This window comes from Vulpes lagopus, chromosome 2 (assembly GCF_018345385.1).
Source record: "Vulpes lagopus strain Blue_001 chromosome 2, ASM1834538v1, whole genome shotgun sequence".
Classification (NCBI taxonomy): domain Eukaryota; kingdom Metazoa; phylum Chordata; class Mammalia; order Carnivora; family Canidae; genus Vulpes; species Vulpes lagopus.
This window is the reverse complement of record NC_054825.1, coordinates 161674664-161746752: the sequence shown is the minus strand read 5'-3', so window position 1 is coordinate 161746752 and position 72089 is coordinate 161674664. Positions and strand designations below refer to the sequence as shown.

At 41.1% G+C, this 72089-nt stretch overlaps 3 protein-coding genes across 5 annotated transcripts in view; all 3 read left to right on the top strand.

Annotated features, from left to right (window-relative positions):
• The window catches only part of LOC121484442 (zinc finger protein 432-like), a 15866-nt gene extending 7224 nt beyond the window's left edge, over window positions 1-8642 (top strand). The window contains exons 4-6 of the mRNA XM_041743718.1: window positions 396-522; window positions 1896-1991; window positions 4985-8642. Coding sequence (XP_041599652.1) covers window positions 396-522; window positions 1896-1991; window positions 4985-6705 — 1944 coding nt within the window. The 3' untranslated portion in view covers window positions 6706-8642. The remainder of the gene's footprint in view (window positions 1-395; window positions 523-1895; window positions 1992-4984) is intronic.
• Window positions 8643-12982: 4340 nt separating this feature from the next.
• On the top strand, window positions 12983-50913 carry LOC121478828. Its single transcript, XM_041734199.1, is given in 13 exon segments — window positions 12983-13313; window positions 20884-21117; window positions 26191-26317; window positions 26571-26666; window positions 27175-28636; window positions 28638-28842; window positions 34551-34725; window positions 35273-35639; window positions 39172-39246; window positions 41315-41381; window positions 42528-42654; window positions 42904-42999; window positions 46823-50913. Coding segments are annotated over 12 exon segments (4764 nt in total). The 5' UTR covers window positions 12983-13313; window positions 20884-21102; the 3' UTR covers window positions 48775-50913.
• Window positions 50914-55368: 4455 nt separating this feature from the next.
• LOC121484455 (zinc finger protein 350-like) lies at window positions 55369-69401 on the top strand. 3 transcript variants are annotated; one of them, XM_041743754.1, is made up of 6 exons: window positions 55602-55616; window positions 56905-56964; window positions 59781-59968; window positions 60343-60469; window positions 61636-61731; window positions 66277-69401. In XM_041743754.1, exons 3-6 carry the CDS (start codon window positions 59954-59956, stop codon window positions 67632-67634), a joined length of 1596 nt encoding a protein of 531 aa, XP_041599688.1. In that variant the 5' UTR covers window positions 55602-55616; window positions 56905-56964; window positions 59781-59953; the 3' UTR covers window positions 67635-69401. The 3 variants fall into 3 exon arrangements, with proteins under 3 accessions (XP_041599687.1, XP_041599688.1, XP_041599689.1); XM_041743753.1 differs by lacking the exon at window positions 56905-56964 and having other exon boundaries at window positions 55369-55616; XM_041743755.1 differs by lacking the exon at window positions 55602-55616 and having other exon boundaries at window positions 56374-56964.
• Window positions 69402-72089: the final 2688 nt, after the last annotated feature.

Sequence of the window (72089 nt, the reverse complement as noted above, 5' to 3'; positions counted from 1 at the left end):
ATAATAAACTAGTATGCAGTAAGTAAACTGAGGTCTCTGAGCCACCCAAGCAAATTAATCAAACCCAAGGAGGGAGTCATTGGAACCTCCAGTCTGTAGCCAGTTAGTCAGAAGCACAGGTGACAACATGGACTTGGATTGGTGTCTGAAGTGAGGGCAGGGGAAGTCTGTGGGACTGAACCCTTAACCTGTGAAAAGTGACACTACAGAATTGAGCTGAATTGTATGCCACCCAGCTAGTGTCAGAGAATTGCTTTTGAAAATCCAAAAACATCACCTATACATCAGAATTTGTCTCAGCATTGTAATTACTATTAATATAACAATTTCCTTTATATTCCTTATGAATCAATGAAAGAGAAACACTCATATTAAATAGGACTCTGTTATTACAGGAATCACTGACACTGGAGGATGTGGCTGTGGACTTCACCTGGGAGGAGTGGCAGCTCCTGGCCCCTGCCGAGAAGAACCTATATCGGGACGTGATGTTGGAGAACTATAGGAATCTGGTGTCAGTGGGTGAGGACAGCTTCCCTGTGTCACTCAAAGGATGCCCAGTCAATAGCCTTTCCTTTCTCAGCTGCTTACACTTCAGAGTCACTGCATTTCTCTGTATGTGCTTGGCAATTTCTCAGTGCCTCCTCTGGCACGGAATAAAAGGGTCTAATGTACGAGGAGCTGCTCTTACTACCAACATAAATAGTGCCAAACATGTGGGGTTTTTCTACACCAAAAACCAGTTCTCCAACTCTTCAGGTATCAGTGAGGTATCCTGCAATTCATTTTAGTTCTGACACTACCTAGAGTTAGCATCAGACTCCAAAGGTTTAAGGGCTCAGTACCACAGGACTGCTCTCTCTTCAGATGCCAGTTGCAAGTATTGGGTAGCCAATACCCAGGGTAACCACACTTCATTCTAGCTATAAATTGGGCATTCTGGTAACCCCCTTGAGGTATGGTATTTGGCTGGAACAGCTCACAGAGCTGAGGAAAGCACTTTACTTAAGATTACCATTTTATTATGAAGAATAAAACTCAGGTACAGCAGAAAGGAAGAGATGTATAAGGCAAGGTATGAAGGGAGGGGTGTAGACCTTCCATGACCCTCTAGGTATGCCACCCTCCTAGCACTTCAGGTGTGTTCACCAACCTGGAAACTCCCATCCTGGTGGTTTAGGACGTTTTATGAAGGTTTCTTTATATAGGCATGATTGCTTAAATCATAATTAACTCAATCTCCAGTGGCAGGGGGAGAGGGTTGGAGCTGAAGGTTTCAGCCTTCTGTCCTGCTGAGTTCTTTCTGGCAACAAGCCCCCATGCTAAAGCTCTATACGGGCCTCTGCCACCAGACATTAGTTTACAGAAAGACATTCATTCACTCTGGAGAGTCCAAGGGTATTAGAAGTTCTGTCAGGAACTGGAACTTAGACCAAATATTTTTTTTTTAATTTTTTATTTATTTATGATAGTCACAGAGAGAGAGAGAGAGGCAGAGACACAGGCGGAGGGAGAAGCAGGCTCCATGCACCGGGAGCCTGATGTGGGATTCGATCCCGGGTCTCCAGGATCGCGCCCTGGGCCAAAGGCAGGCGCCAAACCGCTGCGCCACCCAGGGATCCCAAGACCAAATATTATAATAGGAGATATGCATATCATGGCTGTCACTTAGGAAATTACAAGGGCCTTAGGAGCTCTGTGCAGGAACCACGTACAAAGACCAAATATATATCATTATGTTACAGTATCATATATGCCCTTTCCTGAGAGAGAAGCTTCTGCTTTGTAGATGTGAAAACTGTCTCAGTCCCTCAAATGTAGCATTCTCCCATCTTGACAGACCCTACCTAGCCCAGTTTAATGAGTCTAAGAGTTCTGTCTTTTCCAATGAGCAGGATATCAAGCCAGAAAACCAGATGTACTCTCCAAACTGGAACAGGGAGAAGAACCGTGGGCAAAACAGAAGGAAGTCCTCCATGGAACCCGGCCAGGTGAGTGAGAACTGGCAAGCCAGGTAACTGTGGAAGTCATCCTTGGTCAGTGAGAGTTGAATTCTTGGGTCATGTGGAGTCCAGGAAGGGTCCAGACATGGTATTTCCAGACTCATGGTCAGCATTACCTCCTCCCAGCCATGGTGTGTGACAATATGCAAAGAGTATCGCCAACCAGGGGAACTCACTTGAGCCTTTGGTGTCCAGTGTTTTTACTGGGGCTTCATCACACATTGCTTTCATGGCTGAACTTTAATTTCTAGCCCTGCCAGAAATCAGGCTAATCCTATAGTTTCCAGTTTCTCTGAATGTCTGGATGTTGGAATGGACATGGCATGGCCCAAAGTCTCCATCATAAATCACGTTGTTAGAATATCCAGTGGCCAGCGCCCCCAGGCAAACAAAGGCACTTCTATCAGGTAGGACATTCTGAGGGCCTAGAGATCACTTCCCTGGGGCCAGTGGCAAGGGCCAGGCCTCTCTCTGGATTAAATTTTAATGGAAGGTAACTATGAAAATGAACAATAAAGGAATTAATGTAGAAATAAAGAGGAAATAGAGTTTATGTTTGTACCATATCAGAATCGAATGACAGCACGATATATACAGAGTACATCTACATTTTGAGTTAGGAAGATGCCACCATTAATTAGGAATGAAAGCATGAAATAGGAAATATGCAAGGCATGGTGTTGACTATTCAGAGTGGCTTGAAGCTGGCTGGTTGAAAACAGCATTAGAAAGTGTCTACAGGAGAAGCAGTGTAGTAGACACATGGATAAATAGGAGTTTTCATGATAATGTACACTTTTATTGACAGGATGACGAGTCACACATCTGATGTGTGAGTAATTGAGGTAGCATGGTGAAGGGTTGTGCTTGGTTTTGTATTTTTTTGTAGCTCTAGGTTGTATGACCTTTCACCTGGACAGTGGTATTGTAGCAATAGTAAGGAATAGCTAGATGTTCTAAGAAAAATTGAAGGTAAAGCTGACACACCTTGGTCTTCGAGGAGGAAGTTCATCCTCTAGTATAACCAAGACACAAATGTAGAACTACTGAACTAGATGCTGCTGGTGGCAAGTGAGGAAACAGCATATCAGGGACACTAAAATGGTAAAAGCTTGGGGATGATTTCTCTACTGAATGCAGATTGTGATCAACATGACAGTTTCCATATGCAGGAGCATATTAGCTTCTGAAGATGGCTACATGGTACGCTGGCCAGCTGCAAAATTTCCTACCAATCATGGTCAGCTTAGTCAGTATGAATGGAACATATGAGAACATGACACAGCTGGACTAAGGTTGGGATGTTGTCCACTAAATCTGATTGATGTTTGTGGAAAGTTAGTTTGATGGTCTACAGAAAGGCAAATTTAGGAACAGGATTATTCCGCAAGAGTCTGTCTCAGCTCACTTTAATCTGAAGACCTTACTTTCTTACTTGCTAGGTAACAAATGCACCTTTATATATTTATTCTGTGCACCTCAATTTGCAAATTTCCCCAATCTCTCTAGTCAGAATTTGGGTTCTCTAAGAATCCCCAGACTAAATGTTGGAATGTCTAAAACCTTCTTCTGTACCTTAATCATCTTGCATTCTCTGTGTCCTCCCAACATTTCTCCAGTCTTCTTTTCTTGATAACAGGTATATATTATTTCCACACTGCTATCTCCATCTATACCTCCAACCAGACCTTGTAGTCTGTACTACATTATCTTATAATAATCCTCTCAAAGTTTATATTCTGCAACACAGACTTTTCCCTGTACATCCTGGATTTCAGTAATATTCCTCATCTCCATTCGACATGCCTCTACCTACCCAGTGGCTCAAGCCATGTAGGTAGCAGGGAAATCCTTGATTCCTCATTTTTTATTAATCACTCTCCATTGAACTCATCATTTAACTGTCTTTTCTTGATGCAAATATATCCTAATTCCCTCCACTTTCAGTCTCCATTGCTCCTTCAATCAGATTTCACAATATCCAACCCCCTTCTTTTTCTCTTTTTCTTCATTTGATTTTCCTTAACTGTTTATATATTCCAAACACCAGCATACTGCCTTGTACACAGGAGCTATTCAGTAAACAGTTTGGAGTAAACAAATGCAACCCTTATAGTTCTGGGTAGTAGTCTCTTTTACCTTTATGATCTGGTGTCTTTCTAAGTACTATGGAATGGTGTTCCGCAACCCTGTCATTTGCTGCCAAAAATGACTTGTGCATGTTTTACTATCTCTGCATATTTTGTGAGTTCCTAGTTAGAAAGCAGCAAATCTTTTTTTTTTTCTTTTTTAAAGATTTTATTTATTTATGAGAGATACACAGAAAGAAGCAGAGACATAGGCAGAGGGAGAAGCAAACTTCTTGCAGGGAGCCCGATATGGGATTTAATCCCAGACCCTGGGATCATGCCCTGAACTTAAGGCAGACGCTCAACTGCTGAGCCACCCAGGAGTCCCTGTAAAGGCATTTTCTAAAATTTTCCTGGAAGAAAGCAGCAAATCTATATACATTGTCAACTGTGTAATTTTATTTATACTTACTGCTTTTGCCTTTTGGTTTATTTATATTATGGTTTTTACCAACATATAAGAGATAAGGAACTTTTATTTATTTTTTGGGGGGGGGGGGGACGGGGCTGTGAGTCCGGCTCGCGAGCAGGAACTTTTATTTTTTAAAAAGATTTTATTTATTCATGAGAGATACAGAGAGAGAGGCAGAGACATAGGCAGAGGGAGAAGCATAGGAAGCCTGATGCAGGACTTGATTCCAGGACCCCAGGATCATGACCTGGGCTGAAGGTAGATGCTCAGCCACTGAGCCATGTAGGTTCCCCATAAGGAACATTTATATATGGCATTTCATTTATACTATTATCATAGAGTTGTCACTAAAATATCATTTTTAGGAAACACCAAAGAATTTTTTAAAGTTTTATGCAAAACAAGATTATAAAAGGATTCATTGTTCTCTTCTTTTCTAGAAACTAGCAAAGTTGATAATCACCTGCAGGGTCATTGGGAAAATCCAAGAATGCCAAAATTAGGTATGGAACCATACCACAAACACAATGCATTTGGAAATACTGTTCCTCAAAGCAAAAGTCATTTTCCTTTCAGGCAAAATCATATGTTTGAGTTCTGTATAAAAACTTTGAAATCAAATTTAAGTTTAGTCAATCAAAGCAGAAGCTATGAAATTAAAAACTCTACTAAATTCAGTGGAGATGAGAAATTATTTCTGCATGATAAGCATGAAGATTTTCATTCTGCTGTTAAATTCCCTGTAAGTGCAAAACCAATTAGCAATAAGTCGCGAGTCATTAAGCATCAGAGAACTCATGAAATAGAGAAACCTCATGTATGTAGTGAATGTGGAAAAGCCTTCATTAAGAAGTCTCAACTCACAGATCATCACAGAGTTCATACGGGAGAGAAACCTTATGGATGCAATATTTGTGCGAAGGTATTCTCCAGAAAGTCCAGGCTCAATGAACATCAGAGAATTCATAAAAGAGAGAAATCCTTTATATGCAATGATTGTGGAAAAGTTTTCACCATGAAGAGCCGTCTAATTGAACACCAGCGAACTCACACTGGAGAGAAACCCTATGTATGCAGCGAATGTGGAAAAGGTTTCCCAGGGAAGCGTAATCTCATTGTACATCAGCGAAATCATACTGGAGAGAAATGCTATGTATGCAGTGAATGTGGAAAAGGCTTCACTGGAAAAAGCATGCTCATCATACACCAGCGAACTCATACAGGAGAGAAGCCCTACATCTGCAGTGAATGTGGGAAAGGCTTCACTACGAAGCACTATGTCATCATACATCAACGAAATCACACAGGAGAGAAACCCTATATATGCAATGAATGTGGGAAAGGTTTCACAATGAAGAGTCGACTGATTGAACACCAGCGAACTCATACAGGAGAGAAACCCTATGTATGTGATGAATGTGGAAAAGGATTTCCCAGGAAGAGTAATCTCATTGTACATCAGAGAAATCATACAGTAGAGAAATCCTACATATGCAGTGAATGTGGAAAAGGTTTCACCGTGAAGAGCATGCTCATCATACACCAACGAACTCATACTGGAGAGAAACCCTACATCTGCAGTGAATGTGGGAAAGGCTTTCCCTTGAAGAGTCGCCTGGTCGTACATCAGCGAACACATACTGGAGAGAAACCCTATAAATGCAGTGAATGTGGGAAAGGTTTCATTGTGAATAGTGGACTGATGTTACATCAGCGAACTCACACAGGAGAGAAACCCTATATATGCAATAAATGTGGAAAAGGTTTTGCCTTTAAGAGCAACCTTGTGGTACATCAGCGAACTCATACTGGAGAGAAACCCTTTACGTGTAGTGATTGTGGAAAAGGCTTCACCATGAAACGCTATTTAATCGTACATCAACAAATCCATACAGGAGAGAAATCCTACATATGCAATGAATGTGGTAAAGGCTTTGCTATGGAAACTGAGCTCATTTTACATCAGCAAATTCATACTGGAGAGAAACCGTATGCATGCAATGAATGTGGTAAAGGCTTCACTGTGAAAAGCCGACTAATCATTCATCAGCGAACTCATACAGGAGAGAAACCTTTTATATGCAGTGACTGTGGAAAAGGTTTCTCCTCAAAGAGAAATCTTATTGTACATCAGAGGACTCATAATGGAAACAAACCCTAATGACACAATGAATATGGTCACACCCTCAGGAGGAAAATATGCCTTGTCCAACATAAGAAATTTCACACAGGATTGACTTCCTTTATTTGTACTTACTGTGGAAAATCCTGTTCATTACCCACCAGGGAATGTATGCAGGAGAAAAACTGTATGTATGCAGATTATGTGAGAAAGCCTTTAATACCAAGTCAGCACCCATTGTACATCAAAGAATTCATAGAATAGAAAGACTCTATGGATTCAATAATGGGGGTCCACCTTTCTCTCATTTGTCAAGCCTTGTTTATACACACAATAAATGTGTAAGTCAAGGCACATAATCCTTTACAGAGAATCTGAACTCATGACATACAAGTGAACTCCTGCAGGGTACACACCATGATAGTTCAGTAAACTCATAAGACATCAGTTTGCTCCAAGGATACCTGAATATAGTCAGTATAGATTAATTAGCCTGTTGCTAGGTTTTAACCCTTGGAAAATTATGGAATCTGCATAGGAGTGACGTTTAATGAATGCAGAGAATGTGCTAGTGCCTTCAGTGATCAATTACCTCACATTGTATGTCAAAATAGGAAAAAAATACCCTTATATGTTCAATGCAGAAAAGTCCTGAGGAAACATTTCTAGGTAATTACATATCTGAAAAGTATATATTAAGATGAATTCTTATGGATGGAGAGAGTGGAAAAGCCTCCTATGGGAATAAAGACCCTGTCTCATCAGTGATCAAAATAGATCACCAGTGAGCTTACACACAGTAGCAATGTGATGATTGTGGGAGAGCCTTTGCCTAGAAGCAAAACTTCAATAATTGTGTGATATTCATGTTGAAGGAAAATGGCAGTAAATATGGCAGGATTTTAGCAATACATTCTGCCTCATCATTTCTCATGAATTCATACAGAAAAAAAAAAACCTCATGAACACACTAAATGGGGAGAAAATAACAAAATATCAGAGATTTTGAAGGAAAGAAACCTCAAGAAAATGATGCATACCTGAGTATTTCATCACAAGTCTAAACTATACCTGATATCCATTTTGGGACAGGATACCTTGAGCCATATTCTCAGTGATGCCATAATTTTAAAGTAGGCTGTTCTCAACACTGATTTAAAGTTTCATGCAGGGGTGTTCTGTGTCCAACTTGTGTCATTATATTATTGGCACTTGCATTACTTAGGTCCTAAAGTCATCTCTTTCAGCCAAAAGAAAAAGGAATATATTTATAAAATGTAATTTAACATATTTGGGTGTATTTATTCAATTTATAAGTAGTGTTAAGTAGTTTACAAAAATAACATGATTTTTCTAAATTTTTTTGAAATAATTTTAGACTCACAAAATATATGAAGTATACAAACTTCCTGAGTACTTGTACTTAGCTTCTTCATTGACATTATCTTACATAACCTTAATACACAATCAAAACGAATGAAATGACATTGGTACGATGCTGTTAAGTAAACTATAGACCTTATTTGGTTTTCACTAGTTTATGCATGCATTTATGTGAGGTTTTGTTTTTTAGTGTAGAATAGTAAGAAACGTTACCACATATGTAGATTCCTGTAAATCTCACCACAATCAGGATGCAGAATTGTGCCAACACAAAAACATCCATGTGCTGCCCCTTTATAATCACATTCTCCCCCACAACCCTGACCCATAGCAACCACTAACCAGTACTCCATCACTCTGATTTAGTCATTTCAAGGATTCTGTTAAAATGGAATAATACAGTGTAACCTTTGGGATAGGCTTTATTTCATGCAGCAAATTGCCCTTAAGAGTCATTCAATTTGTTGGGCATATAAATAGTTTTAGTTTTTGTTACTGAGTAATAGTTATGAATGTACCATAATTTCTCTGTTCGATGTTGATGGACTTTGGGTTGTTTCTAGTGTTTCACTGTTATGAATAAAGATGCTATGAATCCAGTTTTGAGTGAACATAAGTTTTCGTAAATACCCATGTTAAGTTTGTATTTTTAACTTTATAAGAAATTGCCAAACTTTTCCAGAATAGCCATACTAATTTACATTCCCGCCAACAGTGTATGGATGCTCCGGTGGTTCTAGCACTTGGCACAGTCATATTTGATCCTAGATGTCCTATCAGGTGTGTGCAGCATATAATGGTGGTATTAACTTATTTTTCCCTAACAGCAAGTGATGCCTAACACCCTTTAAAATCTTTTAAAATATTTTATTTATTTATTCATGAGAGACACAGAGAGAGGCAGAGACCTAGGCAGAGGGAGAAGCAGGCTCCATGCAGGGAGCCCGATATAAGACTTAATCTCGGGACTCTGAGATAACACCCTGAGCTGAAGGCAGACACTCAACCGCTGAGCCACCCGGACATCCCATTACATATAATTTTAAAAACTCAAGAATAGCCTGTTATGTTTGAGGATATACTTACTTTTTAAAAAAGATTTTATTTATTCATGAGAGACACAGAGAGAAGGCAGACACATAGACAGGGAGAAGCTGGCTCCATGCAGGGAGCCCAATGTGGGACTTCATCCTGGAACACCAGGATCACATTCTGGGCCAAAGGCAGATGCTCAACTGCTGAGCCACCCATGCATCCCTATATTAACCTTTTTCATTTCCTCTTCTTCATTTGCCATGTTTCATGTTTCCTTCTGTCATTTCCTTTTTGTTAGAATTTCCTTTATCAATTCTTTTTGAGCAGGTCTGATGATAACATATCTTAGTTTTCCTAGCAAAAGGCCTGTTCTTTTTTTTTTTTTTTTCTTGTTCTCTCATTATCCAGTTATTTCCCTTAATATAAGAATATGGGGGAGGCTGGGTGGCTCAATCACTTAAGCCTCCGACTCTTGGTTTCAGCTCAGGTCGGGGGTCTGAGCCTCATATTATGCTCTGTGCTCAGTTCAGAGTCTGCTCCAGATTCTCTCTCCCTCCCCTTCTACCAACCTACCCCCTCATGTTTGTGTGCATACATAACTCTCTCAAGAAAATCTTTAAGATAGGGGGATATACAATCCAATTTACAAATCCTACTTGTGGCCCCCAAAAAATTGCCATGCAGTGTTATGGCAGAATTCAATTCCCAACTTCACGTTGAGTAACTCATTCCTTTAAAAATATTTTTTAAAAAAATAAAAATATTTTTTGAGCGTCTGCACTGTGCTAGGCACCATTGTAATCACTGGGGACACATCAAAGAATGAAACAGGCCAAGTCATGGCCTTTATAGAGCATATGATTTAGTGAAGATGACTGAGTAAAATAAGTACATATAGAATGTTAGTTAAGTGCTATGAAGAAATAAGAAGCCTAGTACGTGGGTTGTAGTAGAGGAGCTATTTTAGTACAAGTTTTCAAGGAAGGCTTTTCTGAGCAGATGTAATTTGACCTAAGACCTAAATGTACTGAGGGTTACCAGCAAGCATAATACTTGTAAGCCAGGAACACTCCAAATCTGTTTCTAAGTGTTTTCTCTGGGCTTCCTGCCTCAGGATTCTCTGAGAAGTTTGTAAAAGATGCAAATTCTTGAGTCGCACCCCAGACCTCCTAAACCAGAACCTCTAGTATTGGGGCCCAAGACCCTGCATTTATAAAATGATCTTTGTGATCTATACTTAAACTTTAACATCTCTGCCCTAAATCCTGGATTAGTGCACCTTTCACCACCCTCACATTGTAACAGGATGGATTCTCAGTAGACCCTCTCTACAGTAAAGAATCAGATATGAGTGCTCTACCAACCAGGCCCCAGATCCCCTCCACTTCTTATCCTTCAGTGAATTTATACATCCTGCCATGGCAAGGTCAGATCAGCTTATTCCTGAAACCAGACAGGCAAGGTTCCAGAATGGGCTGCCCAGCCTCCCCTAAGCTCTCTGGACCAGATGCTGAATTCACTTTTCAAAGCTTGACATCCCAGGTGAATGAGGTTTAATCCCTGAAGGGAATATAAATATAATACTCTTACTATTGGGGATCCCTGGGTGGCTCAGCAGTTTAACATGTGCCTTCAGCCCAGGGCATGGTCCTGGAGTCCTTGGATCGAGTCCCGTATCGGGCTCCCTGCGTGGAGCCTGCTTCTCCCTCTGCCTTCAATGATTTATATGTTTTCTAATTAACTTTTTAATTTTTTAAAGATTTTATTTATTCATGAGAGACACAGAAAGAGAGGCAGAGACTCAGGCAGAGGGAGAAGCAGGCTCCACGCAGGGAGCCCGACGCAGGACGCAGGACCCGATACCCAGTCTCCAGGATCAAACCCCGGGCTGAAGGCAGTGCTAAACCGCTGAGCCACCAGGGCTGCCCAGAGTTTAGCATTGTTAACAATATAATATATTCTCCCCAAATTTTAAAATATATTTAAGTATATTTCATGAAAGAAAAATGAGACTAGTTTTTAATATTTACAATGCTGTGAATATCTACATCATTAAATATTCTAAAACTCAGGCACCCCGGGTGGCTCAGCGGTTTAGCGCCGCCCTTCAGCACAGGGCCTGATCCTGGAGACCTGGGATGGAGTTCCATGTCGGGGTCCCTGCATGGAGCCTGCTTCTCCCTCTGCCTGTGTCTCTGCCTCTATTTCTCTCTCTGTCTCTCATGAATAAAGAAATCTTTAAAAGAAATCCTAAAACTTTTCTAAAATTGACATTTTTATAATACTAAAGTAATATAGAACTATGACAAAGATTTAGAAACAATGGAGAATTGCAAAAATTGGGAATGTGAAAACTGACACTTCTAGAAGTACAAACTCTGAAGTAATCCAAACTAAATGTTTATTTAACCAATCACAAATGAACAGGCAAATGTTTCTGATGTGTTCCCATAATAGGAGTTATATTTATATTATCCTGCAGATTTTTTCTTCTTGAGAATAGTTATCTTTCCTTATTTATACTGATGCTTGTAGTATATTCTTTTCAATTGCTATGTACTGTTTTGCTAAGTGAATGTTCCATAATTTACCAAAGTATTTGTCTATCACTGTACATTTAGATTTTTTACCATTTCGTTTTTATTTTTGTTTAAATTCGATTTGCCGGGCAGCCCCGGTGGCTCAGAGGTTTGGCGCCGCCCTCAGCCCAGGGCCTGATCCTGGAGACCCGGAATCCAGTCCCACGTCTGGCTCCCTGCATGGAGCCTGCTTCTCCCTCTGCCTGTCTCTGCCTCTCTCTGTCTCTCATGCATAAATAAAAGTCTAAAAAAAAATTCGATTTGCCAACATAAAATATAACACCCAGTGCTCATCCCATCAAGAAGGTTTTTTTTCCTTCCGTTTTAATTACAAAGGCCAAAATGGCTAATATTAAGAAAAAATTTTAGGGACACCTGGGTGGCTGCCTTCCGCTCAGGTCGTGATCCCGGGGTACGGGATTGAGTCCTGCACTGGGCTCTTGGCAAAAGCCTGCTTCTCTGCCTGTCTCTGCCTGTCTCTCATGAATAAATAAATCTTTAAGAAAAAAATAATTTACTAACTTGCAATTAGAATTTCCAAGTCAAAGAGAACGAAAAATTTAAATTGATTCAGGTTGTCTTCTCAAAAGGGAGTAACTACTTAAATCCTCTATTACTAAACCTCCCGGGCCTAAATAATAAAAATTTAAAGTGTGCTCGCTTTTAAAAATTTGGGTAAATATGCCGAGTATAATTATATTATCTCGGGCAGCCCGGGTGGCTCAGCGGTTTAGCGCCTCCTTCAGCCCAGGGCCTGATCCGTCAAGTCCCCGGATCGAGTCCCATGTCAGGCTCCCTGCATGGAGTCTGCCTCTCTATCTCTCTGTGTCTCTCATGAATAAAATCTTTTAAAAATAATTACATTATCTCGTAATTTCATATTCTCCAATAACCCACAGTCATCATTTATTTTTGGAAGAAAAACACACTTGTGCCCTTCACTTCATCCCTTCCCCCTAGAGGTAGGAGCTCTTTCCGGGGGATTAGCATCTCTTTAGGAAGTTCTACTCTATCGGCTTCGCCTCTTCAGTGGCGGTCTTCCTTCTACACGACAAGGGTCTTAGACGCTCCACACACAACCGCCCTCTCCCTAAACCTAAGACGTTAAGCAGCGGTTGCCTGTCCTGTGACGTCTCAGCTTCCACAAAAGTCGGCCGCGGCCTGAAGCCGTCCCAGCCGTACGGACACCTGCCATCCTCTAAGATGGCCGCGCCCTCGGTGCTCCAGGCTTAACGTCTGCGCTGGGGCAGGGCACAAAGGGCGCCGCCATCTTTCTTCCCTCGGCCGATAAACGTGCCTGGTGGCTTTGATAGACACCAACTTCTGAAGTCTTACCCAGTTAGCATAGCTTTATTGGTCATCCCTCGCAGCGAGGAGGTAAAAACACTAGCGGGGCCAGTTATGATTTCGATTTCCTTACAAAGCCGCTATAGCCCCCACCGGGGTGGGGCGTGGCCTGTACGTCATAGAGCAGGGCCCGCCATCCGAGTTCCAAAATCCCGCAGCGCGCCAAGGGCCTCGCGGGATTCGCTGGTCTCGGTGGATCCGAGTCCCTAGGTGCTGCGAGGAAGCGCATCCGGACAGGAAGTGGCTATGGACGTTGGGGGCTTTTCGTCGCTGCGTTCAGCCTCTGTGGAGGTTCGGATTCAGGTGAGTCAGGTTCCGGGCTTGGCTCTAGGCCTGTGGGGTCCGTGAAACGGGAGCGTGTGTGAAGGACCGCAGTTGGGATTTTATTTGGATTCAACCATTAAGGAATCTGGGGAGCGTGATGGGGCTTTGGGAGTCAGTGATGAAAAGTCTGAAGACATCGCGACTGAGAGGCCCACTTTGTTAGTGTTTGAAGTCCACGTGGGTCGCTCTGCCCCTGGGACTTGGTGGTTGAGAAGTGGGGTGGAAGTATATGTGTGAATTTGCCCAGCTTCCGTGTGTTAGGGGAGCCTAGGTTGGAGATGTCCCTATTGGTTTCTTCAGCCTGTTGTGGCTATGGCATTTTTAATACAGGACTCACTCTAAGAGGCTCCTGGTGGGCGCTCTCCGTGTTCGAGGAGATCCAGGGCCCCTGGAGAATCGGAGGGTTCAGGCTCAAGCCTTGAATGCTGGAAACAGACCTGAGGCTGCATTTTCTCCAGTTAATCCAAACCCAGCTCTCTCCTTCAAGTCCATCCTTACGGACCTTCCTGAAAACTTTGTCTCCCAACATCTCTCTTCGCACTGTCCCCACAAAATTGTGTTCTGAGTGAGCTAGTGACACATTGACTTTTTTTTTTTTTTTTAAGATTTTATTTACTTATTCATGGGAGACAGAGAAAGAGAAAGGCAGAGACACAGGCAGAGGGAGAAGGAGGCTCCTCGCAGGGATCACGCCCTGAGCCGAAGGCGAACGTCCGACTGCTGAGCCACCCAGGCGTCCGGACATATTTACTCTTAAAAGATGTAGCTTTTGTTCTTCTTGCCTCAAATTAAATATAGTCATGGATATTTTCTTTTAGGGTCATTCTAAGTAAAAGCATCTCCTCTACCCTATATTCTGTACCATAGTGAGAACCTTTCCCCCCTCACATTTAGGATCATCTGTATATCTATATATAAGGAAAATTGCATAAGGAAAATTGATTGTATCATGTCCTTTCATATCCTCAACATATTTGCATAGGAGATGATACTTATACAGTTTTAATCATTGCAGTAATACCAACACAGGGTGGTGAGCCATTGCCATAGTGTCTGAGTCAAAAAAATTTTTTAAAGATTTTATTTATTCATGAGAGACACAGGGAAGAGGCAAAGACATAGGCAGAGGAGGGGAACCTGATAAGGGACTTGATCCCAGGACCCTGGATCACTACCTGAGCCAAAGGCAGACTACTCAACCACCAAGCCACCCAGGCATTCCTGAATCAAACATATTAATATAAGTGGTAATGACGTGAAATTCAAAAGTATTGTTACAGTTTTAGTAGTTTTATGGAGGTTTAATTTACATACCATAAAATTGACTAAGTATTTGCAGTTCAGTGATTTTAACTGAATTTCTAGAGTTGTGCAAATCCATGAGCAAATCCAATTTCAAGACACTCCAATTTTAAAACATTGCCATCACCTGGAAAAGTTTTCCTTTTTTTTTTTATTTTAAAGATTTTATTTATTTATTCATGAGAAATAAAGGGAGAGGCAGAGACACAGGCAGAGGGAGAAGCAGGCTCCTCGCAGGGAGCTGCACGCAGGACTCCATCCCAGAACCCCGGGATCACACCCTGAGCCAAAGACAGACGCTCAACCTGGGCTGAGCCACCCAGACGTCCCTGTTTTCTTGGTCCTCTGTACACTCAGTCTCCATTCCTACCCCCAGCCACACACAACCACTGATCATCTCCTAGAGTCTGTTAATTTGCAACTTCTAGACATTTCATATAAACAGAATCATATATGTAGTCTTTTATTGCCTTTTTCATTAGCATTGTATTTTGGTGTATGTTATAATTATCACTAGATTTTTCCCTTTTTTTGCAATTAATTTATTGAGGTAAAATTGACATACAATAAGCTACAGATATTTAAACCATACCATTTGGGGATCCCTGGGTGGCTCAGTGGTTTGGCGCCTGCCTTTGGCCCAGGGCGTGATCCTGGAGTCCCCAGATCGAGTCCCGCTTCGGGCTCCCGGCATGGAGCCTGCTTCTCCCTCTGCCTGTGTCTCTGCCTCTCTTTCTCTCTCTCTGTGTCTATCATCAATCAATCAATCAGTCTTAAAAAAAAATAATAAACCGTACCATTTGGTAAATTTGACATATATACTCAGGATAGTGTCCGCACATCATGAAGATCATGAACATACCCCTCACAGCCAAATTTTCTGTGTTCCTTTTTAATCCATCCCTCTCATATTTCCCCTTCCCTCCCAAGTAACTGCTGATCTGTTTTCACTACTGTAGGCTAGTTTATATTTTTTAAAGTTTTATTGAAATGGACTACAGGATGTACTTGTTTTTATTATGATTTGATTCATTCAGCATGAGTATTTTGAGATAACATTCTTCTTTTTTAAGATTTTATTTATTTACTCATGAGAAACGCAGAGAGAGAGAGAGAGAGAGAGGCAGGCAGAGACACAGGCAGAGGGAGAAGCAGGCTCCACTTAGGGAGCACGACGCGGGACTCGATCCTGGAACTCCGGGATCACGCCCTGGGCTGAAGACCACGCTAAACCGCCGAGCCACCCAGGTTTCCCTTGAGATAACATTCTTGTGTGTATCAGTAGTTCCTTTTTCTCCCTTATTCCTTTTTTTTTTTTTTTAAGGCGTTTTTTTTTTTTTTTTTTTTTAATTTTTTATTTATTATTTATGATAGTCACAGAGAGAGAGAGAGAGGCAGAGACACAGGCGGAGGGAGAAGCAGGCTCCATGCACCGGGAGCCTGATGTGGGATTCGATCCCGGGTCTCCAGGATCGCGCCCTGGGCCAAAGGCAGGCGCCAAACCGCTGCGCCACCCAGGGATCCTTTTTTTTTTTTTTTTAATTTTTTTTTTTTATTTATTTATGATAGTCACAGAGAGAGAGAGAGAGAGAGAGAGAGAGAGAGAGGGGCAGAGACACAGGCGGAGGGAGAAGCAGGCTCCATGCACCGGGAGCCTGATGTGGGATTCGATCCCGGGTCTCCAGGATCGCGCCCTGAGCCAAAGGCAGGCGCCAAACCGCTGCGCCACCCAGGGATCCCTTCTCCCTTATTCCTGAATGATCCATTGGATGTATATAATGCTTTTTGTTTAGCTAAACTTGTTACTTTTTTTTTAAATTTTTATTTATTATTTATGATAGTCACACAGAGAGAGAGAGAGAGAGAGGGGCAGAGACACAGGCAGAGGGAGAAGCAGGCTCCATGCAGGGAGCCCGACGTGGGATTCCATCCCGGGTCTCCAGGATCGCGCCCTGGGCCAAAGGCAGGCGCCAAACCTCTACACCACCCAGGGATCCCTAAACTTGTTACTTTTCTGTTTGTTTTCTGTGTACAGGATTATGTTGTCTTAACAAGTATAGCTGTATTCTGCATTTCTAATCCGGATGCCTTTAAGTTTTAGTTATTTAATTATTTGTTACCTATTGAACTGAGTAGAACCTGTATTATAACTTTTTTTTTTAAATTTATTTATGATAGTCAGAGAGAGAGAGAGAGAGAGAGAGGCAGAGACATAGGCAGAGGGAGAAGCAGGCTCCATGCAGGGAGCCCGACATGGGATTCGATCCCGGGTCTCCAGGATCGCGCCCTGGGCCAAAGGCAGGCGCCAAACCGCTGCGCCACCCAGGGACCCCCTAGAACCTGTATTATAATAATGGATAGAAGGGGTGATCGCAGCCACTTTTGCCTTTTTTTTTTTTTTTTAAGATTTTATGCATTTATTCATGAGAGACATGGAGGCAGAGATACAGGCAGAGAGAGAATCAGGCTCCCTGCAGGGGACTTGATCATGACCTGAGCCAAAGGCAGGCACTCAACCACTGAGCCACCCAGGTGCCCCTTTTGCCTTGTTCTTAATTCTAGGAGAAAAATATTCAGAATTCTATCAAGTCTGATACTAGTTTTGTTTTTTTGTGGATGCCCTGTATCAGTTTGAATAAGATCCCTCTGTTCTTAGTTTTTCAAGAGTTTTAATCATGAATGGTGATGTGACATGTGGTTACATACTTTTTCTATATCTCTTCAGAACATGTGGGTTTTATACTTTATTATATTAATTTGGAGTGTTATATTTATTTATTTTCACATGATAAAACCAAACTGGCATTCCTGGGATAAATCCCCCTTAGTCATTGTAATTCCTTTTTATATTATCCTAGATTTGTTCTGCTAATTTTTTTTTTTTTCTTTAAAAAAAATCCGTTCGATGAAGAGCACCTGGGTGGCTCAGTCAATTAAGCGTCTTCCTTCAGCTCAGGTCATGATCCCAGAGTCCTGGGATTGAGCCCTGCATGGGCTCCTGCTCAGCGGGGAGTCTCCTTCTCCCTCTGCTCCTCATCTCGCTCATGCTCTCCCTGTCTCGCTCTCTCAAATAAAATCTTTTTTTTTTTTTTTAATAAATTCTCATTCATTGACAAACAGTTCAGTGTTGGTTTCAGGAATGGAGTTCAGTGATTCATCCTTTACATATAACAGCCAGTGCTCATTATAATAAATGCCCCCCTTAATACTCATCACCTGTCTATCCCATTCCCCACCCACCTCCCTCCATCAACTCTTAGTTTGTTCTGACATGATTTGTTTCCTTCTCTCTCCTTTTTTTCCCCTCTCATATATTCTTCCATTTTGTTTCTTAAATTCCACGAGTGAAATCATACTTGCCTTTCTCTGATTGACTTACACCGCTTATTGTTTTAGTAATATGTTAACAGTTTTTCATCTATATTCCTGAAAGAGATTGATCTGTAATTTTCTTTTTCTGTGATGCCTTTGTCTGGCTTTGATGTTTTGGTGATAGTGACACCATGGAATGAATACATCTGGGCATAGGCTTTTCTTTGTGAGACAGTTTTTTAAAAAAAGTAGGCTCCATGCCCAGCACAGAGCCCAACATGGGGCTTGATCTCATGACCCTGAGGTTAAGACCTAAGGTGAAATCAAGAGTCGATCACTTAACTGACTGAGCCACCCAGGCACCCCTGTGAGACAGTTTTTAATTACTAATTCAATTTTTTGTTACATGTCTATTTGGATTTTTTTAGAAGTGTCTTTTCTTTCTTTCTTTTTTTTTTTTTTATTTATTTATTTATTTATGATAGTCACAGAGAGAGAGAGAGGCAGAGACACAGGCAGAGGGAGAAGCAGGCTCCATGCACTGGGAGCCCGATGTGGGACTCGATCCCGGGTCTCCAGGATCGCGCCCTGGGTCAAAGGCAGGCGCTAAACCACTGCGCCACCCAGGGATCCCCTCTTTCTTTCTTTCTTTCTCTCTCTCTCTTCCTCTCTTCCTTTCTTTCCCTTCCTTCCTTCCTTTCTTCCTTCCTTCCTTCCTTCTCTTTCTTTTCTTTTTTTTCTTTCTTTCTTCCTGACAGAGAGATGCAGAGACATAGGCAGAGGGAGAAGCAGGCTCCATGCAGAAAGCCAGATGCAGGACTTGATTCCAGGACTCTAGGATCACGCCCTGAGCCGAAGGCAGATGCTCAACTGCTGGGCCACCTAGGCATCCCTAGAACTGTTTTTCTGTCACTTTTGTTATTTGACTCTTTCCAGGCATTTGTCCATTTCATCTAAATTATTTATTATTAATTTATTTTTACATTTTTATTTGTTTTTAATCCATGGTTACTCAGAAACATGCTAGTTAATTTCCAAATGTTTATATATTTCCTGAATTCATTCTACAGTGAATATCTAATTCAGTTCTATTATGGTTGGAAAATATATTTGAAATGTATTGACATTTGCTTTATATCTTATATTATCTTTTCTGGAGGATGTTTCAGGTACCTTAGAAGAGAATGTATATTTTGTTGCTGTTGAATGTGGCATCAAATAATTGTTGGCTGATTGTGGTGTTCAAGTCTTAAATATCTCTGCTGGTTTTCTGTTGTTTTTTTTTTTAATTATTTTTTTAAGTTGTTGACAGTGGGATTTTGAAGTTTTCTATTTCTATCTTCAGTTCTGTCAGTTTTTGTGTCTTGTGATTCTGCTATTAGATATATATAGATTTATAATTTATAGCTTCCTCATTTATATACTTTTTTTTTTTATCTTATTGCCAACCAGAGAAAATTCACATAAGCCTTGGTGCTAGGGTTTTAGTAGAGTTAATGTACACACACGACTGCCTGTATGGCTGACCTTAGTCTCCTCCAGCCCCTCCAGAGCCATGGCTGATACCACCTGGTCCAAGGCCCTTCACCATAAATCACTTTATTAGAATAGACTACCTGACTGCCTTGCATGGCCCAAGATTCCCAGGTGAGCATAGACACTCTTAATTAGGCAGGATATTCCATGGACTTAGAAGTTTCCTCCTTCTAAGGAAGGAAAGGAAGGAAGGAAAGTTAGGAAGGAAAGGAAGGAAGGAGTTTCCTCCTTCAAAGGAAGGAAAATTTCCTCCTTTTCCTTCCTTCCTTGCCCTTGGAACTAAGGGCAAAAGCTAAACCTCTGTTGGGCAAGGTTAATCATTTAGTGCACAAAGTGGGATAAGACTGTCCTTATGGTTTGCTTTGTTCATTAGTCTTCACATTGAAGTGTGCGTACCCATGGAGTGTATAAAGACTTTCAAAGCAATTCATGAGGACACATGCTTTTTTTTTTTGTTTTGTTTTTTTTAAATATTTTATTTATTTACTCATAGAGACAGAGAGAGAGAGGCAGAGACACAAGCAGAGGGAGAAGCAGGCCCCATGCGGGGATCCCGACGTGGGACCTGATCCAGGGTCTCCAGGATCACGCCCTGGGCTGCAGGCGGCGCTAAACCGCTGCGCCACTGGGGCTGCCTAGGACACATGCTTTTTAAAGACACAATGTCCGGATCTTTGGAACCTTCTGTATGTCCTTTTTTTTTTTTAAATGATGGTTTTTATTACAACAGTTTTTTTTTTTTTTTTTTTTTTAATGATAGTCACACAGAGAGAGAGAGAGAGAGAGGCAGAGACAGAAGCAGGTTCCATGTACCAGGAGCCCAACGTGGGATTCGATCCCGGGTCTCCAGGATCACGCCCTGGGCCAAAGGCAGGCGCCAAACGCTGCACCACCCAGGGATCCCCCTTCCGTATGTCCTAAATGGATGTGCCTTATTAGCCATCTGCCTCTGAGGCATCATGCTCTGCTGCTTTTGCTTTTCTACTATCTATCTATCTATCTATCTATCTATCTATCTAAGATTTACTTATTTTTTCATGAGAGATAGAGAGGCAGAGACACAGGCAAAGGGAGAAGCAGGCTCTATGCAGGGAGCCCCATGTGGGACTCGATCCTGGATCCCGGGATCATACCCTGAGCTAAAGCCAGACACTCAACCACTGAGCCACCCAGGTTCCCCCTCCTCCCCTTTAATAGCCATGCCACTTCTACTTCACAGACGAAAGTCATACCTTTCACACATTCAGAACCCTGCCTTATTGCCCCAAGTGTGAAAGCTTTGGGGGCACCAAATAAAGGAATAATTGGAAATACTGAGGTTTATTAAGGTAAGTGCATAGCAGCAGTGAAACACCTGGGCCAAGAGGGAATGTACACTCAAAGTCACTTTGCTTTTTAGCCCGCAGGTTCCAGGTCTCCAAGAGCAAGAGTGATCGAGTGAAGGAATGAGGGAAGAAAGAATACTAGGACTTGGAAATCATTGCTTCTAGGAACAACTTCAAGTGGACACCAAGATTTCTGACTTCAAGAAAAGTCAGATGCAGAAGAGACAAGAAACTGCATAGATGCAGAAGAGACAAGAAACAGAATCCATGTCACTGTTTCATGAGCACAGAAGATGATCAAGGCCCAGGTGATTTTCATTTGTGTGCACTTTTCCTGCGTTTTCTGACAGCTTGTGGTAACTTGAAACAAATCAGTTCACCACTTTTGTATGAATTGAAATAATTGGATTTAGGGAGAAATTAAATTAGACTTTAAATTCAAAAGCAAGGCAAAGTGAAATCAGGAATGTATTACTCATAGCAGTCATCCTGAAGGACTAACATTGATTGGGACACAGTGTGTGACTGTGGTACATCCTGGGGGTTATGTTACCTGTCACTTTGTGTCTGATATCTCTAACAAACATCACAACCAGAGAGACATGAAAAGCTATGTGATAGGCACTGGCTGTAGGAGGAAGGCAGACCAGTTTCTTGGAGGATTCAGTAATTTATACCACTTAGGTCTCAGGAAATTTCTTTGGTGGATTTTCTCAGGATTGTGAGGTTGAGCCCCATGTCAGACTCTGTACTGTGTGGATCCTGCTTAAGATTCTCTCTCCCGGATAGCCCTGGTGGCTTAGCGGTTTAGTGCTGCCTTCAGCCCAGGGTGTGATCCTGGAGACCTGGGATCGAGTCCCATGTCTGGCTCCCTGCATGGAGCCTGCTTGTCCCTCTGAGTGTGTCTCTGCTTCTGTGTGCCTCTCATGAATGAATAAAGAAATAAAATCTTTAAAAATAATAATAACAAATAAAATTTAAAAAAAAATCTCTCTCCCTCTCCTTCTGCCTGCACTGGGTCCCTGGACCCTGGTTCACTTTCTGTCAAAAGAAAAGTCCATGAATTCATAGTCATACTCAACAAACAAATATTTTTGTTATTACAAACCATAAGAATGAACTGCCTGGTTAATGGCTGTTTCTTTTCTTTTTTTCCCTTTTTCTTTTTTTTTTTTTTTCAAGATTTTATTTATTTGACAGAGAGAGAGAGCCAGAGAGCACAAGTGGAGGGAAAGGGCAGAGGGAAAAGGAGAAACAGACTCCCTGCTGAATAGGGAGCCTGATGTGGGGCTTGATCCCAGGATTGAAGCCAGACTCTTAACTGCATGAACTATCCATGTGCCCCATTAATGGTTTTTTCTAAAATTGTGTTTGTTCAGAGTGGTGACAGAGAAATCGGTTGTGGGGTCTAGTCACATTTCACATTCTAATGTGCCAACTCATGGTTTTAAACATGTTTAAAAATGTTGGTTTTGGAGTCTGGGTGACTGCACACTTCATTTAGCCATCATACCCCTGAATTTTCTCATGTGTAGAATGGGGTTAATGACGGTGGCACTCACATCATAAAGTAGGGTCTAAAATGAATTACTCTAGGCAAAGCATCTAGAAGACGGTCTGGTTGACAGAAAGTGTTATATAAGAACATCCAGTGCCCACAGCTTCCCAACACTTGTTATTATATTATCAAATTGCATATTTTCAGAGTCTGTATGAGCCAATATTCTTTTGCCTTTTTTTATTTTGCATTTTCCCAATCACTTGTGAGGTTCAGATTCCTGTCCCTTTGTTGCTTTTTTGGATTATTTTCTTCTGTGATATGCCATCCTCCTTCTTGGCTCATTTAAAAAAATTTTTTTTTTTGTCTTATTTGTAATTGTTGATCTTGTGGTATATTGATCTTTTATTTTTAAAATTTTTTATCTTATTTTAAGATTTTTATTTATTTATTCATGAGAGCCAGAGAGGCAAATACATAGGTAGAGGGAGAAGCAGGCTCCCTGGGAGCCTGATGCGGAACTCCATCCCAGGACCTTAGCCAAAGGCAGACTCTCAACCACTGAGCCACCCAGGTGCCCCATATTGATCTTTTATGTGTTGCAGATATTTTTCTAGAATCTTATCTTTTAGCTTTTCTTCTTAATATCTTTTTCCATGCAAATGTTTTATTTTTGATTCAAATTCAAATTTGTTAGTCTTTTTCTTTATGGCTTTTTACTTGAGCCATAAATATTCCATATTTTCTTCTTTCTTAAGTTCTTTCTTTAAAAGTTTATGTCCTAGGGATCCCTGGGTGGCGCAGCGGTTTGGCGCCTGCCTTTGGCCCAGGGCGCGATCCTGGAGACCCGGGATCAAATCCCACATCGGGCTCCCGGTGCATGGAGCCTGCTTCTCCCTCTGCCTGTGTCTCTGCCTCTCTCTCTATCTCTCTGTGACTATCATAAATAAAATAAAAAATTAAAAAAAAATAAAAAATAAAAATAAAAAAAAATAAAAGTTTATGTCCTATATTATCTATTGATGTTATAGAATAATAACACATATATGCCTATATCTATATAATAACATAGGTGCCTGAAAAATTACTCCAAAACTTAACAACTTCGAACAAGAAATATTTTTTATCTCATACTTTCTGTGGGTCAGTAATTTCAGCATGACAGCATGTATTGATTTTATTCACGACACTTCTAACACCAAATGAGGTTTTTTCCTCCTGATACCAAGTATGTGATCTCTTCCAATACCACTTTTCCAGCCCTCTGATACTGACTACCTGCAGTTAGCATCAGATTACACAGGTTTAAGGGTACAGACCTGCAAGAATGCCCCCACTTCAGATACCAATCTCAAGGCTTGGTCTCCTGTACTGATGGGCTCTAAGTCATGGTTTCTGTGGTCCTTTTCTCAGGACAGAGTATGGGAATATGCCACTTTTCTAGCAGCTGGATATGCTCACCAACTTAGAAGCTTGCTGAACCTGTGGTTTTGGGGGTTTTATGGAGGTTTCATTTCTTAGGCATGATTGACTAACTCGTTTACTGTTGAGTGACTGAATTTAGGAAGTGGGGCTAAGTTCCAATCTTGTAATCACATTGTTTGTTTCTCTGGCAACCAGCCCCCATTCTGCAGTTGTATGGGGACCTGGGCTAACAGTCATCTCATTAGCCCACAAACAACTCATCACTGTGGAGATCCTAAGATTTTCGAAGTTCTTTGTACTAGGAACTGGGACCAAAAACCAAATATATATCTTTTGTCATATCACTACTGGGTACTTGGTTTCACAGTCTCTCATACTATAATCAAGACTATAATCAAGTTGTAAGTCAGGGTGGCATCTGATTTGGAGGCTCGAGTGGAGAAGGATGCACTTCTAAGCTCACTTACTGAGTTGTTCACAGGATTCATTTCTAGAAGGGCTGATGAGATCCTCATCTGATGAGTTCCTACCTGTCTGCTCATGTAAGATTCTTACTTATTACTTTCTTGCCACATGGGCTTTCTCATCATGCCACTTGTTTTATCAGAGTCGTCAGAGGATGGATTCTGTTAGCAAGGTGGAAGTCAGATGTAGTCTAATTGTAAAAGTGCAGTGTAGTCACTTTTGCTGTATTTTCTTTAGAAACAATTCCTGAGGCCAGGCCATGCTCAAGGGCAGGGCACTTGATAAAGGGACATGAATATCTGGTGTGTAATAAGGAATTTGGCTGACCTTTGTCTCTGATTCCTGAGAGGTACCTTTAAACCCTTGGAATTACCTGTGTGACAGGAGTGTCTTTGTTTTTCATCATGGGCCACGGGGACTACACTTTATGCTAATAAGTTGATTCATGTAGGCCCTGAATACTTTGTGCAAATGAGGTATCTCAAGATGGGACTATCCATGTGAGAAAGACCAACCATGTGATTAGAGGGTTGTGGCTTTGAACAGGTGACCTTGAGGAAGGGTAAGGATCTGGAGATTGAGTTCAGCAATGTGATCTGTGTTTCAGTAAATCATGTGTAAATAATGAAGCCTCAATATAAACTCAGGACACTGAGAATTTGGTGAGCATCCTTAGTTTGCAGTATTCTTGAGTATTGTCAGCGTTGTGGCTGGGAGTAGATGCTGTTCACAGTTCACAAGAAGTCATGTGTTTTAGTACCAAATGGGTTTCATGGCTGGCCATTTTGGCACAAAAAATGAGGACTTTCAAGATAATATTGCATTCTTTTCTGAATTCTCTTGTTTCTGTGGTGGTTGATCTGGCTTTTTGTTTCTAGATGCTTTTATAGTTTCCCTTTGCATTTAATATACTATAGTTTTAGTCTAATGTGTTGAGGTGTATAGTTGTGAGTTTTTCAGCTTTGGGTCTTTAGATACTGTTTCTCCATTACTCTATCTTTTTGAGAAACTATAAGCAGGTATACATTAGATCTTTTTAACACTATATGTTTATTAACCTCTTCCTTAGGTTTTCCTTCTCTTCTATGCTGCTTTTTTTTTTTTTTTTTAATTTAGTCCTGAGAGAGAGAGAGAGAGGCAGAGACAGAGACACAGGCAGAGGGAGAAGTAGGTTCTATGCAGTGAACCTGATGTGGGACTCAATCTCGGGTCTCCAGGATCAGGCCCTGGGCTGAAGGTGGCGCTAAGCCGCTGAGCCACCAGGGCTGCCCAGTGCTGCATTTTTTAGAATTCCTTCAGTTATATTCCAGTTCACTACAGTGTACTTTAATCTGCTGTTTTCCTGTCCACCAGTATATGTATAGATATATATGTTTAACAATTAGAATTTTGGTTTTTTTCTCCCAAGTTTTCCTAACCAACTTTAACAGTCTTTTTTGTGTTAGGTATACCTTGTATGGTTTCTCTTATTCTTTTACACTTATTGAAAACATTATCTCATGAATTCTGAATGTGGAGGCTGGTCGTGGTTGATTCTTATGCTGGCTATGAAGTTTTGATGTGAAAAGCAGAAATATTTTGTTTGTCCTGATGTTTTTTGCCTATTTTTAGTATTTGGAAATGGTGCTAAAATATTTGCAAAGAAAGGATTTTGCTTCTACAAAAATGCTGGGTAAAAAAAAAAAAAGATTCATTTATTTATTTATTTTAGAGAGAGAGCATGGCGGGTGCAGGAGCAGAGGGAGAGAGATTCCTCAAGCAGACTCCCAGCTGAGCACAGAACTCCATCTCAGGACCAAGATCATTACCTGAGCCAAAATCAAGAGCCGACCCCTCAGCTGACTGAGCCACCCAGGCACCCTGCTTCTACTAAAATGTGTTTAAGAAAAGTATATAGATGAGGCTATATAATGGTTAGAACAACCTCCCTCGTGCTTCTTCCCTGTTAATAAAAGTGATTCACATCTTATTAAACAGGACCATATTATTACAGGAATTGCTGACACTGGAGGATGTGGCTGTGGACTTCACCTGGGAGGAGTGGCAGCTCCTGGGCCCCGCCCAGAAGAACCTGTACCGGGACGTGATGTTGGAGAACTATAGCAACCTGGTGTCAGTGGGTGAGGACAGCTTCCCTGTGTCACTTAGAGGTGCCTAATCACTGGCTTTTCCTCTATCACTTAATGAAATCTTTGCAATCATTGTGGTCTTCAGAAGAGTCTCCTATCTTGGCCCTAAATAAAGGGGGATAATCTTTTCTATCCTGAAAGAGAACCTTTACTTTGCATGTGAGAAATTATTTTGTCTCTAAAATGTAATATTTTCTCATCTTAACCTATTATACCCAAGTCTTTTGTTGTTTCTTATGAATAGGGTGTCAGGCTACCAAACCAGATGCATTGTCCAAGTTGGAACACAGAGATGAGCCATGGATAACAGAGGATGAAATCCAGAGTAGAACCCATCCAGGTGAGTGAGTGAGAACCAGCAAGGGGAGTGACTGAAAAAGTTATATTCTAGTCATTAAGAGAAAGTGTCATAGCTGTGAATGTGTCAGGATACCTTAATAGCTCCTCCACATATTCCTTTCCCCAGATGAGAACTTTCTTTGTATTTAACTTTGAATATGCTCCTATCTCTTCTTGAGTCTGATACTTACTTCATCTTACATCTTTATCATTTTCTTTTAAACTGGAATCATAGTCAGTAGTAAAGAGCCACTTCCACATCATCTTTAAAACACTTTTATTCCAAGGGCGGTTGGGTAGCTCAGTGGTTGAGCATCTGCCTTTGACTCAGGTCATGATCCCGAGGTCCTAGGATCAAGTCTGCATCAGGCTCCCTGCTTCTCCCTCTCCCTATGTTACTGCCTCTCTCTCTCTGTCTCTCTCTCTGTCTCTCATGAATAAATAACTAAAACCTTAAACACTTATTCCATGCCATCTTCTTGAGAGAATTTGTTATTCTCTTTTCCTAGGATTTGGGAAGCTTGATAGTCATTTCCAAGAGGACTCTCAAAACCACAGATTTCTGAAGAGCACACAACGATATGGGGAACAGTGTACATTTAGAAATACTGTTCATCTGAGCAAAATAAATTTTGCCATAACACAAAATCATGTGTTTGACTTAAGCAGAAAAGCTTTGAAATCAAGTTTGAGTTTAGTTAACGAGAAGAGAAAATATGAAATAAAGAAGGCCCCTGAGTTTAATGGAGATGAGAAATCTTTTCTTCATGGTAATCACGAACATTTGTATTCTGGAATGCAATTCCTTGAAAATGCAAAACATATCAGCACTAAATTCCAAGTCCTTAAGCATCAGAAGACTCATAAAATAGAGAAACCCCATACATGCATGGAAGGTGAGAAAACCTGCATTAGGAAGTCTCAGCTCATTTACCATGAGAGCAGTCATAGAGGAGAAAAACCCCACGGGTGTGATCCATGTGGTAGATCCTTCTCCAGAAATATCATGTTCACTAAACATCAGAAAACTCCTACGCAAGATAAAGTCTGTATAACCAATGAATACAGAAAAGGCTCTAGTGTGAAGAGGAGTCTCACTGTGCCTCAGCAAACCCAAACAGCAGAGACATCCTACACATGCAGTGAGTGTGGAAAAGGCTTCACCATGAAGCGCTATCTGATTGCCCATCAGCGAACTCATAGTGGAGAGAAACCGTATGTGTGCAGTGAATGTGGAAAAGGCTTCACTGTAAAGAGCAATCTCATTGTGCATCAGCGAACTCATACAGGGGAGAAACCCTATATATGCACTGAATGCGGAAAAGGCTTCACGATGAAGCGCTATCTTGTTGTACATCAACGAACTCATACTGGAGAGAAACCCTATGTATGTAGTGAATGTGGAAAAGGCTTTACTGTGAAGAGTAATCTCATCGTACATCAGCGATCTCATACTGGGGAAAAATCTTACATGTGTAGTGAATGTGGAAAAGGCTTCACCACAAAGCGCACCCTCATTATACATCAGCGAACTCACACAGGAGAGAAGTCTTACTTATGTAGTCAGTGTGGAAAAGGCTTCACCACAAAGCGTACCCTGATTATACATCAGCGGACTCACACAGGAGAGAAACCCTATGAATGCAGTGAGTGTGGTAAAGCCTTCAGCCAGAAGATATGCCTCATACAACATGAGAGATGTCATACAGGAAAGACTCCATTTGTGTGTACTGAGTGTGGAAAGTCGTATTCTCACAAATATGGTCTCATTACCCATCAGAGAATTCACACGGGAGAGAAACCCTATGAGTGCAATGAATGTGGAAAAGCCTTTACCACAAAGTCAGTACTCAACGTCCATCAAAGAACTCATACAGGAGAGAGACCATATGGATGTAGTGATTGTGAGAAAGCCTTCTCCCACTTGTCAAACCTTGTTAAACATAAGAAAATGCACACAAAAGAAATGAGTAGATTCAGTCAGGTTGGAAGTTCTTTTAACACAGAGTCGCAGCTCATTACTTATGAGTGAACTCCTACAAAACAGTATCCCTGTGAATGTGATGACTGTGGCAACCAAGGCTTCATTAACCATCAGTGCTTCCAGGAGATTGGAATGTGATCATAGTACTGCCAGTTGTCAGATGTGTACCCTGCAGAGATTACTTGTCCAGGAGGTAAATCCGGTGGCTACAGTGAAAGTGGTTTAGTGCCTTTAGTGATCCTTACCTCATATTTTCTGTCAGTGAAAACATGTTTGAAAAACTGATGCATTCAACATGGAAATGCATTGAGCAAAACTTTGTAGCTTTATTATATTCTGAAAAGTGTGTACTGATACAAATTCTGTGAATGCGGATACTAGGAAGGCCTTCAGTGGGAAGGTAGACTTTATTATCAGGGATCGTCCTAAATCATCAGTGAGCTTATTGTTCATAGAAATATGATTTTTTAAAAAATGATGATCATAGGAAAGCTTTTATCCAGAAAGAAGACCTCTGTGTCAGAATTCACACTGGAGAAAAACTTTTATGGCAGGATGTCAGTGATACATTCTGCTTTGTTTTGTCAGGAAATGATACAGAAATTAAAACTTCATGAACATGCTAACTGGAGAGTACCTGTAGTCAAATATCCGAGAACTCATGAAGGAATTAAGTCCTGTGAAAGTGGTAAATGTTGGGAGTGCTTTTAATGTTACAAGTCAGACCTCATTAGAAATCAGATAATTCACCTGATGTACATTTTCAAATGATACTTGAAACCTTCATCTAGTGTCTTTTTCAGTAATTCCATAATTTTAAAAAGTAGTCTGCTTCCTCATCACTGATTAATATTTATTATTACATACAATGCAGAGTATTGTGTGGAGTGTTCTAGGACTACCCTGTATTATATGATTTTTTTTTACCTTTCCTTGGCTCTAAACTTAATTGTAAATTCAGCATATTGAGGTAGTTTAAAAGGAAACTGAACATTTTAAATTTATAAAATAATAGGTATTTGTACTTAACTAAGTTTATAAATATGACCAAATATTTTATAAAACCACCTTCCAATTTATTTTTATAAAATGTTTAATTTGGAATCATTTTAACTTATAAGAAACTACAAAATAGTCCAGAGATCCTTGGTATCCTTTACCTAATGTCTCCCAATAAAAACATTTATATAAACCACATCTTATTTTTGAATCCAGGAAAATGACATTGGTAACATACCATTAGCTAAACCCTTAACCTTATTTGGATTTCATTAGATTTTCATGTGTTTTTTTTTTTAATATTGTAATTCTAAGTTTTATTACATATACCACAACTATGATACAAAGCTGTAATCAACAGACTCCCTCATTATACTTTTTTATGCTCATACCCTTTATGCAAACCTACCTCTCATAACCACTTACCTGTTTGCTATCAGTATAATTGTATAATTTTATGAATGTTATAAAAATCATTTATACAATTGAATTTTATATATTTTGTGTTGTATTTATATAATCTTATAATTTTTCCATAAAAGTTATTACAATATTGACTATATACAAATTTATAGTTTTTTATTAATAGGAAGTATAGGGACACCTGCGTGGCTCAGTGGTTAAGCACCTGGCTTTGGCCCAGGACGTGATCCTAGGGTCCCGGGATCAAGTCCCACATCAGGCTCCCTGCATGGAGCCTGCCTCTTTCTCTATGTCTCTGCCTCTCTCTCTCTGTGTCTCTCATAAATAAATAAATTTTTAAAAAGTAGGAGGTATGTAAGCTCTTCATGTTTTTGTCATTTGGCAACTTGCTGTGAAGACTTACATGAGTTGGAGGATGGTTGTTTTATTTTTATTAAGTAATAACATACTGGATGACCAGTTTGTATACCCCTTCACTCTTGGAAGAGATTTCCTGGTTTCGGCTATTGTAAAGATGGTATGAAATCTGCATACAGGGTTTTGTGTGAACATAAATTTTCATTTCTCTACAATAAATATTCAGGCGTATGATTGTTGGAATCTATGGTAAGTTGTGTTTAGCCTTAAAAGAAACTACTTTCTTCCAGTGTGATTGCACTCTTTTACATTCTCACTAGCAGTATATGAAATATTGTTCTGTATCCTCTCCAGCACTTGGTATTCAGTACAATTGACACCTTAACAATGTGAGAGTTAGGGGCACCAACCCTCATGCAGTTGAGAATCCACATACATATACTGTAACTACTCTTGACTGGAAGCCTTACCAATAGCACAAACAATCGACAAAAACATATTTTGTACATTATATGTGCTATATACTAAAAGATAAAAGATATATATACTAAAAGATATACTAAAAGATAAGGAAAAGAAAATTATTATTTTTTTTTAAGATTTATTTAATTATTTATGATAGACATAGAGAAAGAGAGGCAGAGACACAGGAGGAGGGAGAAGCAGGCTCCTTGCCGGGAGCCCGACGCGGGACTCGATCCCAGGACGCCAGGATCGCGCCCTGGGCCAAAGGCACGCTAAACCGCTGAGCCACCCAGGGATTCCCAAAAGAAAATGTTATTAAGAAAACCAGACTTCGGGGGAAGAAAGATAAAGACCATATGGTTTCATGTCATATGTGGAATTAAGAAACAGAACAAATGAATAAAGACCAAAAACAACCCAAACTCTTAAATATAGAGAACAAAAATGGATGGTTACAAGTGGAGGTCGGTGGGAGAAAGAGAGGAAAAAGGGATTAAGAGTATGCTTAATGTGGGTGCTTGAGTGGCTCAGTTGGTTAAGCAACTGCCTTTGGCTAAGGTCATAATCCTAGGGTCCTGGGATGGATGGGGCTCTCTGCTCAGCAGGGAGCCTGCTTCTTCCTCTCCCTCTCCTTGTTCATGCTGTCTCTCAAAATCTTTATTATTTTTACTTTTTTTAGATTTTATTTATTCATGAGAGACACAGAGCAAGGCAGAGACACAGACAGAGGGAGAAGCAGGCTCCATGCAGGTAGCCTGACAACTCGATCCTGGGTCTCCGGGATCAGGCCCTGCACTGAAGGTGGTGCTAAACTGCTGAGCCACCCGGGCTGCCCTCAAAATCGTTTTTAAAAATTTACACTTGGGTGGGACACCTGGGTGGCTCAGTGGTTTAGCGCCTGCTTTCGGCCCAGGGCATGATCCCAGAGTCCCAGGATTGAGTCCTACATCAGGCTCCCTGCATGGAGCCTGCTTCTCCCTCTGCCTTTGCCTCTCTCTCTGTCTCTCATGAATAAATAAATAAAATTTTTAAAAAGTACACTTGGGGATCCCTGGGGTGGCTCAGCGGTTTAGCACCTGCCTTTGGCCCAGGTCGTGATCCTGGAGTCCTAGGATTGAGTCTCACAAAGAGCTCCCTGCATGAAGTCTGCTTCTCCCTCTGCCTCTCTGTGTCTCTCATGAATAAATAAAAAAAAATTTTTTTTTAAAGTACACTTAAATGTGGTGAGCACTGAATATTGAATTGTTGCATCACTATATTGTACACCTGAAACTAATATAACACTACATTAATTACACTGGAGATTTAAAAAGTTTATAAAGCCTAACAAAAAAGTTGTAAGGAAAATACACAGTACTACACTGTAAAAAAATTCACATATACGTGAACTCATACAGTTCAAACCCATGTTGCTCAAGGGTCAACTGTATATTTTATTTTAGCCATTCTACTAGCAACATAGAGACTCAGTTGCTCTCCATACTCCCCAGCACTTGGTAGTTTTGCTGTATTTTACAGTAACTGTTCCCTTGTTATATAGTAGTAAACAATCTTGAGCTTAACTTTCATTTCCCTAATGGCCAATGATGTTCAACACATCACTATTATTAGACTTATTTCTTTTTTTTTTAGACTTATTTCTCTTGTACCTTTTGACTGCCTTTACCTTCATCCACAATGTACCCCCACCAATTTTCCTCTAGAGTTTTTTTTTTTTCTTTTAGATTCCACATATAAGTGAGGTCATACAGTACTGAACTTTCTCTGACTTATTTCACTTAACGTAATACCCTCAGGGTCTATTCATGAGTTATAAATGGCAGAGTTTTCTTTTTTATGGCTGAATAACATTCAGTTGTGTACCATATTTTCTTCATTCATTTGTATAGGACACTTAGGGTTTGATGCTATGGCTATTGTAAATAATGCCTCAATGAGCATGGGAAAACAGCTGTCCTTTTGAGAGAGTGAGTTCATTTCCTTTGGGTAAATACAAATAGAGTTAGTGGATCAGGTGGTAGTTTTAATTTTATGAGGAACCTTCATACTGTTTTACATAGTGGCTGCATCAGTTCACAGTGTCCATTCTTTTTTTGTCTGTATGCTGTTCATGAAGGGACATTTATGATTTATTTAACAAATCACCTACTAGGGGCACTTGGGTGGCTCAGTGATTGAGCACCTGCCTTCTGCTCTGGGAGTGATCCTGGGGTCCTGGGATTGAGACTTGTATCAGGCTCCCTCTGGGGAGCCAGCTTCTCCCTCTGCCTATGTCTCTGCCTCTCTGGTGTGTCTCTCATGAATAAATAAAAAAATTTTTAAATCTTAAAAAAAAAGATAACTAATACCAATATGAAGCATATCAGTAGGTGACTTGTTTTTTGGGTTTTTAAAAAGATTTTATTTTTTCATGAGAGACACAGATGCAGAGACATAGACGGAGAAGCTGGCTCCCCACACAGAACCTAATACAAGACTCAATCCCAGGACCCCGGGATCACTCCCTGAGCAGAAGGCAGATGCTCAACCACTGAGCCACCCAGGCGTCCTGGTATTAGTTACCTTTGATTGCATTATGAAACTAATTTCCTAAACATTTACTAATTCTGTAGTATGGGTCTAGGGTTGGATTATCTGGTGGGGCTGCCTGGATAGAGGCTGCAAGAGCTAGCTGGCTTTTTTTATACATCTAAGCTTCCACTGGAATGGGGTGATTCAGTCTCTCATGCTGCAAGAAGTTAGCTTGGGCTTTATTCTAATGTGTTAGAAGACCTCCAAGAGATAGACCATAACTCCTTGAGCAAATCCAGTTTTATCCTTTTTGTTATTGTCCTATTGGACACATTGGTCGGTCACTAGGAGAGGATGCTATCCAAACGTGTGAATATAGAGATGAAAAAGTATTATGTTACAAGCAGAAGAGTGTTTCCTAAAATTGTGGACATCGATGCTATAATTATCCTTGTACATGTTCTCAAAAAGTTTTTCTACTGAATCATTTCTTTAAAATTCCTAGCTAAAATAGATTGTTTAAATTGGATAATTGCAGAATTGTGCTCCAAAAACATTTTATTTATTTATTTATTTATTTATTTATTTATTTTTTATTTATGATAGTCACACAGAGAGAGAGAGAGGCAGAAGGAGAAGCAGGCTCCATGCAGGGAGCCCGACGTGGGATTCGATCCCGGGTCTCCAGGATCGCGCCCTGGGCCAAAGGCAGGCGCCAAACCACTGCGCCACCCAGGGATCCCCACAAAAAACATTTTAGATTTATATCCTGCCTCCCTTAAAACACATCAAATACCTAATATTAAATGTAGTGTGCATTTTTAACTCCCAACCATGATAAGCAGGATAGTAACAGTTCATTCAAAGCTGTATGTGGTAGACAATACTTACCTACCTAGGCAGTATGAGTAAAATAAGATTTAGGCTTAGCATGATAGAATGCCTGTATCCCATGGCCTCGCCATATTCATTGTTCAACCTTTATGACTTAAGGTTTAAAATATTTTTGTTTCATGTTTACTTTGCCTTTATTTGAATGTTGGACGCATTTAAAAAATCGGGTAATTCCAATGTAAAAAGATAAATGGCTTATTACTGAGCTGTTTAAATACTAGGTTGGTCTTTTTCTTATTCCCTTTATAACAGGATGTGGAGAGTGGATCTCATGTTGATGGTGGGAACAGAAACTGGTACACTGCCTGGAAAAGTGTGGCAATTACTCCGTCATACGCACAAGCCCTTCTCCCCATTCTACCTTGTTTCCGGCCCTTGGTCCTCAAAGCCTGCCTTCCTCTCTGGGCCCAGGGAAAGCTCCGCCTAGGTTCAGCCCTACACCCTGGGCACTAACTTTCCCCCATTTCGCTCCCCCAAGCCTATCTGGCGCGTTCCAGCGTTTTTATTTCCTAGTCAGTGACCACCATCCCTGTGCCCTCAAGGCTTCTCTGGTCGTCATTTTTTGCCCAAAAGTCGCTTCAAGCCTATTTTTGCTAGAAACTCAGTGGAGGAAGCTTCTCTGGGTGGGTTCGCCTTTTCCTAAACGAGTTCCGTGCCGGACAAATACCTCCCGGTCCTCAACAGGACAGCGCCAACTGAGCCGTCTAATTTAATTTTCCAGTCGGCTCCCTGAAAGGGATCTTCCCCTCGCCGTCTTCGTGTCATATAAGATTCAGCCTGGACACACCTGTGCGTTTCTGCCGGGACGGAAGGGCCCTTACACTTTCCCAGCTGCCCCTCCTCGCGGGCGCCGAAGAGGCCCGTGGGCGTTCAGTAGGGCCGTGATCCAAGATGGCCGCCCCCGTGGGAAACGGCCAGGGCGCAGCCATGTTGACGCAGCGGAAAAGCCAAGAATACAGTTGTCTTTTCTCTAGAAATGCCTCAGACCCTTGTTGGCCACCGTCCTGTGGTGCGGAGGGACGCGGACGAAGTTCAGCGAAGTAAGTTCAGGCGCTGGCCGGTCGCGGTGGTGTGTGGTGAAAATCAGGTCAGTGTTGGGTGTATTCGTGGACCACGGCCGAGGAGGGTCGGTCGGCGCTCGCCTTGGGTGATGCGGCTGGGATTCCAGCGGGAGGAAGGCGTGGGTGGGCGTTCTTCCGCGCTTGGGGTGCGGGTGGCCTCGGTCAGGAGGTGCTTTCGGTGTTCGTGGTTCAAGATCTCTGGAAAACAGCGACCTGGTGCTGAGGGCACATTTGGGGGCCGTGTGCTTTCTGGGACTCGGAGATTGCGAGCCGGAGCATGGTGGCTGTCAAGGAAGGCTGCGCGAGGTGCGGTTTTGTTCCAGGCTCAAAAATGAGGAGCTTCTTTGGGGATTCACGTGCAGGGGTCTGTGGGGTTCCTGAAGGATGGGGTGGGGCGTCCGGGGCGCGGGTGCGAGTGTAGGTTGCGCCTGAAGGCCGGGGGCTGGGCCAGCGCGTGCTGAGCCGGGACCCCGGCCGTTGGCACCGAAGCAAGATGCGTTTGCATCCCCCTTCTGCCCTGTAGCCCCAAGTCCCGCCTTCGGTTCTAGTTTTTAAACCCTCTTTGGCAGCCAGCATCACCCATTACTTTCGAACTTTCAGAAATCAAAGTTTTTTGGCGAGGATAATGATCCAGCATATCTAATAGCAGTTTTATTTATTTATTTTTAAAGATTTTACGCAGAGAGGAGAGAGAGAAGCAGGCTCCATGCAGGGAGCCTGATGTGGGACTCGATCCTGAGTCTCCAGGATGACACCCTGGGCTGAAGGCGGCGCTAAAACGCTGAGCCACTGGCGCTGCCCTAATAGCAGTTTTATATTTATTTTTTTTTAAATTTTTTTATTTATGATAGTCACAGAGAGAGAGAGGGGCAGAGACACAGGCAGAGGGAGAAGCAGGCTCCATGCACCGGGAGCCCGATATGGGATTCGATCCCAGGTCTCCAGGATCGTGCCCTGGGCCAAAGGCGCCAAACCGCTGCGCCACCCAGGGATCCCGCAGTTTTATATTTAAATGCAGCCTTTTATCCTTTGTCCTGCAAGATTCCTGCACATTGCTCTTGGATATTTTTTTTTTTCAGACTCTGACATAAGTGAAATAACATCCATTGTCACTGTTAAGTTCCGTTCCCCAGGGATAATCCTTTTCAAGATCTTAGTAGATTTCAATTTGAGGCTTTTATAATATGTGCTTAATATTGGTAATTCAGATACGTTGTGTACCTGGTACTATGATTTTCTCTATTACATGGTTTCATGTAATAAACATTTATAAATCATTTTTGATGTATGAATCGGTGGTATTATGAGTGGATTCTTACTCAGAGTTTGCATGTGTTTATATAAAGGTGAGATGTTTGAAGTGTTTAGGTATCATTTTGGGGGCGTTTTATTTTTTTGGCGGGGGGGACAGTTTATGATTATGCATTTACTCATGGGTTTGTGCCCCTGACTTTCATCTTTAATGTAGACTATTTTTATCGAAGTTGTAACTGTGTTATTACTTTCTGACTCCCTTTTCCTTATAATTTTCTATAATGTAAAAGATCCATTAACTTTAAACATTTCCTTGCTTCTTGGCCACCCAACTAAATTCTTATTACAATATCTTTCTCTCCACCTAACATTTTAGTATGGAAAAATTTCAAGCATACAGAAATACTGAAAGAATGTTAACGTACCCATCTATATACCTACCACCTAAATCCTACCATTAACGTCCTACTAGACTAGCTCTGTTACCTAACCCTCTATCCATCCTCTGTTCATGAATGAGTCTTTTTTTTTTTTTTTAAGAGTTGGGGAGGTGCTGAGCAAGAGGAAGAGAGAGAATCCCAAGCAGCCTCCATGCCCAATAGAGAGCCAGAAGCTGGGCTCCATCTCACAAACCTTAGATCATGACCTGAGCCAAAATCAAGAGTCAGAAGCTTAACACCCTCCAGGCACATCATGAATCAGTCTTCTCTTTTTGGTTTTGGTGCATTTTTTTTAAGATTTTTTTTAATTATTATTTATTCATAGAGACAGAGAGAGGCAGAGGCACAGGCAGAGGGAGAAGCAGGCACCATACAGAGAGCCCGACGTGGGACTTGATCCGGGGTCTCCAGGATCACGCCCTGGGCTGCAGGCGGCACTAAACCGCTGCACCACCGGGGCTGCCCGGTTTTGGTGCATTTTAAAGACAGGTGCACCCCTCTACTGTTACCCTAAATGCCTCTGCAATTACTTGAGTAACAGAATTTTAATAGCTTTTTACTCATTTCCTTTGTTTACTTAATGAACAGAGATCTTATTTATACATAGTTTTGGCTTGCTGAGAAGTGAGATGAAAGTGAATTTTGGAATGAAATGAATCTGATTTTTGTTTTAAGATGTTATTTATTGATTTGAGAGAGAAAACAAACTGGAGGGGCAGAGGGAGAGGGAGAAGCAGACTTCCCACTGAGCGGGGAGTAGGGCAAGGGGCTCTATCCCAGGATCATGACCTGAGGTAAAGGCAAACACTTAACCGACTGAACCACCCAGGCACCCCTGAAATGAATCTGATTTTTCAAATCCCATTGTGTGATTGGTGTGACCTGTGTCTCTTTCCTTGATAGCAAAAGGAAGTTAAAATCTCTCCCTCAGGGGTGGTTTTGAAGATTAAGTGAAGTAAAATACCTAAAATAGAGATCTGTGAAGGCAGGAACCTAGTATATTTGAGTAAAAAGGCTGATAATTTCCCCATATTTATGGTTTTGTGCTTTGTAAAATTTGTATTTATAACTCATTTTGTCTCTCTCTGCCTCCCCCTTTTTTTTTAAGTATGAAAACTTTCAAGCTGTGAACTTACATTAATGATCTAGCAACAGAAATTTTATTTTAATTATAGAATGCTGATAATTGTCTGATTAAAACATACATGCTCTTGAGGATCCCTGGGTGGCGCAGCGGTTTGGCGCCTACCTTCGGTCCAGGGCGCGATCCTGGAGACCCGGGATGGAGTCCCACATCGGGCTCCCGGTGCATGGAGCCTGCTTCTCCCTCTGCCTGTGTCTCTGCCTCTCTCTCTCTCTCTCTCTCTCTCTCTCTATCATAAATAAATAAAAAAAAAAAATTAAAAAACAAAAAATACATACATGCTCTTATTTTAAATTATTCCCATGAAATATCCTGTTCTTTAACACTAACCTTGACTTATGTGTGCTTTAGGATGGTATAGAATTTTTCTATTTATTTATTTAAAAATATTTATTTATTTGACGGAGAGAGAGTACAAGCAGAGGGGAGCAGCAGAGGGAGAGGGATAAGCAGGGAGCCTGATGCAGTGCTTGATTTCAGGACCCCGGGATCATGACCAAGTCGAAGCCAGATGCTTAACTGAGCTACCTATGCACCCCTAGAATTTTTCCATTTAAACATTGTAATCAGCCACCTGCCTAAAGAGGTATATAGACATGTTAGGTGAATACTGATAATTTGCCTCTTTATATATTCAGAAGTCATCTTTGATTATTTTTTTTTTAAGATTTTTATTTATTTATTCATGAGAGACACAGAGAGGCAGACATAGGCAGAGGGGTAAGCAGGCTCCCTTTGGGGGGCCCAGTTTGAGACTGGATCCCAGATCTTGAGATCATGACCTGAGCCAAAGGCAGACGCACAACCACTGAGCCACCCAGGCGTCCCTGATTATTTTTTCAAACAGTGCCATATTGGGTAATGTTTCCAGACACAAATTCTCAACTCTGCCATTATAGTGTGAAAACCACCTGACTGAGACAATAGTCAACAAATGGATCTGTGTTCTCATAAAAGTTTATTTCCAAAAACAGGTGGTCTAGGCCCTATGTTACTGACTGTGATTTAGATGATTATATGGCTTTTGTGTTCCGATTGGAGTTGGGCAAGTAGAGCCCATGAATTGAATCTGGTCCAGTGCCTGTTTTTGTTAATAAATTTTATTGGAACTCAGACACACTATTTTTTTTTAATATGATTGTTTTCAAGCTGCAATGGTAGAATTGAGTAGTTGCTACAGAAACCATGTGCATTATATATTTTTTTCTCTTTTAACATGGGAATTATGCATGTTTTAACAAATATATTAGTTTTATTCCTTACATGAGAGATTGCAAAATAACTTACAGTTTTTATTTGTCAAACTATTGTAGTAATTAGTACTTTTTTTTTAGACAGAGAGAGGATGCTTGTCTGTGCTTGGCATTGGTGGGGTGGCGGGGTGTGATGGGGGATGCTGGGAGGGGTAGAGATGGTGCAATCTCACCACCCTGAGATCATGACCTGAGCTGAAATCAAGAGTCAGACGCTGAAGTGACTGAGCCACTCAGGCACTCCAGGAATTAGTTCTTTTATACTTTTTTCTATCTATACAGAGATCTTAGAACAGTTTTTCATTTACCCACTTCCTAATTTATACGCTTTCATGGACTATTTTAACTCTTTATAGAGTTAGTCCTGAGAGAGGTGCCTGGGTAGCTCAGTTGGTTAAGTGTCTGTCTTCAGCTCAGGTCATGATCGCAGGATCCTGGGATCAAGCCCCATGTCTGGCTCCTTGCTCAGTGGGAAGTCTGCTTCTCCCTCTTCCCCTGCCCTCCCCCACTCGTGCTCTCTCTTTCAAATAAATAAGATGTTTTAAAAAATAGATAAGACCTCCTGAGAGATGATCATTTTTATGTTCCTATTTGGTACTAATTTATTATTTTTTTAAAGATTTTTATTTATTTATTCATAAGACACACACACACACACACACACATACACACACAGAGGCAGAGACATAGGCAGAGGGAGAAGCAGGCTCCATGCAGGGAGCCTGATGTGGGACTCGATCCCAGGACTCCAGGATCATGTCCTGGGCCGAAGACAGGTGCTAAACCGCTGAGCCACCCAGGCATCCCTATTTGGTACTAATTTAGACTTAAACTCTTACATATCAGTTTTGTTTCTCTCGACTCCTTCTTGCTCCTGTGGTTATGTTGGAGGATCCTTTCCTTTTGCTTGAAGAACATTCATGTTTGCTATAACACAGGCCTTCTGTGAAGAAGAATTCTTTCTTCTTTTGTCTGAAAATGTCTTTCAGTTCTATTTCTAAGGAATATTTTTCTGACTATGCTATATAGGTTAATATTTATTACTCAACAGTATCAAAAAGTAGATGGTAATGAGAAATTAAGTAAAATGGTGCTTATTATTTGCTTTGCATGATCTTCTCAAAATCAAGTGAATGCATCCTGGGATGTAAAAAGACTTTTGAAGAGGTAGATGGACATGCATGATTTAAAATAAAAATGTGGAGGTGCCTGGTTGGCTCAGTCAGTTTAGGGTCCAACTCTTGATTTCAGCTCGAGGCATGATCTCAGGGTCATGAGATTGATCCCTGTGTTGGACTCAGTGCTGTGCATGGCTTCTGCTTGGGATTCTCTTTTTCTCTGTCACTTTCCTGTTCACAGGTGCTCTCTCTTTCTGAATAAGTAAATAAATAAAACTTAAAAAAATAAAATTGAGATGTCTATATATTAACTGTCTGTATGCCCTCTTTCGTAAAATTGATCTGCCTGAGGAGTCCCCTGCCATTGGGCATTACACTGTTCTGGGTCTCTGTCCCACATTCCTTTTGACAATCATACCATTTCTACTCTACAGAAGAAAAGCGTGCTTCTCAAACATTCTGAATGTTATGTTTTCTTGACCCAGAGCATTTAATAAAAAGACAGATCTTTTGGGGGCTTGGTTTAAGGTGGATGCTCAGCAACAGTGACAAGATCTGAGCCTAAAGATAATGTGCCACTATCTAAGTAATTTGCTTTTCAGTCTGTAGGTACTGGCTCCCCAGGAACAAAAGGGATGAAGGGAAGAAAGGAGAAGATTCCAAGACTTGGGTAATATAACATCATTTCTGGGGAAACCCTTGACTGAAAACCAAGATTTCTGAACAGAAATGTAGAGCTGATCCAGAAGAGCTAAAGTCAGAGCATCCCAGTTACTAGCAATTTCCCAAAATCAGAAGATGATCCAGGCCCAGGTGATTTTTTGGTTTCTTTTATTCTTTCCTTAATTTCTCAATAGATTTGTAGAGACCCATTTAAAAAAAAAAAAATCAGTGCAATTAAAAAGAAAAGTTTAAATTGAGAATAGCAGGATCTGGAGAATTCTGGGCAAAGTAGGAGCAGGAACCTATTTTTCATAGGTTTCATACTTTGTGATTCATGTTCTAATATATGTGACTGTGAGACCCTGTAGATCACATTAGCTAGCAGTGTGCTGCAAATATCTCTGACAGTCATCACAAGAGAATTTTGGTAAGTTACATGGTAGGCATTACTGTGATGTTTCTACTGCCAACACTTGTGACACCAAATATGTGAGTTTTTCCACACCAATGACCAGTTCTCCAACTTTCCAGACACCACCAATCTGCAATTTGATTCAATCTTGACACTGACTACATGGAGTTACTATTATACTATTGTACAAGTTTATAGGGCTCAGCCCTGCAAGACTGCCCTCATTTCAGATGCCAAGTATTCTGACTTGGCTACAAATACACAGTTTCCCACAATCCCTTTGTTGAGTTTGATAATTAACTACAGTGGCTCACATAACTCAGGAAAATACTTTACTTCACATTTTCCAGTTTATTGTAAAGGATACAAAGTGGGAACAGCCAAATGGAAAAGAAGCATAGGACAAGGTATGGGAGAATCCTTTTGCTTTATTATATGTTTTGTACAGTTACTTTTGTTTTATTAGTCACTGAAATTAGTATATATTGTCTTGTGATTCTAGCATCTGCAGTCTCCTCATTACTGGTTTTGGTATTGGCTCAAATGCTCACGGTGAATTTAGAAATGTATTCATCTACTTATAAGTATTATATAGTTCAGTACTGGCAAACAGATGCTCAAATATATATAGATTACAGATGTTCTTACACTAGCAGGAAGATTTAATGGTATGTGTAACAGAAACTTTCTTAAATTTTCAAGTTTGTTGAATAGAAAATTGCACAATGACATAATATTTTACAAGATTTCTTCTATCACAATGTATTAAGGAATAAAAATCACCCATTTCCTATATGGTGAAATGAACAGAATAATTTCCTTTATCTGTTTTTTCCATATCGCCACAAGAATTTCACTTCATTAAACATAACTGTGTTTAACAGGAATCCCTCACATTTGATGATGTGGCTGTGGACTTCACCTGGGAGGAATGGCAGCTCCTGGCCCCTGCTCAGAAGGACCTGTACTGGGACATGATGTTGGAGAACTATAGAAATCTGGTGTCAGTGGGTGAGGACAGCTTCCCTGTGGCACTCACAGGGTGTTCTGCCAGTGGCTTTTTCTTTCTCATCTACTTAACTCTTTTGTACTTTGAATCAGTAGATTCTCAGATCCTTCTCTTGCCTCAGCTAAGAGGGTATAATATCCCATCTTTTGAGAGAATAGCCTTGATGTTACCTGTTAAGTCCCTAAAATGTAACATTATCCCTTCTTGCTGTACCCCAGTCCATTGAGTCTTTTATCTTTTTTCATGAACAGGATATCAAGCCAGCAAACCAGATGCACTGTCCAAGTTGGAACGAGGAGGAGAACTTTCGATGATAGAAGATGAAATCCACAGTCGAATCTGCCCAGGTAAGTGAGAACTGGCAAGATGGGCAGCTGTAGTAGTATTCTGGTCAGTCAGAGAAGGCCTCAGAACCATGACAGTATCTGAGGAAATGTAAATAGTCCCTCTATCTTTCTTCCCATATGAGAACTCTTTTTCTTTGTTGAAGTTTAGGGAAAATATGCCCCCTTTTTTAAGATCTGATCTCTGTTTACTTTATATACTTCCTGGTTTTGTTTATTTACATAGTCATCTTCCTAGGACTTTCTTTTAATTTTATTTTTTAAAAGATCTATTTATTTTTAGAGAGAGAGTGTATGTGAGCCGGGGCGGGGGGATAGTGGGAGAAGGAGACAAGAGAGAGAATCCTCAATCAGACTCCCTGCTGAGCACAGAGCCTGACACAGATCTCCATCTCACAACCCTGAGAGCATGACTGGAGTCGAAATCAAAACTGAAATCAACCAACTGAGCCACCAGGTACACTCTTTTTAATTTTTTTTTTTAAGGATTTTTATTTTTAAGTAATCTCTACTCCCAAGATGGACCTTGAACTTAACTCTGAGATCAAGAGTTGCACCGCACACTTCAGTGACTGAGCCAGCCAGGTGCCCCTTCCTATCATTTTCTAATCTTTCTCGTCTTCATCCACTGTGACAGTGTCTCTGCCTGTTACCACCTCTCCTGCTATGAAATTCTACATTCCAGGCCTCTCTGTAAAGAAACAGCTTCGACTTCACTTTTTTCTTACTACTATGCTTGCCTTCCTTACTAGGAAATAATGTTTTCCTTCCATAACATCTGACCCCACCTTGGATTCTTTGTCTCCATGATAACCTGATTTTTGGTGTGCATTTAGGTCATTCTTTGACTCCCCTCCCCTACTGTTTTACCAGAAACCCCAGAGGTTCTCCATACTTCTATTTTCATTTTCTTCTCAGTTCTCATAACTCTTACAAGCTTCCTCTATTCCCATGAATTAACCCCTTTCCCTTCTCTGCGACATCTAAATTGGCTTCTCTCTTAATATTGTCTAATCCATGTTTTTTTTCTATGGATTTTACCTTTCTTCATGGCAGCTAGCCTAAGTCTTCCCATATTGCGTGTGAGAATGAGAATCATCTTCTCTCCATCCTTTCTCCATCCTTCTCTCATCCTCTTCTAAATTCCCGAGAATTTAGGTTCTCGGGACACCTGGGTGGCTCAGCAGTTAAGCGTCTGCCTTTGGCTCAAGGCGTGATCCTGGAGCCCCAGCCCCTGCGTGGAGCCTGCTTCTCCCTCTGCCTATAACTCTGCCCCTCTCTCTGTGTGTCTCTCATGAATAAATAAATATTTAAAAAATAAATAAAATAAAATTTAGGTTCTCTTTCATCTTGACACAACTACCTATTTAAAGTTCTCCTTAACCTGGCATTACCTCATTACCTTAAATGTTCTCTACTTGGGATCCCTGGGTGGCTCAGTGGTTTAGCGCCTGCCTTTGGCCCAGGGCGTGATCCTGGAGTCCCAGGATCAAGTTCCACGTCAGGCTCCCAGCATGGAGCCTGCTTCTCCTTCCTTCTGTGTCTCTGCCTCTCTCTCTCTCTCTCTCTCTCTCTATGTCTATCACGAATAAATAAATCTTTAAAAAAAATGTTTTCTACTTGCTGAACTCTCTTCTTTACTTGGGGGAGTGGGAGGAGGGGAAGAAAGAGAATCTTAATCAGGTTCCATACTGGGCTTGGGGCTCAGTATCACAACCCTGAGATCATGACCTGAGCAGGAATTAAGAGTTGGATGCTTAACTAACCGAGCCATCCAGGTGCCCCTGAGCTCTCTTTGTAAAGGTCATTTGATTAACAAGAAAATATCTTTTTTAGCATGCTACATGATTTCCAAACCAAACTAGGTCACGACTTTGTCTACTTTAAATGATTTCCTTCATGGTTTTGCTAATTCACATTTTCCTTTAATTATTAGGTGTTATCACTGCATGTATTTTCCTAAAGCTTTTGTTTTCATATTATTTATTTATTTGTAATTTAGCCATGCCCTGACACTGGCTGTGCCCATTTATTGTTACTTATCAATTTCTAAAGTGATGGCAAAATGGAATTTTCACTAATTTTTTAAGAACTTGAGTCTGATTCTTTTTTTTTTATTCAAATATCATTAGCATACAGTGTTACATAAGTTTTGGGTATACAGTGTAATGATTCAACAATTCTATACATTTCTCTGTGCTCATCCAGGTAAGTTGCTCTTAACTCCCCTTATCTCTTTAACCCATCCTCCCACCTACCTTCCCTCTGGCAATCATTAGTTTGTTCTCTGTATTTAAGAGTCTACTTTTTTGCTTCTTTTTCCTTTGTTCATTTGTTTTGTTTCTTAAATTCCGCATATGGGTAAAATCATAAGGTATTTGTCTTTCTCTGGCTGATATACTTCACTTAGTCTTATACTCTTTAGGTCCCTTCATGTTGTCGCACATTGTAAGATTTCCTTTTTTATGGCTGAGTAATACTCCATTGTGTGTGTGTGTGTGTGTGTGTGTGTGTGTGTGTGTGTATCATCTTTATCTTTTTTTTTTTAAATTTATTGATTTTAGGAGTAGAATTTTTTTTTTTTAATTTTTTTTTTTTTTTTTTTTTTTTTTTTTATGATAGTCCCAGAGAGAGAGAGAGAGAGGGAGGCAGAGACACAGGCAGAGGGAGAAGCAGGGTCCATGCACCGGGAGCCCGACATGGGATTCGATCCCGGGTCTCCAGGATCGCGCCCTGGGCCAAAGGCAGGCGCTAAACCGCTGCGCTACCTAGGGATCCCCTTAGGAGTAGAATTTAATCCTCACTCACATATAACACCCAGTGCTCATCACCAAGTACCCTCCTTACTACCCATCACTCATTTAGGTCACGTCCCACCTACCTCCCTCCACCAGCCCTCAGTTCTCTATAGATAAGAGTCTCATGGTTTGCTTTTCTCTCTTTTTTTTTCCTTCCTGTATATTCATTTGTTTTGTTTCTTAAATTCCACATATGGGGGCACCTGGGTGGTTCAGTGGTTGAGTATTTGTCTTTGGCTCAGGTTGTGGTCCCAGGGTCCTGGGATCAAATCTTCCATCAGGCTCCCTGCCTGCTTCTCCCTCCGCCTATGTCTCTGCCTCTCTCTGTGTCTCTCATGAATATATAAATAAATTCTTTTAAAAAAAATTTGACATATGAGTGAGATCCTATGGTATTTGGTTTTCTCTGGCTGACTTATTCCACTTAGCATAATACACTCTAGCTCCATCCATGTCATTGCAAAAGGCAAGATTTCATTCTTTTTGATGGCAGTAATATTCTGTTGCATGTTATATATGTTATATATATGTTATATATCATATATATATATATATATGCAACATATATATATATACACCACATCTTCTTTATCCATTCATCAGCAGGTAGACATTTGGGCTCTTTCCATCAGTTAGCTATTGTTGATAATGCTGCTATGAACATTGGGGTTCACATGCCTCTTCAAATCTGTATTTTTCTATCCTTTGGTTAAATACCTAGTAATGTAATTGCTGTATCATAGGGTAGTTCTATTTTTAACAATTTTTTTAAAAGATTTTACTTATTTGAGAGAGAACAAACCTGAGTAGGGGGAGAGGTAGAGGGAGAAGGACAAGCAGACTCCCCGCTGAGTGTGGAGCTGGACAAAAGGCTGGATCCCAGGACTCCAAGAACATGACCTGAGCTGAAGTCAGACACTTAACTGACTGATCCACCCAGCTACCCCCACATGAAGACATATTTAGTTTTATTCTAAGCCAAGATTATGAGAGATTACAGAATGATTCATTGTTCCTTTCTCTCCTAGAAATCAGGAAAGCTGATGATCCTCTGCAGTGTCACTTGCAAAATCGAAGCATTCAGAAGAGTGTGGAACAATGCTATGAACATAATACATTTGCAAATATTCTTAATCAGAGTGAAAGTCATTTCCTGTTAAAGCAAAATTATATGTTTGACTTATGTGAAAAACCTTTAAAATCAAATTTAAGTTTTGAAAGCCAGAGTATAAACTCAAAGAACTCTACTGAGTTTAATGAAAATGGAAAATCCCTTCTTCATTCTAACCATGAACAATTTTATAGTGTAATTAAATCTCCTGTAAACGTAAAACCCATCAACAATACTTCCCAGGTTTTTAAACAGCAGAGAACTCACAACATGCAGAAATCCCATGTATGTGGTGAATGTGGGAAAACCTTTGTCATAGTGTCTCAGCTCGTTGATCATCAGAGAGTTCATACTAGAGAGAAACCTCATGGGTGCAATCTGTGTGGGAAAGCATTCTCTAGAAAGTCCAGGCTAACTGAACATCAGAGAATTCATACAGGACTGAAACATTATGAATGTACTGAATGTGACAAAACATTCCTCAAGAAATCACAGTTCAGTATACACCAGAAAACTCATTTGGGACAGAAGCCTTATATGTGTAATGAATGTGGGAAAGCATTCATCAAGAAGTGTCAGCTTATTTATCATCAGCGAACTCATACAGGAGAGAAGCCTCATGGATGCAGCCTATGTGAGAAAGCCTTCTCTACAAAGTTTAGTCTCACTACGCATCAGAAAACTCATACAGGAGAAAAACCTTATATATGCAGTGAATGTGGAAAAGGCTTCATTGAGAAGAGACGTCTTGTTGCACATCACCGAACTCATACTGGTGAGAAACCTTTTATATGCAATGAATGTGGGAAAGGTTTCACCTTGAAAAACAGTCTTATCACACATCAGCAAACTCATACAGAAGAGAAATTGTATACATGTAGTGAATGTGGAAAGGGCTTTTCCATGAAGCAGTGTCTCATTGTACATCAGCGAACTCATACAGGAGAGAAACCCTACACATGCAGTGAGTGTGGAAAAGGCTTCACCCTGAAGAGTCCTCTCATCAGACATCAGCGAACACATACAGGAGAGAAACCCTATGTATGTAGTGTATGTGGAAAAGGCTTTACCATGAAGAGTGATCTCATTGTACATCAGCGAACTCATACTGCAGAGAAGCCATATATATGCAATGATTGTGGGAAAGGTTTCACTGTGAAGAGCCGTCTGATTGTACATCAGCGCACTCATACAGGAGAGAAACCCTATGTATGTGGTGTATGTGGAAAAGGCTTTCCAGCAAAGATACGGCTGATAGGACATCAACGAACTCATACAGGAGAGAAGCCCTATATATGCGCTGAATGTGGAAAAGGCTTCACAGAGAAGAGTCATCTCAATGTACATAGGCGCACTCATACGGGAGAGAAACCCTATATATGTAATGAATGTGGCAAAGGCTTAACTGGGAAAAGCATGCTTATTGCACATTTGCGAACTCATACTGGGGAGAAACCGTATATATGCAATGAATGTGGAAAAGGCTTCACCATGAAGAGCACTCTAGGTATACATCAGCAAACTCATACTGGGGAGAAACCATACAAATGCAATGAATGTGATAAAGCCTTCAGGAAGAAGACCTGCCTCATACAACATCAGAGGTTACACACCGGAAAAACTTCCTTTGCATGTACTGAATGTGGAAAATTTTCTTTGCGCAAAAATGATCTCATTACCCATCAGAGAATTCACACAGGAGAGAAACCATATGAATGCAGTGATTGTGGGAGAGCCTTCACTACAAAGTCAGGGCTCAATGTTCACCAAAGAAAACATACAGGAGAGAGGCCCTATGGCTGCAGTGATTGTGGGAAAACTTTTGCCCACTTGTCAATCCTTGTTAAACATAAGAGAATTCACAGATAGTCACTTTGGGATGACCTGTTGCCAGATGTAGGCCCTGAAGATAATAATAGTATGTAATGAAGAATAACAATGCAAAGAATGATATGTTTAGTGATCAATTGTGTCATATTTTATATAGATGAAAAAATTTACAAAACTCATACAATCAGCTTTGATGAAAATATTTTAGGACATTGTACATCTAAATCTAAAAAGTACAGATTGAAATAGATTCTATGAATGTGGCAGACTAAGAAAGCCTTCAATGGGAAGTAGACCCTTTTATGTTCATCATCACAGATCATGAATGAATATTTGTTATTGGTAGAAATATAACTGTGGGAAAACCTGTGCCCAGAAGTAAGACCTTAATAGATGTCAGTTCACACTAGACAGGTACTTTCCTATGGCACTAAATATAGCAGGGCTTGAAGTAATATATTTCCCAGGAAATCCATTCAGAAATAACCTAGGAACACATTCAATGTGGTAGACTTTAACAAAGTAGCAAACAAGGAAAGAAGCCTCCCAGAAGTGATGAATGAGAGCATTGTCATGTCTACACATAACAGATAATATGCCTCAGAAACATTCAGAATAGGATATTTTAGCTATATTTCTGATTGCCTTATAATTGATTATATGAATTTTAATAGTGGCAGTTTCTTTCACCATGGATTAAATTTTAACATGTAAAATACAGGGGGATTCCATACCTGTTTCATTATATATTTAACTTTTGAATTTCTCTAGTTCCAAGTTTGTTATTGCAGAATACCTGAAGTACTTCAAAATGAATATATTCATTTCATATGTATAACTCAATATGTTTAATCAAGTTTATAAGCAGCATCAATTTTGAATTTGAAATAAGTTTAGAATCACAAAAACTGGAATTTTTCAAGGATTTCCTAAGTGCTCTTCAGTCAGCTACTTCCAAAGGTAAAAATCTTACATAACCAGAGTTCATTATCAAATAGAGGAAAGTGAAATTATTATAACACTTCTAACCACAGGATTTACTTGGATCTCACCAGTTTTAACACACTCGTTTTTGTTTGATTTTTACATATAGTTTTAAGAAACTATCATGTAGGCTTGTATAACCAACACCATAGAATGTCTTGTCAACACAAACTCCCTCATGCTATCCATTCATAGTCATGTATTTCTGTGACCCTAACCCCTGGTATCAGAGACAAATTTATAGAATTTGTCATTTATAGACTATGAGAGTAGTAGAATCATTTAGCACTTACTCTTTAAAGTTGGCTATTTGACCTTGTGGGATATTGGTCTCTTCCCCTCGTTTGTAGCACCCACTCCTGAAACCTGTGTAAATTCCTAAATGATGAGTGTGCAAGGAGCATTTATTCTAATGAGGCAACTCTGGGTGGGTTTCTGGATGGCTCCTGGATGGGGACTGGTCACTGGAGAGACTAAACCATAGTTAGAGACTTAGAACTTTGAGCCCTGGGGCACCTGGGTGGCTTAGTGGTTGAGCATCTGCCTTTGGCTCAGGTCCTGATGCCAGGGTCCTGGGATCAAATCCTGTATCAGGCTCCCTCATGGCAGTCTGCTTCTCCCTCTGCCTATGTCTCTGCCTCTCTGTCATGAATCAATAAATAAAATCTTTGGGAAAATAAAAAAGAACTTTGAGCCCTACATGTCCCCCCATCCTCCAGAGAGAGGAGAAGGAAATTGAGTCAAAAATTGAACAATTTTAGGGGGCGCCTGGGTGGCTCAGTGGGTTGAGTGTCTTCCTTTGGCTAAGACGGTGATCCTGGGGTTTTCGGATTGAGCCCCATGTGGAGCTCCCTGCTGGGGGGGGCAGGGGAGAGTCTGCTTCTCCCTCTGCCTGCCAACCCCCCCAACTTGTGTTCTCCCCTCTCTTATCCTGTGTCAAGTAAATAAATAATAAAATCTTTTTAAAAATTGAACAATTTTACCTGAGGAAGCCTCCATAAAATCCACAAATAGTAGGCGAACTTTGAGGTAGGTGAACACCTTCTTGTACAGGGAGGGTAACATACCACAACTCCACAGACAGAAGCTCTGGTGCTTGGAATGGGTCCTTCCAGGTCTCACCCTATGTATCTCTTCTTCTGGCTGTTCATGTATATTCTTTATCATCGCCTTTAATAAACTGGTTCAAGTGTTCCTCTGAGTTCTGTGAGCTGCTGCCGCAAATTAATGGAACCAGAGGAGGGGGCTGGGAGAAGCTCCCACTAGTAACCAAGTCAGAAATTGGGCAGACCTGCTGCTTGCCACTGGCATATAAAATGGAGATGGGCACACTCTGTAGGGCTGGGCGCCTCACCTGTGGGATCTGACACTATGTTCCGGTAGACCGTGTCACAATCGAGTAACGTTGCAGGACACCCAGCTGGTGTCCTGGAAATCCCTTCAAACATCTGGTGACCAGAAGTGTCCTGTGGCAGGTGTGTGAGTAACGGAGACGCACAAAGAGAGGAAAATTCAACGGAGATCCAGCGAGGAGCACTCTGGGGTCTTTGCATTTGAACACCGGACTTTACGCAAACGGGCCGCACTCACGAGTTTTCTCGTGGCGCCTGCCTAACGGCTCAGGGCACCATCCGCGCGCTGTTTCTTCCAAACTCAGGAGTAGAACGCGCCCCACGCCACGTCAGGCTTGGGTAGGTTCCCGTCTCCGGAAAGTAGTTAGCTCTGCGCCTGTGACCCTTTTGAGAAGAGAGGAGGCCCCGCCCGGGTGCCCTTAAGACCGTTTCATTTCTTTCCGCCAGGGAGGGTGGTGGCAGCCATGCCACTCCAGTCAGAAGCGCCAGACATGCTCCGTGAGGAAGCGGTGGTCACCTCACAGCCGCGGGCTCTCAGGCCCCAAGCGAGGGGCGCGCGCTTCCTGCAGGACCCGAGGCCGCTAGTCTCCCTCCTGGCAGCCCTCGACGTCCCCATCGCTGGCCCGCGGGGCGCGGAGAGCCCAACAGTCCGACGCAGTTGGGAGGGCGCGCTGGGGGTCTGGCGCGCCCAACCGGGTGTGGGTCTCAAGCAAGGGGCCCGGCGGGGAAAGCGAGAACGCGCGTGAAGACGTCCCCAGCGTTTGGGGGTTTATTTGGCTTCAGTAGCGGAGGATTGCGGGCGCCGGTTAAGGCGTGGTCTTCCGAGACTGACGACGAACGGCGAATGGTCAGAGCCTGGGGCCTGTGTGTTAATTTGGCCGTGTGCAGTGATTCAACACTGGGTGGCAGGTGTGGACCCGCCATCACTGCCTCTCAGGCACCCAGGGCACCTGACAAGAAGCAGCCTGGGGGGGTAGGGGGTGGGAGGGAAGTGTCTCTGGACCAGGAGCTCTGGGGTGAACATGAGATGGAATTTGAGGTCAGTGTTGTTTGGGGAGTGCAGGGCTTGTGTTTTTTGTTTGTTTTTAAGATTTTATTTATTTATTCATGACACACACACACACACACACACACACAGGCAGAGGCAGAGGGAGAAGCTGGCTTCAAGAAGGGAGTCCGATGTGGCACTCGATCCCGGACTTCAGGATCACGCCCTGAGCCAAAGGCAGATGCTCAACCGCTGAGCCACCCAGGCGTCCCGCACACTTTAGTTTTAATTTGTAATTTCCTAATAACAAATTATGTTGATCATCATATGCTTGTTTCCCATTTTTTTGTCTTCGATCAAGTGCCTGTTCAAAGTCTTTGCTCATTTTTATAACTGAATTTTCTTGTTGACTTTTAAGAATTATGTGTTCTGGATACCAGTCCTTTATCAGATATATGACTCATGTGATGGATGCTTAAATTCTTTTTTTTTTTCCCTAGGGATGTCTATGTGTTCTAGTATGATGTGTTGAAGTCTATCTTTTTTTTTTTAATTTTTTTTTTATTTTATTTATGATAGTCACAGAGAGAGAGAGAGAGAGAGGCAGAGACACAGGCAGAGGGAGAAGCAGGCTCCATGCACCGGGAGCCCGATGTGGGATTCGATCCCGGGTCTCCAGGATCGCGCCCTGGGCCAAAGACAGGCGCCAAACCGCTGCGCCACCCAGGGATCCCTGAAGTCTATCTTTTCTCCATTGAACAGCCTTTATACCTTTGTCAAACAATTGAGTATATTTGCTTTGCATGGGTCTTCTTCTGGGATCTCTGTTCTATGTGTTTATCTTTTCAAGAATACTACATTACTATAGGTTTATAAGTCTTTTTAAGTCTTTTTTAAAAGATTTTATTTATTTATTCATTCATAGAGACACAGAGAGAGGCAGAGACTCGGGCAGAGGGAGAAGCAGGCACCATGCAGAGAGCCCGACGCGGGACTCGATTCAGGGTCTCTAGGATCACGCCCTGGGCTGCAGGCGACGCTAAACCGCTGCGCCACCGGGGCTGCCGGGTTTATAAGTCTTGAAATGCATTGATGTGAGCCCTGTATCTATGATGGTTCTTTTTGGCCAGAATTGGTATTTTCAGTGGAGATATTTTCAGTGGAGAAACCCGGCAAACATACTTTACTAGATCAACGTTAAGTCATTTTGATACTACTACATATGACGCGATGAGAAAGGGACTTCAAACCTTAGGTGTCTTTCCAAAATGCATTAACCAACCCAAAAGATGGACAATATGCAAAGGACCTGATCGGTACTCCTCAAAATAATTGAGAGATGAAAAAGACAAAAATGGTCACAGAAATGAGAAAATCAGGCAGCCCCGGTGGCGCAGCGGTTTAGCGCCGCCTGCAGCCCGGGGCGTGATCCTGGAGACCCGGGATAGAGTCCCACGTCAGGCTCTCTCTATGGTGCCTGCTTCTCCCTCTGCCTATGTCTCTGCCTCTCTCTCTCTGTCTCTATGAATAAATAAAATAAAATCTTAAAAAAAAAAGAAATGAGAAAATCAAGGAAACATGATTTCTAAATGCATTATTCTTGGACAAAAAAAAAGAGTAATGGAAAAACTTGTGAAATGTGAATAGAATCTGTAATTTAGTTGAGTATTATACAATTTTTTTCTTAATTTGACAAATGTACCATGATTATATAAAGTGGTCACATGAGAGGAAGTTGAATAAGGTATATGTGAACTCTTTGTGGTACCTTGTGACTTTTAAGTTAATCTAAATTTTTCCAAAAATACAAAGTTTACTAAAAATAGGTATAACAGGACGCTTGAGTTGTTCAGTGGTTGAGCATCTGCCTTCTGCTCGGGGCATGATCCCGGGGTCTTGGGATTGAGTCCCATACTGGGTTCCCCGGGGTGAGCCTGCTTCCCCTTCTGCCCGTGTCTCTGCCTCTCTCTCTGTGTCTCTCATGAATAAATACGATCTTAAAAAAAAAGATATAATTTATGTCAATTATATCTTTTTTTTAATAAAGATTTATTTATTTATTTATTCAGAGAGAGCAAAAGAGAGGCAGAGACACAGGCAGAGAGAGAAGCAGGCTCCATGCAGGAAGCCCTACGTGGGACTCGATCCCGGCTCTCCAGGATCACACCCCGGGCTGCAGGCGGCGCTAAACCACTGCACCACCGGGGCTGCCCTATGTCAATTATATCTTAATAAACTGGGAAAAATAGGTATAATTTTGTCACTTAATTTCCCGTTGTAAACATATTTCCATATTATAAAATGTATATTCATGTCTCTATTATTATTAGTAAGCAGCTGTAATAATATCTTGGTGAATTTGTAGGATGGTAACTAGAGCCACATAAAATGTAGGCATTAAAGTGAGGTTTATAAAATCTTCAATTATGTTGTTTCTATTTTGATCCTCTCATTATTCCAAATTGTTAACATTCTCACTACAAGATTTGTTGTAATTTTTTTTTTTCAAAAAGGAATTTATTGGGGCACCTGGGTGGCTCAGCGGTTGAGCGTCTGCCTTTGGCTCAGGTTATGAACCTGGGATCCTGGGATGGAGTCCCACGTCAGGCTCCCCCTACTTCCCCTCTGCCTGTGTCTCTGCCTCTCTCTGCCTGTCATGAATAAATAAAATAAAATCTTAAAAAAAAAGAATTTACTTATTTATTTGAGAAAGAGAGCATGAGCATTAGGGAGGGGCAGAAGGAGAGGGAGAAGCAGACTCCCCACTGAGAAGGGAGCTTGATACAAAAGTGCATCTCTTTCCGCGGAGGGGTCCTGTTCCCGAGCTACTTAAGTAAACTTACTAAGTTGCACCACAGTAACACTCAAGAATTCTTTCTTGACTACTGTGCTCAACACCCCCAAAACAACTCTGTACCGGTTGCCCAAAAATCTTTCTGTTCTTAAAAACAGCTTCTTGGAAGCAATTTTTCACCACAAGCTTTCCGTGGGTGTCCGTTTACTCCCCCCCCCCCTTTTTTTTTCGGTCCAGAGTTCCTTCCTTGCTGCATCATCCACACCTGAACTTCTACTGACTGTTCTGAAATTTCCTTTTTTAAAAAAATAGAGTGGAAAAAAAAAAAAAAAAGAGTGGACAGTATACACCCTGATCTTGTTACTTCCTGCCCCACTCGCGAACACGATTTAGCTCACACCATTCTTGCCTCCGGGATCTTGAGTCTCTGAAAATCTAGTATTTTTCACATGAGTCAACACTGAGGAAATGGGATATGAGTGGCTTCTCACTACCGCGGCCATCCCTAGCTTGTGGCCTCAAACCGCCCCTTTGCCTTGTGCACATTAGGTGTCCAAACATGGCCGCCCCCATAGCCACAGAGAGCGGGCGCGGACATATTGCCTCCCTGAAAATAACAACACATAGTTGTTCGCCATGCTTCAAAGCCTTAAGGTCTTCCTCGGCCGCCATAGGCTGACGAAAATTCGGGGCGACGTTTCCAGCAGAAGTAGTTCGCGGAAGTGTTCGGTTTAGGCTCTCCATTCGGTCTGGAGAAAATCAGGTAAGTATGTGCTTTTATTCCTTGAAGATTTTTTTTTTTTTTCCTGTTTTGCCCCATAGGAGGTTTGTTTTTTTCTCACAGGATGACATGATGTTCACAGGGTGGAAGTGGAGTAGGGTGAACCTATGTAATTATTGGGGCGGATCGATTGGGCCGAAGGTGAAAGTGAGAGGAACCGGGTGAGAGTCTGACTCACCTGACTGTGGTTGGGATACTGTTGAGGTCATTAAGACGGTTTAGGGTCTGTAGAGACCAACCACCGTGTCCAAGCTGTCGAGAGTTTGGGTTTCTACAGATCGGTCCACTTGTCGGGGGTGTGGGTGGTGCAGATCATTTACGATGATATCAGCGTCTGGTTCTGGTGGGGGATTTAATTTGGGGCTCAGTGATGTTGGGGCCTCGAGTGGATGCTCATCACATCAGGGTGTTTGGCCCGGGTTTCAGATTCGTAAGGATGTGTGTGATCAGTGTCTGGTACAGAGACACGCATGTGAGGACTGATTGAGGTTCCAACCTCCCCTGCTGGGACAGAGGCTGCAGAGCCCAGAACAGTAGTTCAAAACCTGGTGTGTGTGTGTATGTGTGTGTGTGTGTGTGTGTGTATAGTTTGAAACCCTCTGGTTGTGTGTGTATGTTTATAGATCGAAACCCTTTTGGGTGTGTGTGTATGTTCGTGTGTTTACCCTTGTGTGTGTGTGTGTGTGTGTGTGTGTGTGTGTTCGTGTGTATTTAAAGTCTTTGTCCATAAATAAATAAATAAATAAATAAATAAATAAAGCCTTTGTCCAGGGATTGAGTAACTGCTGATGGAGGGACTAAACCGCCAATCCCGTCCCCCATCTGTTAGGCGTTGTCTATGTCTGCTTTCCCGCGGCAAAGGAAGAATTGAGTCCTTGTGACAGAGATTTAAAAAATTTATTTATTTATTTATTTATTTATTTATTTATTTATTTATTTATTTATTTGAGAGAGAGAGCAGAGAGCACAAGCAGGAAGTGGGAGGAAAGAGGGGCCGAGGGAGAAGCCGGCTCCCCACTGAGCGGGGAGCCAGACTGGGGACTTGATCCAAGGACTCCGGGATCATGACCTGAGCTGAAGGGAGACGCTCAACGGACTGAGCCACCCAGGCGCCACGTGACAGAGATCTTAAAGTTGAAAATGTGTAATATTTATCCCTTTGCAGAAAATGTTGTCAACCTCTGAACTCCCCTCTTACTACTACATAGCAGCTGTGAACATGGTTGCTTACTTGCCTGACATACATTCACACTTTGTTCTTTGCTAACAGAATTTCCATTTTGTTTAGTATCCGTCCCTCCTAGAAGGTGACCCACATCTCAGTTTATTAGTAAGTACTGGTTGGTTTTAATCATGGTGGTTCCAATTCCCATTGCTAATGATCGAATTTCTGTGAAATGTGCAATTCTAGCCAGATATATGCAAAAACCTGCTAGTGGTTTCTGGAGGAGCATTTTCTCTCTCTCTCTGTGTATTTTCTCTCTTTTATATTAGTAATTCTTTAAATCTTTTTCCGGGTCCCTGATGATACTGAGTATAACCTTAATTTTCATTCCAGTTTTCAATGTTTGTAATTTATTCTTATCTCCATGCATTGGGTCTACTCAGCAATTAGGTGATAGTGGACATACATGTCCAATTGTTTACCCATAAAATTCACCTGCTATATTGTCTGGAGTTAACATGTTTTCAGGAAGGAGGGTTAGATCATAAAATTATGAATTCATCCAGGTTTAGTGACCTTAAAATGTTCATAGCATTTTTTCAAGATAAAAAAAATGTCTATTTTACCTGAGTGATCCATTTCACTACAAATGGGTATGTTTTATTGGTCTTTTTAAAAAAATATCTTTATTTATTCATTCATGAGAGATACACAGAGAGAGAGGCAGAGACACAGGCAGAGGGAGAAGCTAGCTCCATTTAGGGAGTTTGACATGGGACTCCATCCCGGGTCTCCAGGTACACACCCTGGGCTGAAGGTGGTGCTAAACCTCTGAGCCACCGGGCTGCCCTTATTGGTCTTTTTAAAGAACAGACTTTTGGCGTTGTTGAGCACTTCCATTTATTTGTTAATTTAAAAGATCTACAAGTTAATCTGTATAAAAGTAATATATTTTTATATAAAGCCATCATTGCCCAGGTCAAGAAACAGAGTGCTGCCAGCACCCATAGGTGTGCTGTGAGCCTCTTCCCAATTATATTGCATCTTCACACCCAAGGGCAGTTAATCGTCCAGTTGTTGATAATCATGCACTTTAAGCCTTTTCTTTACAGTTTTGTCATATTAAAAAAATCATTCCTAATCGTATTTTATTTAGTTGTGCCTATTTCTGTGTGTCAGTGTAATTATACTTTATGCATTTTTATTATATTTTTTATAGTTTATTTATTTTTTAAAAGATTTTGTTGATTCATAAGAGACACAGAGAGAGACAGAGACACAGGCAGAGGGAGAAGCAGGCTCCATGCAGGGAGCCGGATGTGGGACTCGATCCCGGGACCTCAGGATCATGCCCTGGGCGGAAGGCAGGCACTAAACCGCCCAGCCACCCAGGGATCCCCTTTTATTTATTTATTTATTTATTTATTTTTAATTTTTATTTATTTATGATAGTCACAGAGAGAGAGAGAGGCAGAGACACAGGCAGAGGGAGAAGCAGGCTCCATGCACCGGGAGCCTGACGTGGGATTCGATCCCGGGTCTCCAGGATCGCGCCCTGGGCCAAAGGCAGGCGCCAAACCGCTGCGCCACCCAGGGATCCCGGGATCCCCTTTTAATATGTTTTGATTAAAAAGTCATCTAAGTGCATTGCAGTTGCCCCACTTATTCTCAGTTTCTTATTCTCTCTCTCTTTCTTTTTTTCCCCCCTTGTTTTGGATGAATTTCTTGTCCTTATATTTCCCCCTTCTGTTAGTATGAAAATTATGTACATTAAGACAATTGTTAGATTTCATCATGACACTAGAGATTATATACAGCATAGAACCTTCTTTTGTCAAATTCTTATGTTAATTGGTACTTTTATACTCTTCTCCAATGATACAAGAATCTTTTTTTTTATAAATTTATTTTTTATTGGTGTTCAATTTGCCAACATATAGAATAACACCCAGTGCTCATCCTGTCAAGTGCCCACCTCAGTGCCCGTCACCCAGTCACCCCCAACCCCCGCCCACCTCCCCTTCCACCATCCCTAGTTTGTTTCCCAGAGTTAGGAGTCTTTCATGTTCTGTCTCCCTTTCTGATATTTCCCACTTATTTTTTCTCCTTTCCCCTTTATTCCTTTTCACTATTTTTTATATTCCCCAAATGAATGAGACCATATAATGTTTGTCTTTCTCCAATTGACTTATTTCACTCAGCATAATACCCTACAGTTCCATCCATGTCGAAGCAAATGGTGGGTATTTGTTGTTTCTAATGGCTGAGTAATATTCCATTGTATACATAAACCACATCTTCTTTATCCATTCATCTTTCGATGGACATCGAGGCTCCTTCCACAGTTTGGCTATTGTGGACATTGCTGCTAGAAACATCGGGGTGCAGGTGTCCCGGTGTTTCGTTGAATCTGATACAGGAATCTTACAGCACTTCAACTTCACTTTCCAATTTATTTACAATATTCTGTATTTTTGTTTTTTATCTATTTAAAACATCCTAAGATATCATAAGACAATAATACATAATTTGTAAGCCAAAGCCTCTGATATGCCCTGTACTTTGGTTTTCAAACTGAAGTGCTTGTACTCACAGACTGTACAAAAGATTTGAAGAGGTACCTGAGCACTCATGGTTTAAAGGAAAACAGTGCTCCATACTCTCCTTCTGTCTTATCTGTTTTATAAAAGTAATCTGCCTGAAATTCCTCTTCTCCTGAGGCATGATGTTGGGGTATATCTCGTTTTCCTCTTCTCATGTCACACTCACCCCACTTACATATCACAGAGTGAAGGAAAACCTCCACTGGATTCAGAACCTCAGGCTTTGTTGGCCAGAAGAATAAACTTTCTGGGGCATCAAATAAAGGGACATTTGGTAGTACTGTGGGCATGTGTTAAAGTGTGTGCTCAGGAGGAATGACAGCATCTGGGCCCATAGGAAATGCACCACTCAGACTACATTGTCTCCTTAACCCATAGGTCCTGATGCCCCAGGAGCAAAAGGATCATTTGAAGGAGGAAGAAGTTACAAGCTGTGATGTCAGTTTTTATGGAGACACACCTGACCAAGACAGATTTCTGAAGAGAAATTTAGAGTAGATCCAGAAACACAGAGCTTCTCCACTGCCAGCTGTGTTCAGAGAGCAGAAAAAATGATCCAAGCTCAGGTGACTTTGGTTTATTTTATTCTTTCCTTTGTTCCCTAATAGATTTGGAGAGACCTGTAAAAAATCAGTTCCGTTAATCTGAGAAGCATATATCCTTTGTCTGTCATATACATATGGATAGTGTTTTTAGGTTAATGAGAAGATTAGACTTTTACATGTTATAGAAACCTCTCAATGGATCAATGGATGGATGACTGAGTGCACAATTACCAAATATTTAATTAGGCATTTGCTTCTTCCACAATGTGTCAAAATAAAAACCCTGCTAGATGTCTAGAAACAACCTGTAGAGTGGAAATAAGCAGAAAAATTTTAACATTTCTTCTGTATCATCAAAAAGACAATCACTTCATTAGAGAACACTGTTATTACAGGAATCTCTGACATTTGATGATGTGGCTGTGGAGTTCACCTGGGAAGAGTGGCAGCTTCTGACCCCCTTTCAGAAGGACCTGTACCGGGATGTGATGTTGGAGAACTATAGGAACCTGGTGTCAGTGGGTGAGGACAGCTGCCCTGTGTCACTTAGAGGGTCCCCATCAGTGCCCTTTCCTTTTTTGCTTCTTAAAGCTCTGTAGTGTTTGTGTTGCTCTGAAGTGAGATTCTTAGTGCCTTCCCTGGCTCCAGAGACATGGGTATCTTCTCCCTTCTCCTGAGTTCAAGCCTTTACTTTGTACATATGTGATATATATATTATGCTGTTTGTATATATCATACACATATATATGAAATATATGTATTTTTGGTTTTCATCTTGAATTTTAGCACAAGCTCCTATAACGGTTGTGATTTTCTAAGTTATAAGAGGGTAAAGATAAAATGGGTGTCTTTTGTTATTTATATAATAAGACTCAACTACATTTGAGTTTATGTTAATGAAGTGATTTTTAGAAACCTGCTGTATAACCCAAGGATCTGGTCTGGTTGCCAGGGGAACCAACCATTGTTAGAGGGATGGAGTTCCATCTCACTTCTGGAGAGGAGAAAAGAGCTGGAGTTTGAATCAGTCACTAAAGGCTAATGATTTAATTTAATTAACCATGCCTACTTAATAAAGGCTCCATAAACACCCAAGAGGACAGTTTTAGAGACCTTTTGAATTGGTGAACAAAAGAAGGTATGGGGAAAGTGCTCAGGGAGGGCAAGGAAGCTCCACACCTCTTCTCATATACCTTTTACTCTGTATCTCTGCCATTGGATTGTGCCTGGGTTTATAATAAACCAGTAATGTAATAAGTAAACTTTTTCTGAGTTCTATGAGTTCTTCCAGCAAATTAATTGAACCAGAAAAGGAGTCATGGGAATCTGTGATCCATACATATTCTATCAAAAGCTCAGGAAACAACTTGGACTTGTGATTGGGGAAGTCTGAGGGGAGTGGAGAGATTGTGCAGTCTTGTGGGAGTGAAGCCCTAACCTGTTAGATCTGAAGTTATCCTGAGGTAGAGAATGTCAGAATTGAGCTAAATTGTTGGACACCCAATTGGTGTCTTTGGGTGTCACAAAATTCTTTGGTGTGTGAAAACCCCATGTGTCAGGGGTCAGAAGTGAAGTACTGTAGTAGAGTATCAACAGTAGAGGACACACACAGTGCAGTATGTTTTTCCTTTATGTTGTGAAAATTGTTTTGTCCTTAAGCTTAGCCTTCTGTCATTTCACATGAACAGGTTTTCACACCAGTAAACCAGATGTGCTCTCCAAGTTGTACCAAGGAGAACCAACATGGACAGTGGAAAATGAAATCCCCTGTCGAACCCGTTCAGGTGAGTCAGAGAACTGGAGGGGGCCAGAACTGTAGAAATCATATTCTAGTTGCTCAGATAAAAGGCACAGCTGTGAGAAGGTTTGAGGGTCAGTAGGCAGTGCCTCCCTGTGTCTCTCTCCTGATATGCAACCTCTTTTGCTTTGTAGGAATTTAGAGAAAAATGTGCCTTTTACCTATTCTGGGATCTAGTCCAATTTTATTTTATCTACATCTTAAATTTTTGATTGTTTGCATAGTTCTCTTTTTGTTAGTATTCTCAGATCTTTTCTTCTTTATGTTCTTCTACCTTCCTTGTCATTTAAGTCTACTGTCCAAAAGTCTCTCTCCAAAGAGAAAACTGAATTCCTTACTGTTTTCTAACTATTGCACCTTTCTGTCCCATTATTAATGTTGATTTTTCCTTCCTAACCTCCTTCCCATCCTGGATGCTGTGGCCCCAAAATAAACTGGTTTTCGCTGTGCCCTTGTCTTCACTTTGAGGTCCTCCAAAGGTTCTGTTTTCCATTTTCTCATTGGGTCTCCTAACCTTTCAAACTTTCTTTTTTTAAACCTTATTTATTTAAGTAAACTCTACACCTAATATGGGACTCCCACTCGTAGCCCTGAGATCGAGTCACATGCTCCTCCCTGAGCCAATGAGCCACCTCAGATTTTATTCTAATAAGCTGAGCTTCTCCTATTCCCTGCAGGAGACTCTCAAATTGACATCTCCCCAAAGTGATCCAGCAGACTTTAGTTCTGTGTAATCCACTCATCCCCCTGGCAACTCTCCTGAGAGCCCAAGAAGTGCAAGGAACTCATATCATCTTCTTTCCCAGAAACCCCCCGTAAGTTTAGGTTCTTCTTTTTTTTTTTTTTTTTTTTTTTTTTTTTTTTAGGTTCTTCTTTACTCCTGTGATTCTTAGAGCCTGGCCATCCCAGCATTACCTTAGATGTTCCCTGTCTGCAGAGCTCTCTTCTTTAAAGGAGTCTCTTGTTCATAAATTGCAACTAAGAAGATATTTTAGCATCCTCCATTCTTGCCTAAGCCAGATCAAAACTCCTTTCTACTTTGATTTAATGCCTTTGTGTATTTATTAATTTTCAACTTTATTCTTGTTCATTTTATTTATTTTTTATTTATTTTTTATTTTTTTTATTTATGATAGTCACAGAGAGAGAGAGAGGCAGAGACACAGGCAGAGGGAGAAGCAGGCTCCATGCACCGGGAGCCTGACGTGGGATTCGATCCCGGGTCTCCAGGATCGCGCCCTGGGGCAAAGGCAGGTGCCAAACCGCTGCGCCACCCAGGGATCCCTCTTGTTCATTTTAGGTGTTGTACTGTACAAATGTTGTATGTTGTAAACATACAATACAAACACACAACATACAAATGTTACATTACAATACAATACAAACATTACAACATACAACATACAATACAAACATACAACATACAAATGTTCAAATGAAATGAACATTTCATTTCCCTAAAACTTTTATTTTTTTTCCATCATATTCTGATGACATTAGGTCCCAATTAACAACATTACCTATCATATAACATGAAATTCTTCTTTCTGTGATCTCTTCATAACATATTATCTTGCTCAGAGTTTCATCATCTTTCCTACACTCTCCCCACTGTATTCTGTACATGTGATTGCTTCCTTCATTCATTCCTTTCAAAATTATTTTTTTGATAGCTCAGCAATGTATGCTTGAGGGTAAGAGCAGTGAGAAAAACGCATACAAATAGACCAAGAACTTTCATTCTAAGAGAAGTTTTCAAAAAATTAAAATAAACAAATGAATCATAAGCATAGGGGGTGAAAAATACTCTAATAAAAATTTAGTCACCATAACAGAAACATAGAGGCTTGATCTCCGGTTTAGGAATGGAACACCCCCCCCCCCCGATATGGAGCCTTAGAGCCAACCGGTGAGAGAAATTAGCAGGCTACTGGATTTGGAAGTGTTTCAAGTAGAGAGCATAGCAAGTTTAAAAGCAAAAGCCCAAAGCAGAGCATAGTAAGTTTAAAAGCCCAAAGTCCTTAATGAGAAACATTAAGGAGCTATGTGGACAGAGTGGAGTGTGCTGTCGGGAACATGATGGAAATAAGACCAAAGAGGCAGTAGCAGCAGGGGGAAGGGAGAGTAAGATCAGTCAAGTAATCCATTTCAAGGAATCATGATTTTACTTCTAATAAGGTGAGAAGGGATGCCTGGGTGGCTCAGAGGTTGAGCATCTGTCTTTGGCTCAGGGCGTGATCCCGGAGTTCTGGGATTGAGTCCCACTTCGGGATCCTTGCATGGAGCCTGCTTCTCTCTCTGGCTATGTCTCTGGCTCTCTCTCATGAATAAATAAATAAAATCTTAAAAAAAAATGTGAGAAAACATGACCTGTTCTTGAGTACTGGAATGACATGAAATAATTATGTTTTCAAAGAATCCTTTTGGCTTTTGTGTAGACAGTAGTGGGCAGGGGTGCTATATAGGAGGTTGTTGCACAACATGATAGTAGGTTTCTTGGCTTTGGTATGGGTGGAGGGGGAAGTGTTGGTCACTGTCTGGATGTAGTCATTACAGAGGGCAGATGAAATTCTACATTATATATGGGCTGCATGAGATGAAGGAATGGATGGAGGTTGAAGGTAAGGCTCTGGGGGTGAAAATGGCTATAAGGAACATTGAAACAATATGACTGAATAATGAGTGGTTGGCCTTGGCTATGATTTGGGGAATAGGAAATCCTTATTAAGGTACATTTGGAAAAAAAAAAAAGGTACATTTGAGCAGGTAGATGAGGAATTTCAGTAGGCTCCTTGGGTAAGGAACGTTCCAAAGTAAAAGTGGAAAGTTCAAAGGCCTGGGGCAGCAGTGTGGTCTGAAGAATGAGAAGGTCAGTGGGGGTAGTGGCTGGGGATTGGGGTAGAAGGTCACATAAGGGCCTTTCAAGGACATGGTAAGACCTTGACTTTATTCCTCTTGAGATGAGAAAACTTTAGGGAGTTTTGAGTGGAGGAGGCTTGACATGATGTGATTTATGTTTGGAAGGTTCACTTTGGCTGTTCTCTAGAACGTAGACAGGAAGCTGGCGGGGCAGGAACAGGAAAGCCAAGTAGGAGGCTGCTGCTATAAAACAAGAAAGCGACTGGCTTCTGTGAGGGTGGAAGGCATTGGTGTTGGTCCAGTTCTGGTTATGATTATAAAGAGGGCAGGCAGCATTGCTACTGTGTGTAAGTGAGAGACAAATGACAGGAGATGCTGAGAAGTTCTGTCCTGGTTAAAGGGAAGAGTGGAGGTGTCATTCACTCTGATGGAGGTGATATGTGGTGGAGGAGATTTGAGATGGGAAATCAGGAGTTCCTTTTTGGATGTTACAGGTTGCATATGCTTGGAGCCCAGCATGTATAATTATCATTTCTCCCCAAGGCCAACCATGACAATGAATCCTTCAGGGAGGCCTGTCTTCCTCCACAGTGTCACTTGATTTCTTGCATCTGTCTCCATCTCCATTGCTCCTTCACATCAGTTTTCACAACATGCAGCTGTTTTCCTTGTGTGTTGCTTTTTATTTTTTATAAAGATTTTTTTAAAAAATTATTTATTAGAGATGGGGGGAGAAAGAGAGAGAGTGAGAAAGACAGAGGGAGGGAGGGAGAGAGAGGCAGAAACACAGGCAGAGGGAGAAGCAGGCTCCACACAGGGAGCCTGATGTTGGACTTGATCCTGGGTGTCCAGGATCATGTCCTGGGCTGAAGGCGGTGCTAAACCTTTAAACCACCAGGGCTGCCCTGTTGTGTGCTTCTTTGACCTTTATAGTTTTATTAAACTGCAGTGTAGGCTCCCTGAACATGAGGACTCTGTGTGTGTCCCCAGCTTGAGCACCATGTCCCGACAGTGGTCCTCAGTAAGGATTTGTGAAGTGAATATAAGTCTTCCTGTCACCAGTTTGGATGAGGTAGGCCTCCAACCTGTGGTCTGCTGCTCATGGTAAACTGCATGTAGTGAAATACACAGGCTCTGTATGTTTTGTAAGGCCTCATTTAGAAATCAGTCAGATCTACATTTGTTTATTGTGAATGATCTAACTTTGTTTTAATACTAACTACTTTTATCTTTTGGGTTATCTATATTATTTTATCTGATGTGCAAGGAACATTAAATGTGGAATTTTATTGATACTCTAATTTCATAGAGTCATCACTACATAGGCATATGACATCAAAGGAGTCTTTTTTTTTTTTCCCCAAAGGAGTCTTTTTTTTTTTTTAAATTTTTTTTTTTTAAATTTATTTACAATAGTCACACACACACACACAGAGTGAGAGAGAGAGAGAGAGAGAGGGAGAGAGAGGCAGAGACATAGGCAGAGGGAGAAGCAGGCTCCATGCACTGGGAGCCTGATGTGGGATTCGATCCCGGGTCTCCAGGATCGCGCCCTGGGCCAAAGGCAGGCGCCAAACCGCTGCGCCACCCAGGGATCCCCCAAAGGAGTCTTTTAATCGTGTTTTGTCCAAATCAAGATGATAAATGAATTCATTATTTCTTTGTTTTCTAGAAATCTGGAAACTTGACTATTTGCCAGAGCACTTACAAAACAAAATCATGGAGAATAATCTTGAACAATGGCATGAACTTAAAACATTTGAAAATAATGTTCATCAGAGCACAACTCATTTCATGTTAAGGCAAAATCATGATATGTATGACTTATATGGAAAAACTGTGAAGCCAAACTTAACTTTATTTAGCCAGAGCAGAAGCTGTGAAATAAAGAACCCTGCAGATCTTACTGGAGATGGAAAATCCTTTCTACATGCTAATAATGAACAATTTCATACTAAAATTATATTCCCTGAAAGCAGAAAACTTATCAGTACTAAGTCCCAATTCATCAAGCATCAGAAAAAGCAAAAAATAGACAAGACTCATGTATGTAATGAATGTGGGAAAGCCTTCATCAAGAAGTCATGGCTCACTGATCATCAGATCATTCATACAGGAGAGAAACCCCACAGGTGCAGTCTGTGTGGGAAGGCATTCTCCAGAAAGTTCATGCTCACTGAACACCAAAGAACACATACAGGAGAAAAACCGTATGAATGCACTGAATGTGGCAAAGCCTTCCTGAAGAAATCACGGCTCAATATACATCAGAAAACGCATACAGGAGAGAAACCATATATATGCAGTGAATGTGGAAAAGGCTTCATCCAGAAGGGAAATCTCATTGTACATCAGCGCATCCATACTGGAGAGAAACCTTATATATGCAATGAGTGTGGGAAAGGCTTCATCCAGAAGACATGCCTCATAGCACATCAAAGATTCCACACAGGAAAGACTCCCTTTGTGTGCAGTGAATGTGGAAAATCCTGTTCCCAGAAGTCAGGTCTCATTAAACATCAAAGAATTCACACGGGAGAGAAACCCTTTGAATGCAGTGAGTGTGGGAAAGCCTTTACCACAAAGCAAAAGCTCATTGTCCATCAAAGAACTCACACAGGCGAAAGACCCTATATCTGCAATGAGTGTGGGAAAGCTTTTGCCTACATGTCCTGCCTCGTTAAACATAAGAGAATACACACAAGAGAGAAATGTGGAGATTCAGTCAAAGTGGAAAATCCTCCCTCAGAGAGTCATAGCTTATCACAGACCAGTGGTGCCATGCAGGGGAAAGACCTTGTTAATACAGTGACTATGCAAGTGCCTTCTGTGGCTTGTCAGACGCCATTACACATCAGTGGGCTCTTAGCAAATAGGAATGTGGTCATAGTGGGACAGCCTGCAGCCAGATGTGCACCCTCAGGAGACAACAGAGGATCTGCACAGGACAGAAACCTTATGAATGCAGTGAATGTGGTTGTGCCTTCAGTGGTTAATTATGTCCTATTTTATGTTGCAGAAAACCAGTAGGAAAAAAACTCAGAAACATTCTGTGTGGAGAAGGGTTGCACAAAAGTTTCTAGGTCATATTATGTCAGAAAAGTATATTCAGAGAGAAACTGTAAATTCTGAGGCTGGGGAACGCTTGATCTCATCCTATTAAAAATATGTATTGATACACAGGCGTAATGTGATGTTAACTCAAATACACACCTCAGTTGCTCCATTTATGTCTGTTAAAGGAATGAAGGAAGTCTTAGTTCAATAAGTGGAGGAAATAGGTGAATTTTAAAAACTCACAAGTAAGTGTGCCTGGAATACTGCTATGAATGAAAAATCAGGAAAGGGATAATATTAGGTGGGTGGGATATGGGGCATGTATATAGCAATTCGGTATCTACAGGCCAAGGTAAAGGATTAATTGGAAACTGTAAACTCTTAGAAGTTTATTTTATGCAGAGGCACTTAATGAAACAGCAGCCTTAGGTTGAGTCAGTTCATTCATTTACCGAATATTTGTTAAATACTCCCTTTGTACTGGGTTTTGTTTGAGGAGCTGAGGATACAGTGGTGACCAAAACAAAGAGCCCATGGTTTCTTGGAGAGAGCACTGAGGTAACTGGATTATTTTTTAGTGGTACATTTACTCAGCTTATCTAGTAAGAGGATGTAAATATCTATACTAGGTGAAATACTGTCTTGGTTCATCCTGGCTGTTATAAGACCATACAGTAGCCTGTATGGCCTACAGAGAAAGAAATTTATTAAAAAAAAAAAGTGCAAAGTTCCTCCATAATGAAAGTTTCAAAACTTTCTAAATGACATATGATAAGTCTTGAATAAATAATGAAAAAAAATTATTTCTGTTTTGGAAGCTGCAAGGTCTAAGATCAAGGTGCTGGCATATTTGGTGTCTATGGAAGGTCGGCTTCTTGCCTCACAGAAGGTACTCATCTCATTGTGTCCTCACATAGGGGAAGGGGAGAGACATTTTCTGCGATGTCTCACAGGGGTACTAATCCTATTCATGAGTGTTCTATCATCATGACTTAATCACATCACCTCTTAAGGACCCACTTCTAAATACCATCATATTTGTGACTAGCTTCAGTATATGAATTTGGGAGGGGGATACAAACAGTCCACAGATGATAATGGAGTACATAAGTCCCCTCTTATATGGGGGATATGTTCTAAGACCCCCAGTGGATGTCTGAAGCTAGGATAGTACTGAACTCTATAGTTTTTTTTTTTTCTTTTAAGATTTTATTTATTTACTCATGAGAGACATAGAGAGAGAGAGAGGCAGAGACACAGGCAGAGGGAGAAGCAGGCTCCACGCAGGGAGCCTGACGTGGGACTCGATCCCGGGTCTCCAGGATTGCACCCTGGGTTGAAGCTGGCGCTAAACTGCTGAGCCACCCAGGCTGCCCTATAGTTTTTTCTTATACATACACATCTATGATGAAGTCTAGTTTATAAATTAGACATTGTAAGAATTAACACTAAAACTAATAATAAAATAGAACAATTATAACTGTATACTATACTACATACTGTAATAAAAGTTATGTGAATATGTTCTCTCAAGACATTTTATTGTCCTGTACTCACCCTTCTTCCTGTGATGACGTGAGATGATAAAATGCCTATGTGATACGGAGTGACTTGTAGGAATTGTGACTTAGAGTTAGGCTACTGTTGATAGGATCATCTGCTTCCGGACCACCTTTGATTTCAGGTAACTGAAACCCCTGTAAGTGAAACCATGAATAAGGGGTGACCACTGTAATTAGTTCAAGGGATTGTGATAATTTCTTGTTAAAGGGGTATATTACTTCAGTGGAGGCAAGGACTCTTATTAAAGGACTTTAAAGCACCATAGGATTTAAGTAAGTTATTATTATTTAAAGACTTTATTCATGAGAGACAGAGAGAGGAAGAGACATAGGCAGAGGATGAAGCAGGCTCCCCACAGAGCCCAATGCAGGACTCGATCCCAGGACCCGGGATCACATCCTGAACCAAAGGAGGCAGACATTCAACTATTGAACCACCGAGGCATCCCAAGTAAGTTATTTTTTTTTTAATGTCCATGTCTTAGCTTTCCAAGTAGATTGAAAATTCCTTGTTTTTTTTTTTTTGCTATTTAAATTTTAAAGTTTTATTATTTATTTATTTTTTAAATTTTATTTATTTATTCATGAGAGACACAGGCAGAGGGAGGAGCAGGCTCCATGCAAGGAGCCTGATGTGGGACTCGATCCCGTGATGCCCTGTGCCAAAGGCTCAACCGCTGAGCCATCCAGGTGTCCCTAAATTTTAAAGTTTTAAGAACAAAATAAATCACTTCCTCAGTTGCACTAAACCAAGTTTCAAGTGCTCAGTAGCCATATGTGACTAGTGGCTACCCCATTGGGCAGCACACTGAGCCAAATTTTGTAGCTAATTATATGGCTAAAAAGCACAGACTGAGAAATCTGTCATAATTTCCAGAAAGTTATCTTGGATATTGGTTTGCATGATTTTCTATTTCCCAGCACAGAAAAATTAAGGTAAATATGTTGACTTGGAAAGTGAATAAATTAGTGAACTAGTAGAATGTTTTGTCATTGAAGGAAGCAGTAAGTCATTCAAAGGCAGTTCTAAAGAGCACAGATACTGCCTTCCAAATTGAGTGTGATCGGAGACTCAATAACTGAATATAAACCGGGAAGAGCAGAAAAAAGGGATCCTCAGGATAAATAGAATAAAGAAGACAAGAGTCTCAGTCTCTAAGAACGGAGGAGACAATAGGAAATGGGAGATGAGTTCCTTTTTTTTTTTTTTTTCTTAAGATTTTATTTATTCATGGGAGACAGAGAGAGAGAGATAGAGACACAGGCAGAGGGAGAAGCAGGCTCCATGCAGGGAGTCCGACGTGGGACTTGATCCCAGGACTCCAGAATCACGCCCTGTGCCAAAGGCAGGCACTAAGCTACTGAGCCACACAGGGATCCCCAGCAGATGAGTTCCTTAAGGGAAGTCATGGAGAAGAACCTTTGTGTTTGTCCACAAAACTATCACCCTTGAGAGGTACCACCATATCAAGGATTCATTCCAGCTGTAATGATTGCTGCTGAATTGAGAAATGTGCTTTCTCTTCATTATTCCTTCTCCCTCTTCTGGGAGTGGGGCTCTTGGCCTCTTAGTACTGAGTAATTTGCCTTAATCTCATAAATATCACATAGTTATCCACCTATCCAAGTTATAGTTTTCTCAAAGGAAAAGAAATGGAAATTTCCCATCCTATGGCTGTCTCAGCATTTAATCTGAAATACCAGTTATTGGTATTCATTCCTTCAGATATATTTTGAATTATCAACACTATGCAAGGCACTGTTCTGTACAGTGAGGCCACATTACTGAACAAAACAGGCAAAGATACAGCCTTTATGGATCTTACAGTATAATGAGGGAGAGACACTGGATTACATAATCTTGGGAGGTGTTGAATCCTAAGAAGAAAAATTCTAGTAATACTAGTTTATAGTAATGTATGGATAGTAATAGGAGAGGCTCTTCCCACCTTCTCACCCCTCCGTGGGCTTTTCTGGATAAAATTTGAGTGAAGACAGAAGCAGTGAGAGGAGTTACCTATCATATTTGCAACTACAGAACATTTTACAACTGTTTTTAATGATTGTCTGTGACAGGCCTCTTGTTTCAGATCCTCTGAGAAACTTAAAGGAATGCAGACTCCTAAGTCACACCCCATGCATCCTAAACCAGACTCTGGCTAGAGTCCAGGATTCTGAATTTTTAACACTGGCCTGGTGAACACCCAAATTTAGCATTCTTTGCCCTAAAAACTGGATTACTGCCCTCCACCACACTCACATTAAAATGGGATGGATTCAGTTGGTGCCTTTCTCATTGGCTCCAGGCCTTTGTTGGCTTCTATTCTAGTGGTCTTTTTCCCAGGCTCCAATCCCAATTCCAATTTAGGTTGTTCCAGCTGCTCTTTCCCTCTAGTGGGTGATGCCACACTCACACTGTACCAGTTTCTGGGAATCCTGTGTTTTTAAAAACTGCTTTCACAATCTTTCCCTCTAGGCTTTTATTGGATGTCCTTTACAGTCCTTTTTTTTAAATTTTAAAGATTTTATTTATTCATAAGAGACACACAGAGAGGCACAGACACAGGCAGAGGGAGAAACAGGCTTCATTCCACGCAGGGAGCCTAACCTGGGACTCGATCCTGGGTTTTCAGGATCACACCCTGGGCTAAAGGTGGCACTAAACTGCTGAGCCACCCGGGCTGCCCTATAGTCCATTTTTCTTTTCTTTTCTTTTCTTTTCTTTTCTTTTCTTTTCTTTTCTTTTTTCTTTCTTTTTTTAAAGATTTTTTTTTCTTTTTTTCTTTTTTATTTTTTAATTTTATTTATTTTTATGATAGTCACAGAGAGACAGAGAGAAAGGCAGAGACATAGGCAGAGGGAGAAG

Excerpts from the sequence above, each read along its gene's own strand:
- LOC121484455 (XM_041743753.1), top strand. Across the intron at positions 60,470-61,635 it reads TAGGAACCTGGTGTCAGTGG|GTTTTCACACCAGTAAACCA; the intron begins GTGAGGACAGCT and ends TCACATGAACAG. Across the intron at positions 61,732-66,276 it reads CCCCTGTCGAACCCGTTCAG|AAATCTGGAAACTTGACTAT; the intron begins GTGAGTCAGAGA and ends TTTGTTTTCTAG.